At 39.4% G+C, this 57,964-nt stretch overlaps 1 protein-coding gene and 1 long non-coding RNA gene across 7 annotated transcripts; both read right to left on the bottom strand.

The window, feature by feature from the left end:
• Positions 1-10,072: 10,072 nt before the first annotated feature.
• Positions 10,073-57,707, bottom strand: LOC125892269 (C-type mannose receptor 2-like). 6 transcript variants are annotated; one of them, XR_007449719.1, is made up of 7 exons: positions 39,270-39,365; positions 31,731-31,909; positions 30,532-30,751; positions 29,598-29,939; positions 28,611-28,705; positions 27,294-28,001; positions 10,073-10,242 (listed from the first exon to the last, which is right to left on the bottom strand). XR_007449719.1 is itself a non-coding variant. In XM_049582190.1 (6 exons), exons 1-6 carry the CDS (start codon positions 39,298-39,300, stop codon positions 10,823-10,825), a joined length of 996 nt encoding a protein of 331 aa, XP_049438147.1. In that variant the 5' UTR covers positions 39,301-39,365; the 3' UTR covers positions 10,273-10,822. The 6 variants fall into 6 exon arrangements, 5 of the variants coding, with proteins under 5 accessions (XP_049438147.1, XP_049438146.1, XP_049438145.1 ...); XM_049582190.1 differs by lacking the exons at positions 10,073-10,242; positions 27,294-28,001 and adding an exon at positions 10,273-10,951; XM_049582189.1 differs by lacking the exons at positions 10,073-10,242; positions 27,294-28,001; positions 28,611-28,705 and adding exons at positions 10,273-10,951; positions 11,560-11,654.
• Positions 46,915-48,644, bottom strand: LOC125892293 (uncharacterized). Its single transcript, XR_007449724.1, has 3 exons — positions 48,616-48,644; positions 47,624-47,721; positions 46,915-47,014 (listed from the first exon to the last, which is right to left on the bottom strand). It is a non-coding gene; the product is annotated as an uncharacterized LOC125892293 (long non-coding RNA).
• Positions 57,708-57,964: the final 257 nt, after the last annotated feature.

Here is a 57,964-nt window from a genome sequence, read left to right as displayed (position 1 = left end):
CCACAGTTTCCAGTAGGAAGTTGCAGAAACATTCACATCCTGTCCAATATGATGTCGATTTATTAAAAATGTTATCAGGTGCATATATCAGTTTGTCAGTCTCCAGTTGTTTCAGTTATGATAGATTGAGCCCAACACTGCTCTTCAGTCTGAGGCCCAGCGTCACTCAACACCTTTACAACATTAGAGAAAAATTGATTTCTTGTGTTAGTCTGACTAAAACCGGACTTTTAAAATACATATAAACATGTTAGTCTGACTGAAATCGTACCAAATTGACTAACACTCACAGATAATGTGACTGGGAGTCGAACTACTCCTCTATGTATTCAGTCAATTACGCTCCATAGTTTCCCCCAGGGCTTTGACCCGGAAGAGGAAATGCATCATAGAAGAAGAAGCCTGTAACAACTTGGAGAGTGATATTTGCTGGTGAAATTTAACAATGATGAAATCATCTTACTGCAGATTCAAGCGTCAAACTCACTCATTAAGAGTCTCTTAAAAGAAAAGTCTCATGACCAAGGACGTCATTCTTTTTTCTGCATGAAAAGTGTCAACATCTCTTTTGATTCATGTTTAGTGCTTTATTGTAAATGGAGTCAAAGGAGCTTCACAGCAGCTTCATCATGGCAACTCTGTGCTTACAAGTTCAAGATGTTTACCGCTTATCATCATCATCATCATCACCAGTATCATCATCATCATCAAACAAAGTGCTGAGCTGTTTAACCCACAGAATGAGAGAGGGCGGGGAGAAAGGAAAGATCAAACTGTGCAACTTCGGCTTCTTGACTGATCAGATGGACCGACAGCAGAAGGAGTGAAGTGACAGAGACAGTTCGCCATCAGGATCAAATTCAGAATGAATATCCATCATGTTGTCTTCTTCTGCTTCTTATCAGGTGAGTTTGTGTCATAATTACTTGATGCTCAGTGATGTTTTTGATATTAGAAAGTAGGGACGCTGTAAAAAGCAACACGCATATTACCCAGAGGCATAGAACCACTTTAGTACAACAACAGTGCCAACAACTCTGTATCATCTCTGCTTCTCTGTGAAGTGATGGATTAGCCTTCATTAATCTACAGTCTGTTTCACAGTAAGTCTATTTCAGAGAAAGTACTGACCATTAATGTCCATGTTTCCAGCAGCAGCACTGTGTGGTGGGAACACTGGGCTCGTCAGCGCCAAACTCAACATTTACACAGGAGCTGAAGGAGGAACCAGTTCGATTAGTTGCCACTTGACTGTGACTGGAAACATGAAGTTCTTCTGTAGGGACGAATGTAAAGGAGAGGATATTCTCATTAGAACAGATGATGTCACAGCTCAGAACGGCAGATACAGCATTGCATACAGCAACGGATCTTCTGGAATAGGAATTCTGACTGTGACCATCACACGTCTGACCAAGTCTGATGCAGGACGGTACAGGTGTGGTTTAGGCAAAACTTCAGCTCCAGATTCATACATGAAGTTATTAAACCTGATTTATTCACTATATTCTCCATATTTAGCATCATCTTTATGAAGCGTAGGAATAATTACAATACAGATTAATATTTGCTGTTTAGCATTCAAAAGCCGTAAACTGACAAGTAATGAGTGGTTAGATAAAATATAACTGGTGGATAAACATGAAAAATAACTTTGTTTGAACAGCACAGTTCATACAGCAGGTGCAACTCAAAGTGCATTACATAATACAATAAATAAATGCAGATAAAAGACAGTATAAAATAGAGTAAATAAGATACAAATACACAATCACATACTCACACATATAAAATATACAAATAAGGAGGTGTCCAGTAGCTCAGCAGGTAGGGCGGGCACCCCATGTACAAAGGCAGTGTCCTTACCGAGGGGTCACGGCCCTCGCTGCATGTCATACCCCCCCACACCTCAAAACTATCCTGTCATTTAATAAAAATGTATTGTTAAATAAAAGCTACAAAAATGCAGGTCTAAAGAGATAGGTTTTAAGATTTCATTTGAAGATGTCGACTGAATCAGAGACTCTGACGTCCTCTGGAAGGTTGTTCCAGAGAAGAGGGCCAACGATACTGAACGCAGCATCATCATGCCTTTTCGCTCTACTCTAGGGGACATTTAATAGACCAGTGGTGGAGGATCTTAGGGATCTGGGGGGAATGGATCTGACCAACATATCAGATAAACAGAGATTTAAAAACTAAAAGCAACATTTTAAAATGAATTTTACAATGAACAGGAAGAGAATGAAGAGCCTATAAAAGGTTAAGTCTTGGTGAGTAGACGCGGTGCTGCATTTTGTGTCATCTGACGTTTGTTTAAAGATTTCTTCGAGAGGCCTGAGAACAAGATGTTACAGCAGTGAAGTCTGCTTGAGACAAAACTTTTTCAGAGTCTGCTTAATATAAAAGAGGCTGCACACAGGCAAAGTTTCTAAGATGTAAAAATGCATTTTTGGTGATGTTTCTCACTTTGGGTTCGGAACACAGGTCACAGTCAAAGATAACACCAAGGTTTACTTCATGCTTTCTGTTCAGAGCCAGCTTTTGTAAATGAGTATTAAAATGAGATTACTTTTCTTTTTGTACCAGTGATTAGAACCTCAGTTTTGTGGTTTTGGGACATCCACGCAATAATTTGGTAAATACAGCATTGCAATTTTCAATTGGGCAGGTATCATCTGAAAAGATATATATCTGAGTATCATCAGCATAGGAGTGGAAATCAATTTCATGTTCACCAATAATATTTCCCAGAGGCAAGGTGTACAGACTGAACAGAGTGGGTCCCAGAATGGACCCCTGGGGCACACCACAACTGACTTCAATTTTAGAATAAAACGACTCACCCAGGGACGACACATAGTCTCTTTCTGTCAGATAAGACCAGGTTAGAATTGTGCCTGAATTGTTGAGATGGGTATGAAGTTAACAGTAATAGTAATTTATAGTAATTATAGTAATTAAGTAACAGTATAATATACTTGTAATCACTTACAATCTGAGATCGTCTATAGTTTTAAATACATATATAAATAGTTTAAAGTCTCTGATCTGTACATGTGGATAAACAGTTAAGACATTATATAATTAAATGTAAAGTTGTTATCAGCCAATATATATTTATCTATTTTATACAAGTCTAAAAAAACACATCTAGTTTAAATTTCAATAAATTCTTAAACACTACAAATAATTGTAGTAAGCAATTATTAAGCAATTATTTGTATTTCTAAACCTGTGACTTTATAATGTGTTTGTGCAAAGTGTATACAATTAAGCAATTATTGTTTATTATCAAATTATTATCTTTATTATTGTTCATTTTTGTGTCTGGCCGCTCCAACGAAGCCCACCCCTTATGGGTCTATTGAGACACATTTAAAGAAAAACATTTTCCGAGTGCCATCACGCTGACACAAAACAAAGTAAATAGCAAATATGAAGTTAACAATTCAACACATAAAACTGGCATAGCAAAATAAATATCTAATACAAATGAGGCTAAACACATTAAACAGATAAGTGTTGAGAACAAAGTGTGTGGGAATGCTGTTGTTCTGAATCTCAGCACGGCTGTGATTCGGCCATAGGCACGAGGCCGCAGGCTGTAATATAGCCTTGTGCCTATGACCGAATCACAGCCGTGCTGAGATTCAGAACCACAGCACGACCTCGAATGTGTTATTGCTTTTATACAACCGTTCTACAAGCACTATTTATCAACAGTAAGAAGCTGCAAATCAGAACGGAAGTACAAGTTCAGCTCATGTGAGTGAAAGTAAATATTGTTTAATCTATAATTTATCATTCATTAGTTGATTTTTATTTTGCATTAGTAATTAGAATTTTCAAAGTAACTTAAGCTGTCAAATAAATTTAGTGGAGTAAAAAGTACAATTAATGTAGAGGGTATCAACAGTTTCTGTGACCTAAGACCTAATCTGTCTATCTATCTATCTATCTATCTATCTATCTCTAGAAACTCTCTGTTTAACTATTGATTCGGACTATTTTTTGGGTTTTGTTCACAGCTCCAACCACTTCCAAACCAAACTGGAATACTCAACCTTTTTCAACACTGGTCACGTCACCCTCCGCACCGACAACAGGTACAGGTACATCACAGTTCATAAGTAATTTCATCCATCCATCCATCCATTTTCATCTGCCTATCTGGGGCCGGGTCGCAGGGGCAGGTGGCTGAGCAAAGTATTTCAGGCGTGCCTCTCCTCCTCAACATTTTCCAGCTTCTCCTGGGGAATCCCGAGGCGTTCCCAGGCCAAATGCAATACATAATCCATCCAGCGTACTCTGGGTCTGCCCCGGGCCTCCTGCCAGTTGAGCATACCCTGGAAACCTCTATCGGGGGCAAAAACTCTCTCCCAACCGGGAGGGGGCAACCCACAGTTTTCCAGCAGAGAACCATGGCCTCAGAGGTGCTGACTCTCATCCTGACCGCTTCACACTCGGGTGCAAACCGCCCCAGTGGATGCTGGAGGTCATGGTGTGATGAAGCCAACAGAGCCACATCATCTGCAAAAAGCAAACTAGACCCTTTCCTTCCCCCAGCTGCACCTTGAGATCCTGTCCATAAATATCACAGAGTCAGTGACAAGGGACAACCCTGGCACCCTGTCCCTGTATAATCACAGTGAGAGCTGTGCCCACATACTCAGATTCAGATTCAGACAAATTTATTAATCCCACCAAGGGCAATTTGTTTGAACAGCTTACCTTCCCCACAAACTATAACAGTAACATGTAGATAGTAAAAAAAAAAAAAAAAAATGTGCTAAGGAGTTCAGTGGAAAAAAGGAATCTATAAATAAATGATAAAAGGTTAATAGGCTGTTTATTACGGAAGGATATTGCATTCACTTGACAAATAAAAAAAAACAACTGTTTTTGGAGTAAATTTTTTATTTTTCTGTTTTTCGCAGTAATTTTTTTCTGTTTTTCAGGGTATTTTTTTTTTCTTTTTTTCATGGTAATTTTTTCTGTTTTTCATGGTAATTTTTATGTTTTTTGGGGTAATTTTTTTCTGTTTTTCGTGGTATTTTTTTCTGAGTTAAGAGAGCAATAATACAACAGACGCTTTCATCCCTTTCTTGAGAGCTCGATATAATGGAAGCAAACATGACCCACTTGTTTAATTTAATCCAGTTTTACTTTGTTTTGGGTTGAGACACTGGGAGATACTCTTGTCTTTAAGTCATATAGATAGCGTTATCATTAGTTTGTCCTTATGAGTCACCACGTAGCCAGCCTGAATGCATTTCAGATGCATCATCTTGTATCCATGGAGCTTGCCATATGTGTCCAACTGATTCTTGAGAAACACTGCAATGTCCAGCAGATCTGAATTGGCTTTTCGTCTGAACAACCGCAAAGTCTTAAGGTGCCTGCGTAAAGTCGCCTGTTGTTCTATTGCTCTCTTAACTCAGAAAAAATACTCAGAAAAACAGAAAAAAAAATTACCACAAAAAACAGAAAAATAAAAAAATACTCCAAAATACAAAAAAAAAAACTCAATAACTCAATAAAACAGATTTTTTTTTTTTATTTGTCAAGTGAATGCAATACGCTTCCGTAGTTTATCAATAAAAGAGATAACAGAACAATAAAAAAAAACTTTACAGAGAATTTAAAAAACAAATTGCACAGGGAAAAGGTAAAAGGTAACGACACCCTGGCAGCGACAGAAAATTGGCCTGCAAGAACACATCCAGAAGAAACTAAACTCGGCGTAAATTAATTTATGTAAAAAAAAAATAAAAATATTTTACAGATTACAAGGATGAAACTGGATGTGTACAAGATGCAAATTATTTGCAGTTGTATACATGATGTAAAACATGTCAAATCTTTGACATGATGAAGCTGAGTATGAGTATAACAACCTCTCCACTCATATTTCACCAGTATTTCTCTTTTTTATTTTCCCATTTATCTTAGTTGATCAGGCTTAAGTATTCTATTCATTTAAGATTTCTGTCCTGACAATTTCTTTTTTAACATCATTTCTCTCCGTCTTCCTCCCCACTCTCCTCAGATGTGCCTCGCCCAGTCTACGTCCTTCCTGTGGTTGTATGTGTGCTTGTGGTCATGGGACTGTTGGCTGGTGTTTTGCTGCTATTCTACAGGATGAAGACAAACAGGAACTCAGACGGCAGGAACATGGAGGTGACTGTCTTTAACTCTTTCTGTCTCTGTTTAGTCCTGCGGCAGGTTTCCTTTCTCTGCGCTGCAAAACAGCTGTGTAGGTTCACTTTAGACACAGGAGGACAGAGGAAACATCAAAGCAACACAAGTGCAAAAAGAACAAAATTGGCCGGTACACACGTGTCATGAATCCAATGGAGTTTGTGTGCACGCTTATTTTATGCGCAGACTAAAGGCCTTTGCACACTGAGTCTGTTTTTTTCGTCCAAAATTGTCACATGTCTGAAAATAAATACAACTTCACGTTGTGTCAATCACGTTTGCAAACTGAGTCTGAAACTTTCATTCGTTGTTAAAATTTTTGGCACAGGTCTGAACAATATTTTTTGGATGACAGATTAAAAAAAAAAATAACACATCCAGAAAAACATGGACTCAGTGTGCAAAGGCCTTAAGAATGTTTCTACGCACACAAGAAACGAATGGTAACTTGGAGATGGACCTGTGGTTATTATGGTCAGTGGGGTTGAGGTTAGGTTTCTTTAGTAGCGGTTGTATAACTGCATGTTTGAAGCTGAATGGAAAAACTCTCGGAGGTTGAAAAGTCCCAAGTGAAAGTCTGTTTTTTGTGACCCATCCAGTTGTTTTTATTTCCAGTGTGTCACCTACAAGAACCATCCTCCAGCCTCCACATCTGGCGCCATCTACCAGAACCTCGATCCAGCCGGCAGGGATCAGGAAGAAACCTGCCACACAGTGTAGACAGAGAAGGCAGACAAAGAGTATGACAGACGAAGAGATGGAGCAGCTCGACTACAACCTGCTCTTCATGTTTAACTTGTGATGATATGTTGAAGTTTGTTTTAGCACTTTTGTCAGACATGTAATACACTTTCAATTTAATTAGAAGTCGTCTCTGATGAGATTAAAAATAAATTGGCAATTAATATTTCTCTAGTGCTCAACATCACTGTACAGAGCAGGGCTAATACACAATGTTACACAGCCTATTACATGACGGGTAAACCAACTTCAACATATCGAATGTAAAACAGAAAATTACCGACGTAAGTGGGACAGTTTGTAATCACACTGCTCTCTTTCCTCTTGTCTGTCTGCCGGTGTAACGTTATTAATATACTTAGTGTGAGCAGAGCATCATCACAAATGACCAATGGTAAATTCAGTCTGACGCTCTGCACTAAAATGAGAGCCCTGTTGGAGGAAGAAACGGAGCGTTATATTTCTACATGAATGAAACAACGGTCCTCTATATAGTGAGCAGGGAATAGTGAATGAGTTTATGATTTCTGACACAGCTCTGGAATCTGTTACTGTGCAGGTTATGGTCCTCAAGGTTCCAGCGTGTGGTACTTGTTCTCTTACTACAGCTACCATTTGGTAATAGATATTACCTGTAAACACATTTCTTTTCACTTCTGTGCTGATGATAGAGAGAATTGAGATGCCCCACTTTCCCTGAAAAACACATCGCCTTTGCTGACGTCAGAGAAAATGCTAAATGTTTCTGAAATGTAATATCAGGTTTCTTCAGCTTCAGGAAAACAGGCAGTGGCATTGACCACATATTTAACTACTGCAGCATTATTAATCTGTCATCTAGAAACTACATTAGTAATCTAACTGTACAGCCAGGAATCCCTGTCTGTCTGTGTGTGTGTCTGTCTGTCTGTGTGTCTTTGCATATCTCAGGAACCATTCATCCAATCTTCTTCACAGTAGGCAGGTGTATTACTGGGGTATTGTATATTGGCTATTGTATTACTTTGAATAAACAAGTCAACAGCTGTCTGTGTCTATGTGTCAAGGTGGGGGCGGGGCTTCAGGCCTCTGCGGAGACTGCAGACTGTGAGTCAAGCATGACTTGTCTGCCATGTATATTTCACCAACGGTAGCCGGCAATGCTTTCCAAAGTTAAAATATTTTAACTTTAACCATTCATCGGCCATGGAATACTCAACCGGATGTGACGTAGTTCCAAAACAGAAAAGAAAACATGGCTGAACTTGACAACCAAAAGCTAGTGCTTTTGCTGCAGCCCAGAGGGGACAATCCACTGTTTTTTTAATGTCATTTTGTTTACATGTTTGAAATCTCGAGCTCCTGGACCTGTTGGCTGTCCCGTTTATATAACAACTGTTTCGGCGCTGTCAGAATCCGCTGCTTACAGGCGAGACAACTCTATCCCCATCGTCAATGGCGGTTTTAGGGGGGGGAATGCTGTGCCCCAGTGCCCACAGAAGAGGAATACCTCTGTTGCAGGAATGGGACCGGTTGCAGCCTTAGCTAAATGGTAAACAACAAACATGGCAGCACACCGGTAAGGTAAGACAACACGTTTACATGTGGTTTTCTATATGTTCTCTGACATTTATCCTAATGATATGAGGCGGTCTTTGTGGAGAAAAAACTTGTTTAGTGGACTAACTTTGCACTTGAAGGTTGCCCATTCACTTACGTTTTAATAGGTCTGGCGCTACTATGCACCCCGGCTGTATCTAGGCTAACGGCTAACATGCTAACTATTATTTCTATGTCACTAGTGACTTGAAACAAATTTAGGACGATAGGAGATGGGTTGAAATAAATCGAAATTTTCCTTTAAGTCTTATCTTTTGTTTTCTTTAAGTATTGCGTATTTTGTATTGTTTTGCGTATCTGTAACTGTGTTTGTGAGTGAGAGTTTTAAAAGAATATTTTGTCTGCACATGATATTGAAATAATAAAATAGCCCTCCAGAGGCAGATCAGTACGTCCGACATTTTTCTTTTGATTACTGAAATGTTTAACCACTAATCCTCAGCCGTATTTTAAGTGTAACCCTTCACCATAACATACCACTAGTGTTTTTATCAGTAAAACTAGAACATTTTTCACATAAAAAGCACAAAGATTTTGAAATCTAGGCATATTCTGCCATCATAACTTGACTTAACTCTCAGAATTCACCAGATTGATGCCTTTAAATCAAATATACAAGATTTGTCATTAAAAAAGCTCATAAAATCATTACTGCTAAGGGCTAAAGGAATACAAGGCTCAATATAGCTGTGACTCTCAGTCAGCCTGGCTACAGTGCTGAAAAGAAACCTGGGGTTATTTTTGTTTTCTTCTATTAATGCTGAGTAATAGTTTGCTCTGGCATTGCGGAGGCCCCTCTTATAAGTTTTGAGACTGTCTGTCCAGATTAAACGAGATTCTTCCAGTTTAGTTAATCGCCAGTTCCTTTCAAATTTTCGCGATATTTGTTTTAACTTACGGGTTTGAGAGTTATACCAAGGAGCGAACTTTCTTTGCTTAGTTAACTTCTTTTTAAGAGGTGCTATGGAGTAGGAGCATGGTACACTATAACAAATAAAAGTGGCTGCGAGGTTTTCCAGGTCGGATGTAAAAGACTAAGAACGAGGCTTTCAAATGAATTATAATCTAGTTTAGATTTAGGGCTGATTAACAGACTAGAGTTAAAAATGGCTGCAACTCCCCCTCCTCGGCCGCTGCCTCGAGGAATGTGGGTATTATTATGACTGGGAGGAGTGGATTCATTTAGACTGACATATTCATCTGGACACAGCCAGGTTTCAGTGAGACTGAGTAAATCAATATGATTATCTGATATTAATTCACTTACTAACACTGCTTTAGACAATAGAGACCTGATATTCAACAGTCCGCATTTAATTCTCCTGTTTTGTCTTTCTGTCACAGAAGAGGTTTTAATTTTTATGAGGTTGTTATGCACAACTCCTCTTTGTTTAATTTTAGATTTAAATAATTTAGGTGGTCGGGGGACAGACACCGTTTGTATAAAACAATTTTACCCTTAAATAAAGAAAGAAATTCATTCATTCATTTTGTGGAACCACTTATCCTGTTGGGGGTCGCGGGGGGGCTGGAGCCTATCCCAGCTGAGGCAGGGTTCACCCTGGACAGGTCACCAGACTATCACAGGGCTGACACATAGAGACAGACAACCATTCACACTCACATTCACACCTACGGACAATTTAGAGTCACCAGTTAACCTGCATGTCTTTGGACTGTGGGAGGAAGCTGGAGCACCTGGAGGAAACCCATGCTGACACAGGGAGAACATGCACAGAGGGCTCCCCCACCCCAGGGTTCAAACCAGGAACCCTCTTGCTGTGAGGCAACAATGCTAACCACTGCACCACTGTGCCATCCTAAAGAGAAAAAAAAGGTTTGAAAGATATCGCAAAACATCAGAGCTCATCTTTTTTAAAGGTGTTTGTTTTTGTTTCTTGAGTCAAATCTTATTATAAAGTATCTTAACTTATTTTATCTCACAGTATTTGAAGTGAAAAATGTCAGGAAATAGTGAAAAAGGCTGAAATAATTTCCAACAGCCCAAACACATAAAGACTAATGTCTTGTTATAACTGACCAACAGTTTAAGATATTGAATTTGTGATAATTTATGACAAAGAAAATCATCAAGTCTTATATTTGAGAAGCTGGAACCAGCTTACAAAATGACTAAAAGGATAAAGTGATTGTTGAAATAGTTGCGACTGATGGATTAATCAGCTAATTGTTGCAGATCTATTCTGACCCATTACATGAAGACTTTAAGGAAAGAAATCCACTTTTCTCTGATGAAACCAAACACAACAATTCAGCCTTAAAGCTCATCCTGTTTGGTCTTCTTCTTCTTCTTCTCTTCCTTGTGGAAGACTTTTCCATCTGGCTGCTTCCTCCAGCTCAGTTTGATGTTGTCACCCAGCCCCTGGTCCTTCAGCTTCTGTTTGAGCTGAGACACAAAACTCCTCATCATTCTCATCACTCACATACACAGATTACATTCTGCATTCTTATTTATATTGGACTCATCTGGAAGCTCTATTTTAGGAGCACTCTGCTTCATATATACTTGTTTTTCCTAAGGTGGTGCCGACCTGTTGGTCTGTTGTAGATTTGTCTTCTCTTGTAAACTCTCTGTCTTTTCTCAGATTGCTGGATTGTATTTGTACAGTTTCCTGCTGCATTTGGTGGCAGATAGTGAAGTTTCTGCTGACTGTTGATTCTTCATTAGTCACACATCAATAAGGCCTGCAGAGTGGCACTAACACACTCTTTACTTCTGCACATATGGATTGGCACAATGCTCAAGTCATGTCCTGTATGTGACCAAAGTATTGTAATGTATATCATGTATATAGCTTCTGAATGTCATTTATTAAATCTTCTTATTTTACTGTATTTATGATTTTAAATAGCTCTTTATCTGTTTCCTCCTCAGTCTGTTTCTTGTACTGCTGCAATGTGGATTTCCTCTCTGGGGATCAATAAAGTTGTATTTTTTATTTGCTTTTAGAGTCAATTGATTGGTTTTGAATCAAATTAGAAAACATGATTTACCTTCTTCAAGGTGTCCTCCATCACAGCAGGGTCATTCGGATCCAGAGAGGAGTCCTGTGTGTGAAACTTCAGTCTGAACACTTGTTTTGTCGTAGCTGTGAAACATTTCAGAATTTCATCAGTTGAAACACTAACAGGGAAAATGTGGTAGTTACATCCTCCATCTGTTGCATATTTTCAGCATTAAGTCGACACAAACTGATCATCTGCAGCTGATCACCACTGCTGCTCACTTTACAAACAACTCCATAAAAATGATCAGCATCATGAGGGTTAAAATTTATTGTCCGGGACTTGATCACAACAACAATCTGTCCTTTAACGCTGAGAAAACAAAGAGCTCATCACTGACTTCAGAAAAATGAAAACTGTTCAGCCACCTGTTGACATAAACAACACCCCTGTTGAAATTGTTAACAGCTTCAAGTTCTTAGGCATCCAGATCACCAGCTCCCTCTCCAGGTCTCTGAACACCAGGAGTGTCATCAAAACAGACACTTGACTTTCTGAGGTGTGTGAGGAAACACAGCATGTCAACAAAAACCCTCATCTACTTCTACCAGTCCAAAATAGGAAGCACCTTGACTGGATGCATACTGGTATGGTTTGGCAGCATAACAGCACAGGATCATAAACACCTGATGAGGATGGTGAAAATAGCGTCAATAATCATAGGATCACCATTACATCAGATACAGGACATGTACACCACCTGCTGGAGGAAGAAAGCACTTTGTATTTTAAAGGACACGAGTCACCCAGCACACAGCCTTTTCTCTTATCTTCACTCAGGGAAGCATCTGCAGAGCATCAGAGCTCCAACCTCCCGCCTCACAGATAGTTTTTACCCCCAGGCGGTCAGACTACTGAACAGGAGCACTTAAAGACTGTGGATGCTGTGGATTATTTATATATGTTTATTATATGCTGCTGTTATATGTTGCTATAGAAATCCAAATACAATTTGAATAACGGGTCAGAACTCACGTGTGCTGTAGCAAATGAACGCTATCCTGTAATAGGACATGTCGCGCCATTGTCCGGAATAGCCAAAGTCTGCAGCCACAAAATACTGAGTCCCTCCAGCGTTATCAGGTTGCCCTGGCATCCAGGCCATAAATGAGGAGCTACTTCCATCCGACCACTTCCAGCTGCTCAGGGCCTCCCCTCTGTACAGTCCAATCCAGACTAACTAAAAGCAATACGTGACAGTGAGATAAAGAATTAGAGCTCGCTCTAGCTTTTGTTCAAGGCAACATTTTTACATAAACTTGCCATTAACAGTCTTGATGCTGCCTGTCAGTCTGATCCTCCACCACTTTATTACAGGATTTTACAGCTGAGAGATTCAATGTGTAAAACTCTTAAAGGACAGGTTCACAAAATTGAAGTCTGTCTTCAAACAACATTCAGGAGCTCATATGAACAGTGAAACAAGTTTTGCCTCCTGTAATCATTCCTGCTGTTCATACTGGACATTAAGAGATCCCCCCATATTGGACTTTCAGTGTAAGTGATGCTGTTGCAACTCATAATGAAATAATTTCAATGTACGCGATAACAGTTTTGTAATAACACTGGTGTCATGTAAGATTAGAAGAGTTTCTTTGCTCTAAGAAACAAGGAGAGTACTCTTTTCTTTAAATGATCACATCATACACTGAATTAATGACATTATTCAACATTTTTCTACTTAGTTTATACAATCATTTTCCTACATTATTACATTTGGCATAAAACTCTGAATTACTAATTAAGCACTCCGGTTTTCTCACATTATATGCTGATTATTATTATTATTATTATTATTATTATTATTATTATTATTATTATCATTATTATTATTAGAGCTGCTACAGCTGGGGAACAAACTCTACAGTCCTCGTTGTGTGTAAAATATATTCAAACATTGATGTGAAGTTAATCTGAGGCTTCATCTGTCTGTGGAGATCTTCCAAAGTTAGAGTCTTCCTCCTTTTGTTACCATCCCTCCACTGCAGCTCAACAGGGAAACACTGTCTGCTCAAATACTTATCAAAATGACTTTGAAATGAAAGACAGAGAAAAGTGAACTAACATTGTTCCATCCATGTGGGTAGACCAGTTTGCTTGTATCTGCCATGTTCTTCAGGGTCGTCACGTCCTCCATGTTGTCGACAGTAGCCAGGTCTGTGTATTTCTCTCTGCAGTAACTTTGTGCTTCAGTCCAGGTCTTCAGGTCATAAACAAAATGGTACTGACGTTCAGCATGTGATGAGACAGCATACAGCCCTGTAGTGACACACATGCATAGTGATCAGATTCAGGCTATAAATGACTTTTTATATCTCTTCACTTTGTAATGTTTCATTTCAGTGTATTCAGGTGTGACTTTGCACTAACCTCAAATATATACCAATATATACCATATTTAACACACACTTTATAAGCTACTTCTGCTCCATTTCACACTGCAGTACTGTACTTTTTACTGCACTACATTTAGTTGTTTTTCAAGATTTTACTCTAGAAACATATGAGAAATGTATATAATACATCATTCTGTGTTAAACAAGGTGTCAGATGTGTCTGAGTTATTATCAAAGAGACATTTCTCCTCTAAACATATGAAACAGTTGCTGAGCAGAAGAACTATAACCATCTTTGTTTGCTGCTCTTTGTTTAATGTCTGACTTCAGACTTGTGGATGTTGAAACAGCTCATTGTTTCCCATGAACACCGTACTGTTGTGAATGTGACACCAGTGATTGGGACTCAAATGCACACTCTGAGATGGAGACAGTAGTGAAGTTTAACAAAAATCTTTGCTTGAAAAAACACACAAAACAAAAGCGCTCTCTTGGAGGATCAAACAATTGTTCTAAGGCTCGCAAACAAAACAAAGACTTGAAACAAAAACCTGGTAACATGCATGGATTGCTTGGACGCTAAACAGTACTCTCCTGATCAACATAACAAGACAAACTGACACAAGACAAAGGGAGACAAGGACTATTTATACATGAGGTAGAGGAACACAGGTGAGACCAATCAGGGAACGGGGAGGCAATCACTGTGGCAGGAAAATCACACAAAGGGAGGAAGTCAGGGTCTGAAACGAGAGGGAAAAGGTGAGAACAAAATAAAACAGGAAGTGCAAGACGAGACTAGACATGAGTGACTTTAACTTAGCATAAAAGTGCTCATGACAACGAAAGACTAAACATGAAACAAAACTCAGGCATGATGTGATCAACATAAAACATAAACATGAATTAACTTAACAGATTTTACGTGACGTGACACACACGGTCCCTCAGCAGGGCCGTACTCAGGATTGTTGAAATACCGAGGTCATTTAGTTGTGGTGCACTTGGGGGGGTCAGAAATTTTTGTCAATTATATATCAAAAGCCTTCAATCTGGTGTACTTTGACAGCCAAATTAAGAGGCTACATCTATAAAGAACTACACATATCATATTAGATTAATCCCATCTTATCATGTTTCTCTTCCCACTTCATACTATAGCGAAATTGCCTTTCACCAAACTTTGTTTGTGGGTATTTATAATTATGTTTAAACCACTTATTCTTTAGCAGGAAGTGCTTCTCTTCATCTGTCAGTTGTCAGTTATATTAATTTTTATATCAATGAAAAAAACAAATCTGTGTTACTAAATTCTTACATTTTTACATGTATCTCAGCAAGTACTGGAGCTGAGGACCAAGTCCAGGTACATGTACTTTACCTGAGTATTACAATTTTCTGTCACTTTAAACTTTTTTAGTATATTATATTTATTCTCAAAAACAGAAAGTACACAATCTGTACACGTCATTTTCCATTTTCTCTGACTCAGTCACTCCTCCGTCCAGCCTGTGTGTCCACCATGGGGTCCAGAGCCTTCAGCCACTCTGCCCCTCGTCTCTGGAGCTCCCTCCCCCCTGACATCAGGAACATTGACTCTATTTTAGTTTTCAAGTCCCACCTCAAAACCTACCTGTTTAGGCAGACGTATGAGTGTTAATGTTTCCTCTGTCTTTTAATGTTCTGCTGCAAACTCTGCACTGTTTTTCTGCTGTATTCTAGATGTGTTTTAATTATATTACCCATATTTTGTTTGATTGTTGTACGGTGACCTTGAGTGCCATGAAAGGCGCCTTAAAAATAAAATGTATTATTTATTATTATTACTTTGGTAACAGGATATAAACCTATACTACATATTATTAACATGTCTATTTACATTAATTATAATTTATAAGGGTTAATTATAGAACAATAACCACATGTATTACTGGTTTATAAGACACTATAAGACCCTATAAGATGAAATTAATAAGGTGTTTATTAACATTAATAAAACCTAATCAGTGTTAATAATAGTATACAACACATTTATTATTGGCTTATGAGACATTATTGGGTACTAGAACATCCTTCAGAGTTTATAGACAATTTATCAATATTAACAAGATGTTTATTAACATTAATGAGACTATAAGAAGTTAATATAAATGCCATATTACGCTTAATAAATGCTTAATTATGCACTTATTAACAGTAAATAATGATCCTTTGCAGCTACTGGATCTAAAGTGGGAACAGTGTTGTATAAAGGTTAATAAATTATTAATATTCACTTATTAACAGCTCATAATGCGTCTTTGCAGCTACTGGATCTAAAGTGGGAACAGTGTCTTGTTGACATTCATAAGCTCTTTATTATGCACTCACTGAAGTTAATAATTCTATTTGTGAGAGCCATTTTTGTGAAATACGTCATGTTTGCTTTTGGTAAAACTCTCGCCACTTGGGGGAGTAGGTGTGCTGACAATTAGGCAGTGAGGTGAAGTGATTTAATCAAGGTGCAACTTCACACAGGTGTTGCTGTGTGGAAGCAAAAAGTTTTTTGACCGTGCACAAGGCAATGTGGAAGAGGAAAAGTCTGATTTTTGGTTTGTTTATGTTAGTAAAATGGACTACACAGCGGATTGCAAATAATAAATCCAGTTACCATTGAAACTAATGGACATTTGTCTTTTGTTACGCACGCGTCTTAAAATAGTCTAACAGCAACCGTGGTGGTGGCCTTTTCTTGATAGGCAAAGGGTCACTACACTATTAATTATGCAGCTATTGCAACATCCAGATATCAATCATTATTTCAACATTACAGAATTCTGAAGCGTTCTTTTCACTCTAGTATGTTATTATTTTCTTTAGCAAAGGATCATGGGAATCTCATTTCCTCAAAATGGCATACGAAGACAAACATGAGTTACTTGAACTTAAAAATTTTGAGCAGATTGATTCAGAGTTAGCCGCTTTATTCACTCGTGATGAGACTTCAGCCTACCAATGGTGGTGAAAACACAACGTAAGGACATATTTCCTTTTCATATTGATTGTTAATGCAACCACTATTGTCAGAAACAGGAAGAAAGGATTGGAAACCCTAATAGTTGAGTTCTAAAAAATGACAGATCTGAGTTCATTTGGCTTTTTCAAAAGTTTTGTGAGTTTTCACTGCCCCGCCCCCTATCCAATCAGAAACCTTCCCTGCTCCAAACCTTGTGCGGACCTGAATACAGGCGATTAAAAGGCGATTAAACTGATCTCCCGTGTAAACCCTCATTGGGAGGCAAGGCACGGCAAGTTTATTTGTAGAGCACAATTCGTACACGAAGTAATTCAAAGTGCTTTACAGAACAAGAAAATGCATTAAAATCACAATACAAAATAAAAACATAAATAATCATTATAAAATGAACTTAAGAGAAGAGTGCAGATAAGATCCTTTCAGTCATATGCACAGTGAAATAGAGCTGTTTTGAGCCTAGATTTGAACATTGTCAGAGTAGAGGCCTGTCTCACATCTTCAGAAAGACTGTTCCAGATTTTAGCTGCATAAAACTGGAATCCTGATTCCCCATGTTTAGTCCTGACTCTGGGCACCAGCAGGAGGCCGGTCCCTGAGGTCCCCAGAGTCCGAGATAGTTCATATGGCACTAACATGTCAGAGATGTACTTTGGTGCTAGGCCGTGGAGAGACTTGTACACAAGCAGAGCTGCTTTAAAGTCTATTCTCTGAGCCACAGGAAGCCAGTGTAGAGACCTGAGCACAGGACTAATGTGCTCGTACTTCCTGGTTCTGGTCAGGACCCGAGCAGCAGCATTCTGGATGTACTGCAACTGTCTTACGGCCCGTTTGGAGAGGCCAGTGAGCAGGCCGTTACAGTAGTCTAACCTACTAGAGACAAATGCATGGATAAGTCTCTCCAAGTCAGGTTTAGACACTATACCTTTAATTTTGGCAATGTTTTTTAGATGGTAAAAAGCTGCTGATGTTATTGATTTGATGTGGCTGTTAAAGTTCAAGTCTGAGTACATTATTACCCCGAGATTTCGAACCTGATTTGTAGGTTTTAGAGAGAGAGACTGGAGGTGACTGCTGACACTTTCTCTTTGTTTCTGTGGACCAAATACGATGACTTCAGTCTTGTCTGAATTTAGCTGGAGAAAGTTGTTTTGCATCCACACACTGACCTGTTGGATGCAGTGACAGAGTGAATCCACTGGTCCATATTCACCTGCTGTCAGTGAGACATAGATCTGAGTGTCGTCTGCATAATTGTGGTAGGACACATTATTACTTTGTATTAACTGGCCTAAAGGCAGCATGTAGAGATTGAACAGAAGGGGTCCCAGGATTGACCCTTGGGGCACCCCACAGGTCAAGGCCATGTGGTCTGAGACACAGTTACCAATTTCAACAAAGTACTTCCTGTCTTCTAGATAGGACTTCAACCAATTTAGTGCAGTGCCAGAGATGCCCACCCAGTCCTCTAGTCTCTGTGAAAGGATCTCATGATCGACAGTGTCAAAAGCAGCACTCAGATCTAGCAGGACTAAAACTGAGACTTTGCCTGCGTCAGTGTTGAGGCGGATGTCATTTGTCACCTTAATAAGAGCGGTCTCAGCGCTGTGATGGGGTCTAAAACCTGACTGGAAAACATCAAAGGAGTTGTTCTTTAGGAGAAAGTCAGTAAGCTGTTGGTAAACAACTTTCTCAAGGACTTTGCCTAAAAACGGCAGATTTGAAATGGGCCGGTAGTTGTTCAGTACTGTGGCATCAAGACTGCTCTTCTTTAGGAGAGGCTTTATGACCGCAGTTTTCAAGGCCTTTGGGAATGTTCCAGACTGTAGTGACATGTTAACTATGTGAGGGAGTGGTGGTAACAAACTGCTCAGCACAGACTTTAGAAATCTAGTGGGTAACACATCGAGGCAGCATGTAGACGAACTCAGACTGGTGATGATCTCTTGGACAGTTTTGTCAGTTACAGGTGCAAAATGAGTCAGCTCTAAGTGTCTAGGTGGCTGCAGGGTTGTTACTGGTGTTGTGGAATTGATGGCATTTTTAATGGTCTGAACCTTGTCGCAAAAGAATACTGCAAACTCATTACACTTAGATGTGGAGATCAGTTCCAACGGCAGTTAAGCTGGAGGGTTTGTTAATCTGTTCACTGTTGCAAATAAGACATGCGAGTTGTTACTGCAGTTTCCAATAATTTCCGAAAAGTACCTCTCCCTTGTTCTACGTAAGATCTGGTTGAACACGTACAACTTTTCTTTATAAATTTCATAATAAACATGAAGCTTCGACTTGCGCCATTTCCGCTCGGCCCTCCGGCACTCCCTTTTCTGTGCCCTGACCGAGTCGTCATTCCTCCATGGCGCCTTCTGCTTTTTTTTTAACCATTGTAACCTTCACAGGGGCAATGGTGTCCAGAACATTCAAAACACTCCAAGTAACAGAGTTCAACAAATCATCAACATTAGAACATGAGGCATTTTCAAAGTTTATCATTTCCATGAACAGAGCACCTGTGCTGTTATTTATGTGTCTCCTCTGAACAACTGCAGGACCAGCCGGTGGTTTGGGAGAAACAGACAGGTCAAAGAAGACACAGAAATGATCAGACAGAGCAACATCAACCACACTGACGTTTGAAATATTAACCCCCTTTGTAATGAGCAGGTCCAGAGTGTGCTGCGCTCTGCTGTGGGTGGGCTCACACACATGCTGAGTTAGGCCAAAGGTTTCAAGGACAGCACTGAGCTCTTTAGCATTTCTGTCACAGACATTATCCACATGTACATTAAAATCACCTGTAGTGACCAAACCATCAAAGTCTGTGCATACAATTGAAAGCATCCTGGTAAAATCATCAATAAAACTTTGACGGTGCTGGGGAGGCTTGTATATGACTACATAGAGTATGGACGGAGATTGTTTTAGCTCCATTTTAAAGGATACATACTCAAATGATGAAAACACCCCAAATGACAACCTGTGCATAACCATATGATCTCTAAATATTGCACAGACACCTCCACCCTTTTTGTTTTCTCGTGTTTCAGATTCAAATTTGTAGTTGGGTGGAGCTGATTCTGTTAGATCAGCATTACCTGTGTTTTTGTCAAGCCATGTTTCAGTTAAAAACATAAAATCAAGATTATACGAAGAGATCAAATTATTAATTAAAAATGATTTGTTAGACAAGGATCTGACATTAAGCACAGCAAGTTTCAGATTAGTTTCAGTAGGACTGGACATTATCTTTTTACACAGGATATGGATTAAATTTCTCTGATTGGACAGTCTAACTGTCCTTCTGTAATGTGGTCTATGTGGTGTGGCTGTAGATATAGCACTAGGGGAGAATATTGTCTCACAGGGCCCCAGCTTGATATTACCTTTATCATGGCTGTAAGTCCTGGGACAGCAGAGGCCCTGTGCATCCTAGCTCTTAGGGATACCAGCTCTGGGGGCAGGCAGGGGGGGACGAGCAGGGGAAAGTGTGGGTGATGGACCAGATGAAAACCGAGGGGGACGAGCTGGGGAGTTGGTGATAGAAGTCTTGACCTTGCTATATTAGGGGTGAGGGGAACCATCTTAATCCCTGATTTGATCAGGCTTTCAAGATGGTTGGGAAGGCCCATGGGGGAAGGTGGGGATGAAAAGGAGAGGGACAAGTGTCTAGAGGGGGGTAGATGTGGCAGGGGGGACCCAGGGCTGGTCTGTGGGTAGAGGAGGTGATGGGGGTGCTGCCGGGTCTTCTGCTGGGGCCGTCACAGACGAGTCCAAGGCCTGTGATGAGGGCCCGGGGGGAGGTGGAACCGATGGCGGGCCTGAATCCTTCACTGGGGGCAGTGGAGGCTGTTGTGGTGCTGGAGCTGAATCCTTCGCTGGGGGCGGTGTAGGCTGTTGTGGTGCTGGAGCTGAATCCTTCGCTGGGAGCGGTGGAGGCTGTTGTGGTGCAGCTGGTGCTGAAACACTGGCTCGGTCTCTGGCTTCTGCGACAGAGATGCTTCTCTCGTTCCTCTTTTCTCTCACTGGTCGCTCAGGACCCTGCCCCGGCCCATTCTGATGCCTCAGAGCGTGGAGGAGGTGTTCCGTCAGCACTCTCCTCCCACCTCTGCACAGGTGTGGGCCCTTTCCCTTGAACAGGTCCTCTCATTTCCAGAACAGATAAAAGTTCTCAATGTAGTGCAATCCTCTGTGCACACTCTTTGGACAGCCATGTGTTCAGCTGAAGCAGCCGGCTGAACTTGTTTATCTTCCTGTCTATGTTTGGAAGAGGTCCACTAATGAATGCCTTGACCTCCACTTTATCAAGCTCCTTAAAGAACTTAGTGAAATCCCTTTTCAAGACTTCAGTCTGTTCCTTTCTGATGTCCACTGCACCCACATGCACGATCAGCTGTTTGACTCCTCGGTGTGTAGACAAAACTTTTGGGAGGAGTGTTGTTATCTCAGAGACAGTGGCACTGGGACAGCAGCATGTTTGAATTCTTCCGTGGTTTATGCTACTGATAGCACCGTCTCCTATCAGCAGCGTATCTCTGACCTTGACATTTGGTCCAGATTGTCTGTCTGCCTGCTGTCTTTTGCCGACTTTATGGCTCCAGTTTCGTGAAGATAATCCATTTTCTCTTTGTTCGTTAGAAACATTAAATTCAGTCTCTGACAGTGGCAAAAATCTGTTTGTAAGCTGTATTTTGGGTGATGTTACGTAAGTATTAACATTGTCTCTCATTACTTTGTGCTGCTTTGGCTTAGCACCAAGTTCTCTCCAGGATGAGGCATTTTGGTCTTTACAGAGTTTTGGAAAAGACACAGTATCACTCAGGTTTAAAATTAAAGTAGCAGGTTTTTCACCCTTTTTACTGAAAGTAACTGTGGGCTTCTTACCACCAGATGTCACTGGGAGCGTCTTGTGAAGTCCTTTTTCAGATTCTAAAGCAAAAATCCGTGCTTGTAGCTCATTAATTTCTTGTTGATATCTCCGACAGCGTTCACAGAAGGAATTTGTTTGGTTTCTTCCCCCGGACATGCTGCTGGCTCGTCAGATCGGTTAAAAATATAAAAATGTTCTTCAGAGTCTTGGTTTACTTAAAATAATTCATGAAATGCTGGATATAGAGATTTTCCAGGATTTGTAGAAGGAGTAAAATGATTAAAAAGCAGAGTAAAGAAGGAAGCAGACTGGAGCAAGCAGGAAAGCGTCTGCACTCTTCAGAAGCAGGAAGCAGGATGAATATTTCCCATGTAAACTACCTGGAAAGACTTTAATTCCGAATGATTTCATTCAGATTTATTTCATTCTGAATAAGAAGCCATCATGTAACCGCACCCACTGTTTACAATTCACTGAATGGTTTAACCCCCAACTACATGTCTGACCTGCTTACTGCTTACAAACCCTCCAGAACTCTCACATCATCAGACACTGGTCTCCTAACTGTACCCAAATCTGGTGAAGGTGCATTCAGTTACGATGGACTCACAGTGCCTGATGATATATGATGAACCACAGCTGTGTTGTCCTTTAACTTCTTATCAGTTTGAGTCAAATATTAATGATTCTAAATGCTCTTCTGTTCAGATGTCCAAGAGATAAATTTGTCTCCATTCATTACACACCATCCAGGCACTGATTTGTTTCTTCCAACTTAAAAGCCTCTGCACCAAACTGCCTTCAGAAAACTTGTCATTTAAACCTGCTCTTCTTTTTGCAAAACTTCACCTGGGGAAATCTGGGAATCTTGTGAACGGTTTTGGTGCTCTGATGGTTTGAGCGTCTTCATTCTGATGTGGGAGAATATCCAGAAAATCCAAGTGTTAAAAATCATTAAAACATGAAATGATGGAACTCTTTCATTTGTTGTCGTTAGGCCCCGATCACACAGAAAGTGATTTGCCTTGTTTGTTTGTTTAATTGAATGCCACGAGTAAAAAATGCTTCCTACGTCACTTGCTGTGTCACTCTGCAGTTACACCTCCAAAACACTAGTCGATTTCTGTGAAGTGGTGTAAAGTTCAGTTGATTCAAAACACATTAAACACACATTAAAATGCTTAATAGAGACAATTTCAAACACAAATCAGCTTCACTATAACTCGCAGCATTCACAGACAAACACTTGTCTTTATCTGGACACATTTTCCCCACAAATACAACATGCTAATATAATTAGCACAAGCCTATGGCATTTTACATTGTATAAATTAGCCTAGCAGCTAGTGGACTTTTCCTCTACTCATATGAAGCCAGAATAAATCACACAAGACTTCAAATGCCAATTTGTGGAGGCTTTATTGTCTTCACAATTTATTGTTTCTTATCTGTGAAATGAAAATAAATAAAACCTCCTGAGATGAAAAGTGTGTACATAATCAACAGGATGCATCATACGCTGACTGTATCATTAGAGACGTTCAGATCCACCCTCCATTCCAATGGACGGATATCTAAAATAAGAAATCCAGAGTAAAAGCTGAAAATCTTTTCTATGATTTTTGACATGTATATTAATATAACATCTCATGTTTACTATAAACACAGTTAAACACCAATTATGAACTTGCTTGTTAAAAAGGGGGCGTGGCTCTACTGCAGTCCACTTTAGATGATGAGACACACTTTGATTGGTTTATAGACATCCAATCAAATGAGTCTGTGAACTTGGGTGGAGTCACATGACAGTAATCATAGATCTAGACATCCTAGAAAAGTGACATCCATTGGAATAGACAGGGAATCTGAACAGGTTAATTTACCACAACACAAGCAGATAAATTCTAATGTCTTATTTTAATCAACCAACAGCTTAAGATATTAAGTTTATATATGACAAAGAAAAACATCACATCTTTATATCTGAGAAGCTGAAACCAACAAAGAAGACGTTACAGTAACATTAAAAGTGACTTTGGTAACTTTTGGGGAAAATGCTTAAAGGTTGCATCCATGATAAGGTGACAGCATGAGAATAATACATATCATTATTTTCTCTATAACTTGTTTGTATATGTTTGACACATCACAGGGAGACAACAACACATTTTTGGATGCAACATTATTCTCAAATTAAGACATTTTTCCTCATAAAAATACATTTTAAAAGATTTAACAAAACATTAAAGGCTCTTTTTTAAGGTGTTTTTTTCATTGGATTTGCCTTCAGTCGAATCCTATTTTATCTCATCTTATAGTATCTTAATATTTATAAAATCATATTGTATATTACCTTATCTAAAACTATTATATGTATAAAATGGCAGAAAATAGTGAAATATGTCTGTCAAAGTTTCCAACAGCCCAAACAGATAAACCCTAATGTCTTGTTTTAATCGACCAACAGCAACAACATTAAACTTATAATAATATATGACAAAGAAAAGCATCAAATATTCGTATTTGAGAAGCTGCAACCAGCAAATATTTGGCATTTGTGCTTGGAAGATGTAACAGTATCATAAAAAGTCACATAAACAATTTTAGATGACGATTTATTGACTATTGTAAATTATTCCCTTCAGATGGGTGTTTTTCCAACTGCTTTTAAGACCGCGTTGGTTAAGCCCCTTCTGAAGAGGAATGGTTTGGATGTTATGGACCCCAATAATTACAGACCAGTATCCAATCTGCCGTTTTTAAGTAAGATTTTAGAGAAGCTTGTTTTTAATCAGGTGAATGATTTTACCATTTCCAAAAATATCCATGAGAAATTCCAGTCTGGTTTTAGAGCTAAACACAGTACTGAGACTGCACTTGTTAAGGTTGTAAATGACCTTAGATGTACACTGGACATGAGAAATCTTGCAGTCCTGGTTTTATTAGACGTAAGTGCAGCTTTTGATGCTGTTGATCATGGAATACATTTAAATTGACTTCACAGCTTGATTGGTTTATCTGGTACTGTTTTTAACTGGGTTCAGTCCTATCTTAGCAACAGAGATTTTTTTGTAAGTTTTAATGAATGTTCATCTATGAGCTATGAACTGAATTGTGGTGTCCCCCAAGGCTCAATTTTAGGTCCACTTCTTTTTAATCTCTACATGCTGCCACTCGGTGACGTCTTTAGGAGACACGGTATAAATTTCCACAGTTATGTGGATGACACACAGCTTTACATTGCCGTGTCTCCTGATGACACAGGGCCAATTGATGCCCTTTTTAACTGTATTTTAGACATTAAGTCATGGATGGCAGAAAACTTCTTGCAGCTCAACCAGGACAAAACAGAAGGACTGGTTATCGGTCCTGAAGCACTGAGGGAAAAACTGAATTTTAAACTAGAAGCACTAGAATTAAAACCATCTGATGAAGTTAAGAATCTAGGTGTGGTCTTCGACTCAAACTTAACCTTTGAACACCACATCAGACGTATCACCAAGAACGGTTTTTATCATCTCAAAAACATTGCCAAAGTGCGTCCATTTCTCTCTAAAGCCAACATAGAGACACTAATTCATGCTTTTATTACCTGTAGGATTGATTATTGTAATGCTCTTCTTTCTGGTCTTCCTAAAAAGAATATTGCACCATTACATCTACTCCAGAACTCAGCGGCACGAGTGCTAACGAAGACCAGAAAGAGAGCTCACATTACACCAATTTTAAAGTCTCTGCACTGGTTACCTGTGTGCTTCAGGATTGATTTTAAGATTCTTTATTGGTTTTTAAAGCTCTTAATGGTCTAAGTCCATCTTATTTATCAGACTTGCTTTTAACTTATGAGCCATCCAGAACTCTCAGGTCTTCAGATAGAGGTCTTTTATTCATTCCTAAAGTTAGAACAAAAACTCACGGTGAAGCAGCTTTTTATTATTATGCTCCACGCCTGTGGAACAGCCTTCCTGAAGACATGAGAGCAGCTGCTAGTGTGGACATTTTTAAAAACAAACTTAAGACTCACTTTTTTAGCCTGGCTTTAAATTAAATTTTATTTATAGTTTTTATTATATCATTTCCTCTTAATTATATATTTTAATTTAGTCTTTTAGTTTACTTAACCTTTTTATTGTATCATTTTAGTTGTTTATTTTATGTTCTCATATTAATGCTAACTTTTTAACTTTGCTTTGAACTATTTTTATTAAGTCATCTTTTAATTATTGTTATTATTGTTAATTTATCTATTTAATTACTTATTTTGGGGTTTTGGGTTTTGTTTGTTTTGCGTGCTTTTATTGTGTAAAGCACTTTGTGCTACATTTGAATGTATGAAAAGTGTTATATAAATAAAGTGTGATTGATTGACACTCCTCAAAGTTTGTAATAAGGTGACAGCAGGAGAAAAAATACATGTAATTAATTTCTATACAACTCATTTGAAGATATTTTGACACATTACAGGGAGACAACAAATAGTTTTAGACACAATTTTACCCTTAAATAAAGAAAGAAATTCCTTCATTCATTTTCTGGAACCACTTATCCTGTTGGGGGTCGCGGGGGGGCTGGAGCCTATCCCAGCTGAGGCAGGGTTCACCCTGGACAGGTCACCAGACTATCACAGGGCTGACACATAGAGACAGACAACCATTCACACTCACATTAATAATAATAATAATAATAATACATTTAATTTGTATAGCGCTTTTCAATGACCCAAAGACGCTTACATAGTAACACAAAAGGGGTAGTGACAGACGGGGGAACAAGCAGAAGACAACATAGTGAACAAAAGAAATGATGGGATGTGACACAGGCGGTATAGGAACAGTCAGTGGGGTGGAGGTGGTTAGGGGTAGGGGAGGTCGAAGGCTTGGGAGAAGAGGTAGGTTTTCAGGCGGGATTTGAATATGGGAAGTGAGGGAGCGTGGCAAACAGGTTGGGGGAGGGAGTTCCATAGTCGGGGTGCTGTTCTGGAGAAGGCTCTGTCGCCAAAGGTTTTCAGTCTGGATGTTGGTGCGGTCAGGATGAGAGTGTAGGAAGATCAGAGGACTCGGGAGGGGCGGTGGGGGATGAGGAGGAGTTGCTGATGGTGGCAGTCAGGGAGCTGTTGATTTGGGAGATTTTATTGTTGAAGGCGAGGAGGAAAGAGTTGCAGAGGTCAGGGGAGGAGGGTGGATTGATGTCCGGTGGTTGGAGCAGTTTGCTGATGGTGGAGAACAGGATGCGGGGGTTCCGGTTGGTGCTGTTGATGAGGGTACAGAAGTGGGCGGATTTGGCAGCTTGGAGAGCATCACGGTAGCAGGAGATGTGTTGTTTGTAGGCTTCGGCGTGAACGGTGAGGTGGGTTCGTTTGTATAGTCGTTCGAGTTGACGGCCAGTCCGTTTCATGGTGCGGAGTTCCAGGGTGTACCGGGGGCGGGGTTGGTTAACACACCTACGGACAACTTAGAGTCACCAATTAACCTGCATGTCTTTGAACTGTGGGAGGAAGCTGGAGCACCTGGAGGAAACCCACGCTGACACAGGGAGAACATGCACAGAGGGCTCCCCCACCCCAGGGTTCAAACCAGGAATCCTCTTGCTGTGAGGCAACAATGCTAACCACTGCATCACTGTGCCATCCTAAAGAGAAAAAAAAGGTTTGAAAGATATCGCAAAACATCAGAGCTCATCTTTTTTAAAGGTGTTTGTTTTTGTTTCTTGAGTCAAATCTTATTATAAAGTATCTTAACTTATTTTATCTCACAGTATTTGAAGTGAAAAATGTCAGGAAATAGTGAAAAAGGCTGAAATAATTTCCAACAGCCCAAACACATAAAGACTAATGTCTTGTTATAATTGACCAACAGTTTAAGATATTGAATTTGTGATAATTTATGACAAAGAAAATCATCAAGTCTTATATTTGAGAAGCTGGAACCAGCTTACAAAATGACTAAAAGGATAAAGCGATTGTTGAAATAGTTGCGACTGATGGATTAATCAGCTAATTGTTGCAGATCTATTCTGACCCATTACATGAAGACTTTAAGGAAAGAAATCCACTTTTCTCTGATGAAACCAAACACAACAATTCAGCCTTAAAGCTCATCCTTTTGGTCTTCTTCTTCTTCTTCTCTTCCTTGTGGAAGACTTTTCCATCTGGCTGCTTCCTCCAGCTCAGTTTGATGTTGTCACCCAGCCCCTGGTCCTTCAGCTTCTGTTTGAGCTGAGACACAAAACTCCTCATCATTCTCATCACTCACATACACAGATTACATTCTGCATTCTTATTTATATTGGACTCATCTGGAAGCTCTATTTTAGGAGCACTCTGCTTCATATATACTTGTTTTTCCTAAGGTGGTGCCGACCTGTTGGTCTGTTGTAGATTTGTCTTCTCTTGTAAACTCTCTGTCTTTTCTCAGATTGCTGGATTGTATTTGTACAGTTTCCTGCTGCATTTGGTGGCAGATAGTGAAGTTTCTGCTGACTGTTGATTCTTCATTAGTCACACATCAATAAGGCCTGCAGAGTGGCACTAACACACTCTTTACTTCTGCACATATGGATTGGCACAATGCTCAAGTCATGTCCTGTATGTGACCAAAGTATTGTAATGTATATCATGTATATAGCTTCTGAATGTCATTTATTGAATCTTCTTATTTTACTGTATTTATGATTTTAAATAGCTCTTTATCTGTTTCCTCCTCAGTCTGTTTCTTGTACTGCTGCAATGTGGATTTCCTCTCTGGGGATCAATAAAGTTGTATTTTTTTATTTGCTTTTAGAGTCAATTGATTGGTTTTGAATCAAATTAGAAAACATGATTTACCTTCTTCAAGGTGTCCTCCATCACAGCAGGGTCATTCGGATCCAGAGAGGGGTCCTGTGTGTGAAACTTCAGTCTGAACACTTGTTTTGTCGTAGCTGTGGAAACATTTCAGAATTTCATCAGTTGAAACACTAACAGGGAAAATGTGGTAGTTACATCCTCCATCTGTTGCATATTTTCAGCATTAAGTCGACACAAACTGATCATCTGCAGCTGATCACCACTGCTGCTCACTTTACAAACAACTCCATAAAAATGATCAGCATCATGAGGGTTAAAATTTATTGTCCGGGACTTGATCACAACAACAATCTGTCCTTTAACGCTGAGAAAACAAAAGAGCTCATCACTGACTTCAGAAAAATGAAAACTGTTCAGCCACCTGTTGACATAAACAACACCCCTGTTGAAATTGTTAACAGCTTCAAGTTCTTAGGCATCCAGATCACCAGCTCCCTCGCCAGGTCTCTGAACACCAGTTGTGTCATCAAAACAGACACTTGACTTTCTGAGGTGTGTGAGGAAACACAGCATGTCAACAAAAACCCTCATCTACTTCTACCAGTCCAAAATAGGAAGCACCTGGACTGGATGCATACTGGTATGGTTTGGCAGCATAACAGCACAGGATCATAAACACCTGATGAGGATGGTGAAAATAGCGTCAATAATCATAGGATCACCATTACATCAGATACAGGACATGTACACCACCTGCTGGAGGAAGAAAGCACTTTGTATTTTAAAGGACACTAGTCACCCAGCACACAGCCTTTTCTCTTATCTTCACTCAGGGAAGCATCTGCAGAGCATCAGAGCTCCAACCTCCGCCTCACAGATAGTTTTTACCCCAGGCGGTCAGACTACTGAACAGGAGCACTTAAAGACTGTGGATGCTGTGGATTATTTATATATGTTTATTATATGCTGCTGTTATATGTTGCTATAGAAATCCAAATACAATTTGAATAACGGGTCAGAACTCACGTGTGCTGTAGCAAATGAACGCTCTCCTGTCGTCACAGGGCAAGTCGAACCATTGTCCGGAGAAGTAAAAGTATGCAGCCACACAACGCTCATTCCCTCCATGGTTATCAGGTTGCCCTGGTCTCCAGTGCCTAAATGAGGAGGTACTTCCATCCGACCACTTCCAGGAGTCTCTGAAGAGGCCGATCCAGACACGTTCTCCTGCAGGTATCAGCTCCTGTACCTTCTGGTTCTCTGTCATGTTCCTCACACTGGTCAGGTCTGTGTAGTTTACTCTGCAGTGGCTCTGGGCCTCAGTCCATGTCATGGATTTGTTGATGAGGATAAATGTCACATCCGACCCTGAAAATAGAGCACAGTGAGGCGTGTAGAGGCACCGTAACATACAGCCTCCCATCCATGCCTCTCTGTGGTACTTTTCAAACCATTATATAATATTGATAAACTAATGAATATGTAATAATAACAAAGTAAAACATTATCAACTTAACAAATAAAATAAATTAATGACAGTATTTCTGAACCATCTCTCTACATTCATAAAAACGTCCTTATTATAAAATCACCAAAAATACACACATACAATATATTGTTTTTTAAATATGGATATTTTTCTCAGCGTTATCACACACACACACACACACACACACACACACTGTGTTCACGTGAACATACAAGTGTGCAGTCTGTCCATATCAGCCCTCTGTGATGTCATCAGGAGACACACTGAGCTGTTTTACTGTTTCCATTTGTTCTGTCTTATTCTCAGCCTGTCAGTCACCTTTAAAGCACTTTGAACTGCTCTCACCTGTATGAAAGGTGCTACAAATAAAGTTGGTTTGATGGATTGACTGATACTACAGAGGCCCAAATAATGAAAACAAAGAGGCAAAGAGAAGCAGAGAAGGAAAACTTCACTAGTTCATATTCTCACCTCTGACATATGAGCAGACGACCTTAAGGCTGTTACTACACAGGAGGCTGTTCCATAGTCCATCCTCATCCATCGCTGTGCAGTGTGCTGCACTGTCAATATTGCTTGGTTCTCCAGCCCTCCATCGTCTGAACTCTGTCTCCCCGTGTTTGTAGAAACTTGTGTCTGACAGTGACCACTTCCAGCTGTCTCTGTACAGTCCAATCCAGGCAAAGAGATCCTAATATTTGACAGTGAGATAAAGAATTAGAGCTCGCTCTAGCTTTTGTTCAAGGCAACATTTTTACATAAACTTGCCATTAACAGTCTTGATGCTGCCTGTCAGTCTGATCCTCCACCACTTTATTACAGGATTTTACAGCTGAGAGATTCAATGTGTAAAACTCTTGAAGGACAGGTTCACAAAATTGAAGTCTGTCTTCAAACAACATTCAGGAGCTCATATGAACAGTGAAACAAGTTTTGCCTCCTGTAATCATTCCTGCTGTTCATACTGGACATTAAGAGATCCCCTCATATTGGACTTTCAGTGTAAGTGATGCTGTTGCAACTCATAATGAAATAATTTCAATGTACGCGATAACAGTTTTGTAATAACACTGGTGTCATGTAAGATTAGAAGAGTTTCTTTGCTCTAAGAAACAAGGAGAGTACTCTTTTCTTTAAATGATCACATCATACACTGAATTAATGACATTATTCAACATTTTTCTACTTAGTTTATACATAATCATTTTCCTACATTATTACATTTGGCATAAAACTCTTAATTACTAATTAAGCACTCAGGTTTTCTCACATTATATGCTGAATATTATTATTATTATTAGAGCTGCTACAGCTGGGAACAAACTCTACAGTCCTCGTTGTGTGTAAAATATATTCAAACATTGATGTGAAGTTAATCTGAGGCTTCATCTGTCTGTGGAGATCTTCCAAAGTTAGAGTCTTCCTCCTTTTGTTACCATCCCTCCACTGCAGCTCAACAGGGAAACACTGTCTGCTCAAACACCATGAGGGAAGTTTATACTGAAAACACTTTATACTTCTACTCTACTACATTTTACAGGAGATATTTACTATAGTTACTATGTAGGATCAGATTTTAATACTTTCAAACCACCTGTCACTGACACACTTATCAAAATGACTTTTAGGTGAAAGACAGAGAAAAGTGAACTCAAATAGCTGGAACATACTGAGCCAGTCAGTTTGCTTCTATCTGCCATGTTCTTCAGGGTCGTCACGTCCTCCATGTTGTCGACAGTAGCCAGGTCTGTGTATTTCTCTCTGCAGTAACTTTGTGCTTCAGTCCAGTTCTTCAGGTCATAAACAACATGGTACTGACGTTCAGCATGTGATGAGACAGCACACAGCCCTGTAGTGACACACATGCATAGTGATCAGATTCAGACTATAAATGACTTTTTATATCTCTTCACTTTGTAATGTTTCATTTCAGTGTATTCAGGTGTGTCTTTGGACTAAACTCAAATATATACCAATATATACCATTTTTTAAACACACTTTATAAGCTACTTCTGCTCCATTTCACACTGCAGTACTGTACTTTTTACTGCACTACATTTAGTTGTTTTCAAGATTTTACTCTAGAAACATATGAGAAATGTATATAATACATCATTCTGTGTTAAACAAGGTGTCAGATGTGTCTGAGTTATTATCAAAGAGACATTTCTCCTCTAAACATATAAAACAGTTGCTGAGCAGAAGAACTATAACCATCTTTGTTTGCTGCTCTTTGTTTAATGTCTGACTTCAGACTTGTGGATGTTGAAACAGCTCATTGTTTCCCATGAACACCGTACTGTTGTGAATGTGACACCAGTGATTGGGACTCAAATGCACACTCTGAGACGGAGACAGTAGTGAAGTTTAACAAAAATCTTTGCTTGAAAAAACACACAAAACAAAAGCGCTCTCTTGGAGCAACAAACAATAGATATAAGGCTAGCAAACAAAACAAAGACTTGAAACAAAAACCTGGTAACATGCATGGATTGCTTGGACGCTAAACAGTACTCTCCTGATCAACATAACAAGACAAACTGACACAAGACAAAGGGAGACAAGGACTATTTATACATGAGGTAGAGGAACACAGGTGAGACCAATCAGGGAACGGGGAGGCAATCACTGTGGCAGGAAAATCACACAAAGGGAGGAAGTCAGGGTCTGAAACGAGAGGGAAAAGGTGAGAACAAAATAAAACAGGAAGTGCAAGACGAGACTAGACATGAGTGACTTTAACTTAGCATAAAAGTGCTCATGACAACGAAAGACTAAACATGAAACAAAACTCAGGCATGATGTGATCAACATAAAACATAAACATGAATTAACTTAACAGGTTTTACATGACGTGACACACACGGTCCCTCAGTATCATTTCACTTCATGCTAATTCGTCACAGGCAATTATTCATTAAATATTAGCATATGCGGCAATTTGATATTGTGAATGTTCACTTTTGTCAGAAATACGTTTGATATGATTTTGTTGGACCACAGCGACAGATAAATCCTGACAACAATCTGCAGTGAATGATCTGATTTCAAAGCAGTCATAGAAGATAAGATAGAACTTAATAATGAAATAATTAAGATGAATTTGTTCTTGGGCTGAATGCTCACATCGACATGCTAACACTCTTTCAATGGCCATGCTAACATGCTAATATTTAGCACAAAGTACAGCTGAGGCTGATGGGATGTTCTGATGGTGTCTGATCATAAATCAAAATATTGGACAAAAGTCAGGAGATCAGAATGATCACAAGTGTTATATACTTTTAAAAAATGTTAACATCAAGTATTTAAGAGTGTTTTAAACATGGAGCACTTATTATTATTCATGTGTGTTCATCGTTGTTGCTGTGAAAACATTCGGCTGAGCCTGAGAGGAAGAAGGGTGTGTCTGTAGAGTTGTGTGAATATTATTAAAATGAGGATGAGTTAGTTTCAGGGGAGCACTCATGTTGTTTTGGGGTTTTCATTTTAAATCTATATGTTGATCAAAACTGATGTTTGGAACATTGTGCAACATGTTTGGGTTCTTTTCAGGACTGACCCAGTAACTGTTTAACACGTAACCAGGACTGGAATGTGACTAAGTATGTGTACAAGTACTGGAGCTGAGGACCAAGTCCAGGTACATGTACTTTACCTGAGTATTACAATTTTCTGTCACTTTAAACTTTTTTAGTATATTATATTTATTCTCAAAAACACAAAGTACACAATCTGTACACGTCATTTTCCATTTCTCTGACTCAGTCACTCCTCCGTCCAGTTCTTACCTTCAAATTCCACAAACACAGAACAAATCACACTGCCTCAAATGTTAAGTGGCACATGACAGTACTAAGAACTCAGGGAGTACACAAAATAAATAATTAACATGCACATTACAAAACAACCAGAAATAAAAAGAAAAAGATCAACAAGTAGTGGACTAAAAGGGATCCAAATGTCTCTTTAATTCATCAAAGTTTTGTATAATCAGACTCCAAGTGGATTTAAATTTCTCAGGATGTCTCCACAATGAAAACTTGCTTTTCTCCAGTTTTAGAAAAACACTAGACCCCTCATGCAAGAATCTGGGGGATGACAAGACTTTGATTCCACTAGGATTTTCCTACGTGCCAAAAGTGCTGAGAAAGAAATGATGTTTTTGTGTCTATATTTTAAAGATTGATCTTCGACACCCTGAACACCAAAGATGCACATCCAGGTGTTGGGTTGAAGATTTAGATCAGTGACTCTGATTAGACTTTGAATATTGTATCCCTGTAATTTGTCACTCGTGGGCACAATGAAAACGTGTGTGCAAGATCTGCTTTTGAATAGTGACGTGTATTTCAGAGTAGTGCAGGCAACGCAGTACTGTTACTTTATACTTCCTCTCCACTCTAGGCAGTAATTCAAATATATAAAAGGGAGATACATTCCCTCCGATATTCAAATATGCTCAAAATGTCACACAGTATATTGATAGAATATTAGTAAGATAAAATATCTATACTACAACAGGCAACCAGGCACCGCTGTCTGAAATAATCATCAGCAGGTGTAATCAGAATAAACTTAACAAAGTGCCATTATTGTTACTACTGGTTCTAATATTACAGTGTGCTGCAGTTCTGCCTGTGGTTTGTCCAAGTGGTGTTGCCGTACTCCAGCAGCAGCCGTTGCTCGACTGCTGTGGGTACTATCAATGTCAAACACTGTCTCTCTATTTATTCACTTTCAAATGTATTAACATCTGGAAAACTAAAATTTAGTACGAGTGTTATTTTGGCTATATGACTGTGGATTGTTGTAGTTTTTGTTAAGTGTTATTATGTCATAAAAAGGTCATGAAAAGTCACAGTATATCATAAAGAAGTCATTACAAATATCATGGTATTACAGATCATAGAAGTCATTGTGTGTGCTCTTTTCCTGTGCTGTCCTCACTTATATGCTGGCTCCCTGAAATGGCACTCAGTGCTCAAAACATTAAGAACAACTGATCAAAGATTTTTGTTTTAAAATGCTCTAAAATGGTCAGTTTAGCTGCTAAGCTTCTGAAAATGTCCCCTCAGACCCCTCTGCAGGGTCGCACAAGATATCTGTTGAAATGATGAGTACAGCCCTGACTCCACTTCATCTCAGAGGTAAATATTGTATTTTTTCACGGCACTACATTTTGTCTGACAGATTTAGTTACTTGACAGAACTTATTCATCCCCGTCCCGGCCAGTGAAAACCATGTATCTCCTGATGTGTTGATTTTAAATGTTTGTGATAAACTGAAGGATGGAATGTTCCTTATCATATAACTGCAGTGCATCATGATATTGTTCTGATAAGAGCTCTGTAGCCACAACAATATATCAGTGTACTGTAATGAAATACCAGAAAACATATAAAGCACTTGCCTGCCATGATGAGCAGAAGAACTGTGTCCATCTCTGTCTGCTGTTGTTTGCTGCTCTTCCTTTGTCTGAATGCGTGACTTCAGTGTTATAGCTGTTGAAATAGCTCTGTTACACCTGAACAGTGCACAGTTCCTTGGTATCATGCAAATTGGTTCCAGGCAACAATTATTTGAATATTACGCCTTTATTTAGATGAGTTTATTTTCAGGATCATAGGCCTTTACGTGTTCAGGTGTTGCAAATATGATGATTTGAATTCTCCATCTTTCACAGAGGACACGTGACCTCTGGGTCAGAACACAGGTCAGCTAAGACACGCCCATGAACAACAGAGTGCTGAGTGCCAACTGGTGACGAAGCTGCCAGTTCATCAAGATACGATCTGCTTTTAAGGGCCAGTATCCCATGGTCAGGATGATCTCTGGCTTTCATCAAAGACTCAGAGGACAAAGAAGCTGACTTTTTAATGCAAAATTAAATTTTACATTAATCGACGTGTTATGCTGAGCCTTGTGTTAATTTGTGTCTCTTTGTGGCTGTTTGATTGAAATTTGAACAAGAAATGTTAACAGGCATTTCAAACAGAGGCTGTGGCTCAGAGGTAGAGTGCGTCGTCCAGTACTTTGAAGATCAGTGGTTCAATTATCGACTTTTCCAGTCCGCACATCGAAGTATCCTTGGGCAACATACTGAACTCCAAATTGCTCTGATGGCTGTTCCATCGCTGTGTGAGTGTGTATGTATGGTTACTGAGTAGCAGGTGGCACCATGTGCGGTAGCCTCGGCCACCAGTGTGTGACTGTGTGTGAATGGGTGAATGTGACAGGTAGTATAAAAGTGCTTTAACTAGTCAAAAGACTAGAGAAACACTGTACAAGTGCTGTCCATTTACCATTACCATTACCATTTAATCATCTAACAACCCCTTGGATTTATCTGGTGACCCTTTGGAGGGGCCCGAACCTTGTTTGGGAACCATTTGACTAAACTAACATTGAACCAAAGTAATTAAAAGTGGCTCCACCTGGAGCAGCTACAACAGTAACACGCTGTTCTGACACTGACGCTTCAGTATTAACTATCTGATGATGTCACTGTTTGTTTTTGTCTCTCTGACATGAAATACGCTCTAGTGATGATTGGATCTTTAAGCACTTAAAAAATGAATTTTAAATATAAAGCTAACTGTGAATATTCTGTTTGTTTCTGTGTGTGGTTTCGGTGTGCTCCTGCAGCATGACACCCCTGCCCGCAGTAAGAACTGTGCACACTTTGTTTACTGGTGTTTACTGCTCTCTTTATTTGCATGCGTGACTTCAGTGTTATAGCTGTTGAAATAGCTCTTTGTTACACCTGAACAGTGCACAGTTCCTTGGTATCATGCAAACTGGTTCCAGGCAACAATTATTTGAATGTTACGCCTTTATTTAGATGAGTTTATTTTCAGGATCATAGGCCTTTACTTGTTCAGGTGTTGCAAATATGATGATTTGAATTCTCCATCTTTCACAGAGGACACGTGACCTCTGGGTCAGAACACAGGTCAGCTAAGACACGCCCATCAACAACAGAGTGCTGAGTGCCAACTGGTGACGAAGCTGCCAGTTCATCAAGATACGATCTGCTTTTAAGGGCCAGTATCCCATGGTCAGGATGATCTCTGGCTTTCATCAAAGACTCAGAGACAAAGGACAAAGAAGCTGACCTAAAATCTACATTGACTGACATGTTATGCTGAGCTCACACAGTAACAATAGGAAGCTTTGTTTTAACATGGTGGTTTTCATGGAACCAAAACTTCTGTAAAGGAGAGTTTAAAGTAAAGAATCAACCAGACAGTTTTATTGACTGTCAGGATCCTAGTGTATTTCCATTGTTTTCCCTCCCCTTTGGTTTTTGTCTTGTCTTCCTGTCTTGTGGGTGTGTGTGTCTGTCTGGAGCTGGGCGGAGCTGGAGTCACCACTCACCTGCACACCTGCCAGCCATCAGTAATCAAGCCATCTCCACTCCACTCTGTATGAAAGCCTGGTCCAGTTCACATCTCGTCTGCTTACCTGCGTGGTAGTGTGCTTTGGCTCATGATTCTTTGTCTTTTGAACTTTAGTTTTTGGTCATCTGTTAGCTCTCCGGATTTTGACTCTGTTCTCTGCCTCTCAGATTGCTCCTGTCTTGCTGCACTCAGCCTCACCCAGCCTCATACCACCACGTCCATACCCACCTGGATCCTTCTGGACATTCTCTGGACCCCTCAGACTCTGCAACCCCCACCCCACCCCGCTCCAGCTCCGCCCTTCTCTATTTACAATAAAAGACTTTCTTCATCTACCAGCAGCTTTTCTGAGTCTTATGTCTGCACTGTGGGTCCAGGTTTGACACTTCCTTTATGACATTGATGGGAGGGGTTAACATTTCACACCAGTGACCTGATCTCAGATTTGGAAGAGAAACTAATAAGCATAAGATCATTTGATCTCCCATCAAGAGAGAATCATCCCTGAATTGCTTCCAAATCTTCCCTGCTGCTTTCCAAACTCTCAGCTGCTCAATGCGGTGCATTAATTCAATGAATTAGTGCAGTGCCCTTTTAAAATGTGTCTGTCCTGAATGGGCTGATTGCTCGGCCTCTGGTACATCATCCAAACAACTTGTGTCTCAACACTTCCCTCCCTGAGCAATACACCTGTCATCACCTCCTCCAGCAATGATAGAGTATCTGCCTCATTATGGTGCAAAAGCTCACACAGCGAACATTTTTTGGACTTGATGAAGTAAAGCCTGCGATTTCCAGGAACAAACGTGTTCATTCTTAAAGTTACATCGCTGACGCTTGAAATGTTCCAGTTTGGTACAATGAAACATCTCCGGTCTCTCTTTCTTCATCTGTTGTGAAAACATAGCTTGATATGGTTTTTATTACAGGCTCGAGTGTTGTTTTGTCATACCTTGACAGTTTCGACGACTGCGTCTGTCGTCATCATCAGAAGCATCTACTAATGGTTTTACCACCACATGAGCCCACTGTGAGCCCTAACACTGCAATCTACACTGCAAGGAGAGGCAAATCTACAAGACACTCAAGTGACACCACTATTTGGCCTACCACGCTGCATACAAGGGTGAGGATCTCACACGTACTCCCTGCAGCTTGTCCTGCTGCCTGAAGAAATAAAACAAAACAGGATGAATTTCAGTTGATTCAGCTCACAATAGTGAAGCAGTCCCACCACACATCTACCAGGAGGGACTGATTGCCCACGCCTGTCCTTATAAAGGCAGGAAAGTCTCTCTAACCCTACCTACAGAGGGCAGTGCTCTCACCTGCTCACATAAAGTTTGCTGAAATATGTTCACACTCTTTAACACATTCATTCCTATGGGCTGCTCCACAGTGGTACAGTGTTGTCTGAGGGAAACATTCAGACAAACAAACTTATGAAAGAGTTCATTTGAATGTTTTCAGTTTTTAAGAAATGGCATGAATCTTAAACTTAAAGGTTTTGAAATGTTTTCCATTAGTATTATATTAAATTGCATTACAGCTCTAAACAATAACAATAACTGTAGTTTAATTTCTTACCATCATGGTGCTGTGTTGCTTCAAGGTAACAAACCCAAAAGTGTACCCCTATAAAATATTCATTGAAAATCTCTTTAAATGATGTTTACTTGGTCTATTTCATTTAGAAAAGACAAATAAAACTTTTGTCCCCCAGCTGGCATCATAATGTGTACCACACAGGGATATATCAAAGTGCTGTAACAGAAGAATAAACATTGATAAAACAAACACTGACCTGCTGTGATGAGCAGAAGAACTGTGTCCATCTTGTTCGCTCTCAGTTTGTTGAATGCGTGACTTCAGACTTGCAGCTGTTGAAATAGCTCCTGATGTTCCACACAAACGCCTCACAGTACCTCACTATCATTTTAACTTCATGCAAAGTGTTGTGACGAAACAATTATTTGCAAATTTTTAGCAAATTATCAGCAGTTTTCCTTGTTTTCAAAAACATGTCTGTAACACTTTTTATTAAGGTACTGTAATAAGCGTTAATTAATGCTTAATAAGCACATATTAACAGTTAATGAGCGCTTATAAGACAGTATAAGATGCTTATTAACATTAATAAGACTATAGAAGTGTTTATTACAGCATAACTGACAGTTATTATTGCTTATAGGAGCATTATTAGCACTTATAGAAATTCCCTTCTCTTTGGTCTCCCCCACAAACTCCTCCATAAACTTCAACTGCTCCAGAACGCTGCTGCCCGTATCATCACCAGAACACCATCCATCAGTCACATCACCCCCGTTCTACATCAACTCCACTAAACTATAAAATCCTCCTCCATACATTTAAGGCCATCCACAACCTCGCTCCCTCATACCTCTCTGCCCTCCTACACATCAATATCCCCACCCTGTCTCTCAGGTCTGCCTCCTCCATCAGCCTGTGTGTCCACCATGGGGTCCAGAGCCTTCAGCCACTCTGCCCCTCGTCTCTGGAACTCCCTCCCCCCTGACATCAGGAACATTGACTCTATTTTAGTTTTCAAGTCCCACCTCAAAACCTACCTGTTTAGGCAGACGTGTAGGTGTTAATGTTTCCCTCTGTCTTTTAATGTTCTGCTGCAAACTCTGCACTGTTTTTCTGCTGTATTCTAGATGTGTTTTAATTATATTACCCATATTTTGTTTGATTGTTGTACGGTGACCTTGAGTGCCATGAAAGGCGCCTTAAAAATAAAATGTATTATTTCTTATTATTACTTTGGTAACAGGATATAAACCTATACTACATATTATTAACATGGCTACATTAATTATAATTTATAAGGGTTAATTATAGAACAATAACCACATGTATTACTGGTTTATAAGACACTATAAGACCCAAAAAGATGAAATTAATAAGGTGTTTATTAACATTAATAAAACCTAATGAGTGTTAATAATAGTATACAACACATTTATTATTGGCTTATGAGACATTATTGGGTACTAGAACATCCTTCAGAGTTTATAGACAATTTATCAATATTAACAAGATGTTTATTAACATTAATGAGACTATAAGAAGTTAATATAAATGCCATATTACGCTTAATAAATGCTTAATTATGCACTTATTAACAGTAAATAATGATCCTTTGTAGCTACTGGATCTAAAGTGGGAACAGTGTTGTATAAAGGTTAATAAATTATTAATATTCACTTATTAACAGCTCATAATGCGTCTTTGCAGCTACTGGATCTAAAGTGGGAACAGTGTCGTATAAAGGTTAATAAATTATTAATATTCACTTATTAACAGCTCATAATGCGTCTTTGCAGCTACTGGATCTAAAGTGGGAACAGTGTCTTGTTGACATTCATAAGCTCTTTATTATGCACTCACTGAAGTTAATAATTCTATTTGTGAGAGCCATTTTTGTGAAATACGTCATGTTTGTTTTTGGTAAAACTCTCGCCACTTGGGGGAGTAGGTGTGCTGACAATTAGGCAGTGAGGTGAAGTGATTTAATCAAGGTGCAACTTCACACAGGTGTTGCTGTGTGGAAGCAAAAAGTTGTATGTTAGTAAAATGGACTACACAGCGGATTGCAAATAATAAATCCAGTTACCATTGAAACTAATGGACATTTGTCTTTTGTTACGCACGCGTCTTAAAATAGTCTAACAGCAACCGTGGTGGTGGCCTTTTCTTGATAGGCAAAGGGTCACTACACTATTAATTATGCAGCTATTGCTACATCCAGATATCAATCATTATTTCAACATTACAGAATTCTGAAGCGTTCTTTTCACTCTAGTATGTTATTATTTTCTTTAGCAAAGGATCATGGGAATCTCATTTCCTCAAAATGGCATACGAAGACAAACATGAGTTAACTTAAAAATGAACTTAAAAATTTTGAGCAGATTGATTCAGAGTTAGCTGCTTTATTCAGTCGTGATGAGACTTCAGCCTACCAGTGGTGGTGAAAACACAACATAAGGACATATTTCCTTTTCATATTGATTGTTAATGCAACCACTATTGTCAGAAACAGGAAAAAAAGATTGGAAACCCTAATAGTTGAGTTCTAAAAAATGACAGATCTGAGTTCATTTGGCTTTTTCAAAAGTTTTGTGAGTTTTCACTGCCCCGCCCCCTATCCAATCAGAAACCTTCCCTGCCCCAAACCTTGTGCGGACCTGAATACAGGCGATTAAAAGGCGATTAAACTGATCTCCCGTGTAAACCCTCATTGGGAATGAATATTTCCCATGTAAACTACCTGGAAAGACTTTAATTCCGAATGATTTCATTCAGATTTATTTCATTCTGAATGAGAAGCCATCATGTAACCGTAGCCACTGTTTACAAGTCACTGAATGGTTTAACCCCCAACTACATGTCTGACCTGCTTACTGCTTACAAACCCTCCAGAACTCTCACATCATCAGACACTGGTCTCCTAACTGTACACAAATCTGGTGAAGGTGCATTCAGTTACGATGGACTCACAGTGCCTGATGATATATGATGAACCACAGCTGTGTTGTCCTTTAACTTCTTATCAGTTTGAGTCAAATATTAATGATTCTAAATGCTCTTCTGTTCAGATGTCCAAGAGATAAATTTGTCTCCATTCATTAAACACCATCCAGGCACTGATTTGTTTCTTCCAACTTAAAAGCCTCTGCACCAAACTGCCTTCAGAAAACCTGTCATTTAAACCTGCTCTTCTTTTTGCAAAACTTCACCTGGGGAAATCTGGGAATCTTGTGAACGGTTTTGGTGCTCTGATGGTTTGAGCGTCTTCATTCTGATGGGAGAATATCCAGAAAATCCAAGTGTTAAAAATCATTAAATCATGAAATGATGGAACTCTTTCATTTGTTGTCGTTAGGCCCCGATCACACAGAAAGTGATTTGCCTTGTTTGTTTGTTTAATTGAATGCCACGAGTAAAAAATGCTTGCTACGTCACTTGCTGTGTCACTCTGCAGTTACACCTCCAAAACACTAGTCGATTTCTGTGAAGTGGTGTAAAGTTCAGTTGATTCAAAACACACATTAAAAATGGCTTAATAGAGACAATTTCAAACACAAATCAGCTTCACTATAACTCGCAGCATTCACAGACAAACACTTGTCTTTATCTGGACACATTTTCCCCACAAATACAACATGCTAATATAATTAGCACAAGCCTATGTCATTTTACATTGTATAAATTAGCCTAGCAGCTAGTGGACTTTTCCTCTACTCATATGAAGCCAGAATAAATCACACAAGACTTCAAATGCCAATTTGTGGAGGCTTTATTGTCTTCACAATTTATTGTTTCTTATCTGTGAAATGAAAATAAATAAAACCTCCTGAGATGAAAAGTGTGTACATAATCAACAGGATGCATCATACGCTGACTGTATCATCAGAGACGTTCAGATCCACCCTCCATTCCAATGGACGGATATTTAAAATAAGAAATCTCGAGTAAAAGCTGAAAATCTTTTCTATGATTTTTGACATGTATATTAATATAACATCTCATGTTTACTATAAACACAGTTAAACACCAATTATGAACTTTAACAATATGATTAATAGACTGAAGCGTCCCTCGCACTTCCTCCTTGCTTCACAGTCGGCCGTGCTTGTTAAAAAGGGGGCGTGGCTCTACTGCAGTCCACTTTAGATGATGAGACACACTTTGATTGGTTTTATAGATATCCAATCAAATGAGTCTGTGAACTTGGGTGGAGTCACATGACAGTAATCATAGATCTAGACATCCTAGAAAAGTGACATCCATTGGAATAGACAGGGAATCTGAACAGGTTAATTTACCACAACACAACCAACAGCTTAAGATATTAAGTTTATATATGACAAAGAAAAACATCACATCTTTATATCTGAGAAGCTGAAACCAACAAAGAAGACGTTACAGTAACATTAAAAGTGACTTTGGTAACTTTTGGGGAAAATGCTTAAAGGTTGCATCCATGATAAGGTGACAGCATGAGAATAATACATATCATTATTTTCTCTATAACTTGTTTGTATATGTTTGACACATCACAGGGAGACAACAACACATTTTTGGATGCAACATTATTCTCAAATTAAGACATTTTTCCTCATAAAAAATACATTTTAAAAGATTTAACAAAACATTAAAGGCTCTTTTTTAAGGTGTTTTTTTCATTGGAGTTGCCTTCAGTTGAACCCTATTTTATCTCATCTTATAGTATCTTAATATTTATAAAATCATATCGTATCTTACCTTATCTAAAACTATTATATGTATAAAATGGCAGAAAATAGTGAAATATGTCTGTCAAAGTTTCCAACAGCCCAAACAGATAAACCCTAATGTCTTGTTTTAATCGACCAACAGCAACAACATTAAACTTATAATAATATATGACAAAGAAAAGCATCAAATATTCGTATTTGAGAAGCTGCAACCAGCAAATATTTGGCATTTGTGCTTGGAAGATGTAACAGTAACATAAAAAGTCACATAAACAATTTTAGATGACGATTTATTGACTATTGTAAATTATTCCCTTCAGATGGGTGTTTTTCCAACTGCTTTTAAGACCGCGTTGGTTAAGCCCCTTCTGAAGAGGAATGGTTTGGATGTTATGGACCCCAATAATTACAGACCAGTATCCAATCTGCCGTTTTTAAGTAAGATTTTAGAGAAGCTTGTTTTTAATCAGGTGAATGATTTTACCATTTCCAAAAATATCCATGAGAAATTCCAGTCTGGTTTTAGAGCTAAACACAGTACTGAGACTGCACTTGTTAAGGTTGTAAATGACCTTAGATGTACACTGGACATGAGAAATCTTGCAGTCCTGGTTTTATTAGACGTAAGTGCAGCTGTTGATGCTGTTGATCATGGAATACATTTAAATCAACTTCACAGCTTGATTGGTTTATCTGGTACTGTTTTTAACTGGGTTCAATCCTATCTTAGCAGCAAAGATTTTTTTGTAAGTTTTAATGAATGTTCATCTATGAGCTATGAACTGAATTGTGGTGTCCCCCAAGGCTCAATTTTAGGTGCACTTCTTTTTAATCTCTACATGCTGCCACTCGTCATCAGGAGACACGGTATAAATTTCCACAGTTATGCGGATGACACACAGCTTTACATTGCCGTGTCTCCTGATGACACAGGGCCAATTGATGCCCTTTTTAACTGTATTTTAGACATTAAGTCATGGATGGCAGAAAACTTCTTGCAGCTCAACCAGGACAAAACAGAAGGACTGGTTATCGGCCCTGAAGCACTGAGGGAAAAACTGAATTTTAAACTAGAAGCACTAGAATTAAAACCATCTGATGAAATTAAGAATCTAGGTGTGGTCTTCGACTCAAACTTAACCTTTGAACACCACATCAGACGTATCACCAAGAACGGTTTTTATCATCTCAAAAACATTGCCAAAGTGCGTCCATTTCTCTCTAAAGCCAACATAGAGACACTAATTCATGCTTTTATTACCTGTAGGATTGATTATTGTAATGCTCTTCTTTCTGGTCTTCCTAAAAGAATATTGCACCATTACAACTACTCCAGAACTCAGCGGCACGAGTGCTAACGAAGACCAGAAAGAGAGCTCACAATACACCAATTTTAAAGTCTCTGCACTGGTTACCTGTGTGCTTCAGGATTGATTTTAAGATTCTTTTATTGGTTTTTAAAGCTCTTAATGGTCTAAGTCCATCTTATTTATCAGATTTGCTTTTAACTTATGAGCCATCCAGAACTCTCAGGTCTTCAGATAGAGGTCTTTTATTCATTCCTAAAGTTAGAACAAAAACTCACAGTGAAGCAGCTTTTTATTATGATGCTCCACGCCTGTGGAACAGCCTTCCTGAAGACATGAGAGCAGCTGCTAGTGTGGACATTTTTAAAAACAAACTTAAGACTCACTTTTTTAGCCTGGCTTTAAATTAAATTTTATTTATAGTTTTTATTATATCATTTCCTCTTAATTATATATTTTAATTTAGTCTTTTAGTTCACTTAGTCTTTTTATTATATCATTTTAGTTGTTTATTTTATGTTCTCATATTAATGCTAACTTTTTAACTTTGCTTTGAACTATTTTTATTAAGTCATCTTTTAATTATTGTTATTATTGTTAATTTATCTATTTAATTACTTATTTTTAGCTCCTTTTATTTATTTGGTTTCATCCAGTCTCTGGTGTTTCCTCACTGCAAATTGCTGACAGTAATATAGCGCTTCAGTTGCCTTCCTTCCAGTGCGTACACATGTGTTATGTGTGAGAGAAGGTGTGTGTGTGTGTGTGTGTGTGTGTGTGTGTGTGTGCATGTGTATGTGTGTGGGTGGTATTGGGTTTTTGTTTGTTTTGCTTGCTTTTATTGTGAAAAGCACTTTGTGCTACATTTGAATGTATGAAAAGTGCTATATAAATAAAGTGTGATTGATTGACACTCCTCAAAGTTTGTAATAAGGTGACAGCAGGAGAAAAAAATACATGTAATTAATTTCTATACAACTCATTTGAAGATATTTTGACACATTACAGGGAGACAACAAATAGTTTTAGACACAATTTTACCCTTAAATAAAGAAAGAAATTCATTCATTCATTTTCTGGAACCACTTATCCTGTTGGGGGTCGCGGGGGGGCTGGAGCCTATCCCAGCTGAGGCAGGGTTCACCCTGGACAGGTCACCAGACTATCACAGGGCTGACACATAGAGACAGACAACCATTCACACTCACATTCACACCTACGGACAATTTAGAGTCACCAGTTAACCTGCATGTCTTTGGACTGTGGGAGGAAGCTGGAGCACCTGGAGGAAACCCACGCTGACACAGGGAGAACATGCACAGAGGGCTCCCCCACCCCAGGGTTCAAACCAGGAACCCTCTTGCTGTGAGGCAACAATGCTAACCACTGCATCACTGTGCCATCCTAAAGAGAAAAAATAGGTTTTAAAAATATCACACACACATTAAAGGTGTTTGTTTTTGTTTCTTGAGTCAAATCTTATTATAAAGTATCTTAACTTATTTTATCTCACAGTATTTGAAGTGAAAAATGTCAGGAAATAGTGAAAAAGGCTGAAATAATTTCCAACAGCCCAAACACATAAAGACTAATGTCTTGTTATAACTGACCAACAGTTTAAGATATTGAATTTGTGATAATTTATGACAAAGAAAATCATCAAGTCTTATATTTGAGAAGCTGGAACCAGCTAACAAAATGACTAAAAGGATAAAGTGATTGTTGAAATAGTTGCGACTGATGGATTAATCAGCTAATTGTTGCAGATCTATTCTGACCCATTACATGAAGACTTTAAGGAAAGAAATCCACTTTTCTCTGATGAAACCAAACACAACAATTCAGCCTTAAAGCTCATCCTTTTTGGTCTTCTTCTTCTTCTTCTTCTCTTCCTTGTGGAAGACTGTTCCATCTGGCTGCTTCCTCCAGCTCAGTTTGATGTTGTCACCCAGCCCCTGGTCCTTCAGCTTCTGTTTGAGCTGAGACACAAAACTCCTCATCATTCTCATCACTCACATACACAGATTACATTCTGCATTCTTATTTATATTGGACTCATCTGGAAGCTCTATTTTAGGAGCACTCTGCTTCATATATACTTGTTTTTCCTAAGGTGGTGCCGACCTGTTGGTCTGTTGTAGATTTGTCTTCTCTTGTAAACTCTCTGTCTTTTCTCAGATTGCTGGATTGTATTTGTACAGTTTCCTGCTGCATTTGGTGGCAGATAGTGAAGTTTCTGCTGACTGTTGATTCTTCATTAGTCACACATCAATAAGGCCTGCAGAGTGGCACTAACACACTCTTTACTTCTGCACATATGGATTGGCACAATGCTCAAGTCATGTCCTGTATGTGACCAAAGTATTGTAATGTATATCATGTATATAGCTTCTGAATGTCATTTATTGAATCTTCTTATTTTACTGTATTTATGATTTTAAATAGCTCTTTATCTGTTTCCTCCTCAGTCTGTTTCTTGTACTGCTGCAATGTGGATTTCCTCTCTGGGGATCAATAAAGTTGTATTTTTTTATTTGCTTTTAGAGTCAATTGATTGGTTTTGAATCAAATTAGAAAACATGATTTACCTTCTTCAAGGTGTCCTCCATCACAGCAGGGTCATTCGGATCCAGAGAGGAGTCCTGTGTGTGAAACTTCAGTCTGAACACTTGTTTTGTTGTCGTAGCTGTGGAAACATTTCAGAATTTCATCAGTTGAAACACTAACAGGGAAAATGTGGTAGTTACATCCTCCATCTGTTGCATATTTTCAGCATTAAGTCGACACAAACTGATCATCTGCAGCTGATCACCACTGCTGCTCACTTTACAAACAACTCCATAAAAATGATCAGCATCATGAGGGTTAAAATTTATTGTCCGGGACTTGATCACAACAACAATCTGTCCTTTAACGCTGAGAAAACAAAAGAGCTCATCACTGACTTCAGAAAAATGAAAACTGTTCAGCCACCTGTTGACATAAACAACACCCCTGTTGAAATTGTTAACAGCTTCAAGTTCTTAGGCATCCAGATCACCAGCTCCCTCGCCAGGTCTCTGAACACCAGGTGTGTCATCAAAACAGAGACTTGACTTTCTGAGGTGTGTGAGGAAACACAGCATGTCAACAAAAACCCTCATCTACTTCTACCAGTCCAAAATAGGAAGCACCTGGACTGGATGCATACTGGTATGGTTTGGCAGCATAACAGCACAGGATCATAAACACCTGATGAGGATGGTGAAAATAGCGTCAATAATCATAGGATCACCATTACATCAGATACAGGACATGTACACCACCTGCTGGAGGAAGAAAGCACTTTGTATTTTAAAGGACACTAGTCACCCAGCACACAGCCTTTTCTCTTGTCTTCACTCAGGGAAGCATCTGCAGAGCATCAGAGCTCCAACCTCCCGCCTCACAGATAGTTTTTACCCCCAGGCGGTCAGACTACTGAACAGGAGCACTTAAAGACTGTGGATGCTGTGGATTATTTATATATGTTTATTATATGCTGCTGTTATATGTTGCTATAGAAATCCAAATACAATTTGAATAACGGGTCAGAACTCACGTGTGTTGTAGCAAATGAACGCTCTCCTGATGCCACAGGACAAGTCCCCCCATTGTCCAGAGTGGATGAACATGTGAACCACACAATGCTCAGTCCCTCCTTTGTTATCAGGTTCCCTCAGTAGCCAGTACCTAAATGAGGAGCTACTTCCATCCGACCACTTCCAGGAGTCTCTGAAGAGGCCGATCCAGACACGTTCCCCTGCAGGTATCAGCTCCTGTACCTTCTGGTTCTCTGTCATGTTCCTCACACTGGTCAGGTCTGTGTAGTTTACTCTGCAGTGGCTCTGGGCCTCAGTCCATGTCATGGATTTGGTGATGAGGATAAATGTCACATCCGACCCTGAAAATAGAGCACAGTGAGGCGCTGTGTAGAGGCACCGTAACATACAGCCTCCCATCCATGCCTCTCTGTGGTACTTTTCAAACCATTATATAATATTGATAAACTAATGAATATGTAATAATAACAAAGTAAAACATTATCATCTTAACAAATAAAATACATTAATAACAGTATTTCTGAACCACACATACACATACACACACACACATACACACACACACACACACAGTGTTCACGTGAACATACAAGTGTGCAGTCTGTCCATATCAGCCCTCTGTGATGTCATCAGGAGACACACTGAGCTGTTTTACTGTTTCCATTTGTTCTGTCTTATTCTCAGCCTGTCAGTCACCTTTAAAGCACTTTGAACTGCTCTCACCTGTATGAAAGGTGCTACAAATAAAGTTGGTTTGATGGATTGACTGATACTACAGAGGCCCAAATAATGAAAACAAAGAGGCAAAGAGAAGCAGAGAAGGAAAACTTCACTAGTTCATATTCTCACCTCTGACATATGAGCAGACGACCTTAAGGCTGTTACTACACAGGAGGCTGTTCCATAGTCCATCCTCATCCATCGCTGTGCAGTGTGCTGCATTGATAATATTGCTTGGTTCTCCAGCCCTCCATCGTCTGAACTCTGTCTCCCCGTGTTTGTAGAAACTTGTGTCTGACAGTGACCACCTCCAGCTGTACGTGCCTCTGTACAGTCCAATCCAGACTTCTCGATACTAATATTTGACAGTGAGATAAAGAATTAGAGCTCGCTCTAGCTTTTGTTCAAGGCAACATTTTTACATAAACTTGCCATTAACAGTCTTGATGCTGCCTGTCAGTCTGATCCTCCACCACTTTATTACAGGATTTTACAGCTGAGAGATTCAATGTGTAAAACTCTTAAAGGACAGGTTCACAAAATTGAAGTCTGTCTTCAAACAACATTCAGGAGCTCATATGAACAGTGAAACAAGTTTTGCCTCCTGTAATCATTCCTGCTGTTCATACTGGACATTAAGAGATCCTCATATTGGACTTTCAGTGTAAGTGATGCTGTTGCAACTCATAATGAAATAATTTCAATGTACGCGATAACAGTTTTGTAATAACACTGGTGTCATGTAAGATTAGAAGAGTTTCTTTGCTCTAAGAAACAAGGAGAGTACTCTTTTCTTTAAATGATCACATCATACACTGAATTAATGACATTATTCAACATTTTTCTACTTAGTTTATACATAATCATTTTCCTACATTATTACATTTGGCAGAAAACTCTTAATTACTAATTAAGCACTCAGGTTTTCTCACATTATATGCTGAATAGTATTATTATTATTTTGAGCTGCTACAGCTGGGGAACAAACTCTACAGTCCTCGTTGTGTGTAAAATATATTCAAACATTGATGTGAAGTTAATCTGAGGCTTCATCTGTCTGTGGAGATCTTCCAAAGTTAGAGTCTTCCTCCTTTGTTACCATCCCTCCACTGCAGCTCAACAGGGAAACACTGTCTGCTCAAACACCATGAGGGAAGTTTATACTGAAAACACTTTATACTTCTACTCTACTACATTTTACAGGAGATATTTACTATAGTTACTATGTAGGATCAGATTTGAATACTTTCAAACCACCTGTCACTGACACACTTATCAAAATGACTTTTACATGAAAGACAGAGAAAAGTGAACTCAAATAGCTGGAACATACTCCGCTTCTATCTGCCATGTTGTTCAGGGTCGTCACGTCCTCCATGTTGTCGACAGTAGCCAGGTCTGTGTAATTCTCTCTGCAGTAACTTTGTGCTTCAGTCCAGTTCTTCAGGTCATAAACAACATGGTACTGACGTTCAGCATGTGATGAGACAGCACACAGCCCTGTAGTGACACACATGCATAGTGATCAGATTCAGACTATAAATGACTTTTTATATCTCTTCACTTTGTAATGTTTCATTTCAGTGTATTCAGGTGTGTCTTTGGACTAAACTCAAATATATACCAATATATACCATTTTTTAAACACACTTTATAAGCTACTTCTGCTCCATTTCACACTGCAGTACTGTACTTTTTACTGCACTACATTTAGTTGTTTTCAAGATTTTACTCTAGAAACATATGAGAAATGTATATAATACATCATTCTGTATTAAACAAGGTGTCAGATGTGTCTGAGTTGTTATCAAAGAGACATTTCTCCTCTAAACATTCACACAGATGAAGGCTGGACAGCCGAAAGCGCTTTGTCCTTAAAAGTGCTTGAAAGGCTTCATTAAAAACTTTTTATCTGCTGACGGACATATCTGTATGCGATCCTCAAACTATTTTTGTTCTTTCTGGATATTTATTTGGACTACGCACCAGGAGGGTCAGAGCGCAGTGGTAACTTTGAATGATAACTGAACTCCTCTAAACATATAAAACAGTTGCTGAGCAGAAGAACTATAACCATCTTTGTTTGCTGCTCTTTGTTTAATGTCTGACTTCAGACTTGTGGATGTTGAAACAGCTCATTGTTTCCCATGAACAGCGTACGGTCCCTCAGTATCATTTCACTTCATGCTAATTAGTCACAGGCAGTTATTCATTGAATATTAGCATATGCAGCAATTTGAATTGAACTATTTATAGATTTATGGACAAATATTGTGAATGTTCACTTTTGTCAGAAACATGTTTGATATCATTTTGTTGGACCACAGCGACAGATAAATCCTGACAACAATCTGCAGTGAATGGTCTGATTTCAAAGCAGTCACAGAAGATAAGATAGAACTTAATAATGAAATAATTAAGATGAATTTCCATCACGTTCACTGTGAACGAGGCAGAGTCTGTAGACTCTGGGGAACTTTTGTCCATATCCCTGGCAGAGGTCACTGAGGTAGTTAAAAAGCTCCCCAGTGGCAAGGCGCCAGGTGTGTATGAGATTCACCGTGAGATGCTGGAGGCTCTGGGCACCGTTGGGCAGTCTTGGTTGACACGCCTTTTCAGTGTCGCGTGGAGATCGGGTACAGTGCCTGCAGAGTGGCAGACCAGGGTGGTGGTCCCCATTGTAATTGTAATTTCATTTTATTTGTGTATTCTTTGTGTTTTCAACTACTTCAGATCAATCAATCAATCAATCAATCTTTATTATAAGGCACTTTTCATACATAAATGTAGCACAAAGTGCTTTACAAGCTTAAAGAAATGTTTAAAACTGTCGAGGTGAAAGTGTAGCACATGAACAAGTGTCCCTTCAGAAAGTCTTTTATAGCTTTGATTTTTTTCAAATCAGAATTTAAGTGTTTAAAATATAATATTGAACGATAAACAATAGATGGGGGGCGGCACGGTGGTGTGGTGGTTAGCACCTAAGGGTCCTCAAGGGTTCATAGGATACAAGCAGTTCTGTAAGATAAGAAGGCCCAAGATCATTAAGACATTTGAAAACCATTAAAAGAACCTTAAAATCAATCCTGAAAGACACGGGGAGCCAATGCAGTGATTCTAAAACCGGTGTAATGTGGGCCTGCCTTCTGGTCTTCGTCAGCACGCGTGCAGCAGAGTTTTGTAAAAGTTGTAGGCCTGAGATACTTTTTTTGGGAAGACCAGCAAGCAGGGCATTACAGTAATCAATACGACTGAAGATAAAAGCATGCATTAGCGTCTCCATGTTAGCTCGGGAGAGAAAAGGGTGGACTCTGGCTATGTTTTTTAGATGATAAAAACCTGTTTTTGTTACATGCTTAATGTGTGGAATAAAAGTAAGCTCAGAGTCAAAAATAATGCCCAGGTTTTTAACTTGAATTGATGGATTTAAGGACAATGCCTGCAATTTAGATAAAAGGTTCTCTCTCTGAGCCTCAGGACTGATGATAAAAACATCAGTTTTGTCCTGGTTGAGCTGTAAAAAGTTTTCTGCCATCCAGGATTTGATGTCTAAAATGCAGTTAAAAAGGGCATCAATTGGCCCTGTGTCATCAGGAGACATGGAGATGTACTGTTGTGTATCATCAGCATAACTGTGGAAGTTAATACCATGTCTCCTGATGACACAACCAAGAGACAGCATGTACAAATTAAAAAGTACAGGACCTAAAATTGAGCCTTGGGGTACACCACATTTAATTTCATGGATCTCTGAAGAGCATGTATCCATACTTACCAAGAATTTTCTATCTGTGAGATAGGAAGTGAACCACTTAAGAACAGTACCAGAGAGGCCGACCAGCTGTTGGAGTCTGTTAAAAAGAGTAGGGTGATCTACTGTGTCGAAGGCAGCGCTTAGATCCAGTAGCACCAGGACTGAACAATTCACAATGTTTAAAAGCTTATCTTCAAAAAATGTTCAAAAAATCCATAAAATGTTTTAAAAAGTGATGAAGGAATTGGGTCTAAAAGACAAGTTGTCGGTTTCACTTGGGAGAAAACTCGACCAAACGTCTCAGCATCAACCAGGACAAAACTGTCCAGTGTTTCCTCAGGTAAAAACAAGCTGTCAGATGTGTTAAGAACTGTATTTTGATGGGATAAAATATCAGATCTGATGCCATTAATTTTACCTCTGAAGTGGTCTGCAAAGTCTTCACAAAGGGAATCTGTTGAAGTGCTTTGTAACTTGTTAAAATCAGGATTGATTAAAAGGTCGATGGTTGAGAAGAGGACTCTGGGATTATTTCTATGATTATTGCTTATGTTGCATTATTGTAAATTTTAAGTTGCTCATGAAATATTTGATAGTTAATAGTTAGTTTGTGTTTCCTCCATCTCCTTTCTGCTATCCTGCAATTTCTTTTCAGATTTTTGATTTCTTCATCAGATGTCTAGACCTCTTAACCTCCCACCCAGATACAAAATCCTGCAGGATACGTCAGGTGTGAAACACACCCTAGGGGGTCGGAGCCAATACTTGCAGCAGACAAAATAGTGTTAAAACACTGGGTAGCGGCGCCGCTCCCTGCCGCAGACAGAAGAGTGTGAAACACACCTTAAGAGGTGGTCCTCAGGTATAAATGTTTAAGCTTTCCCATGCTCGGGGTCTTTTTTCATTCTGATTGCTCGTGTGTTGATTGACCTTTTCTTTGCAAAGAAAACAAAAACCTTGTTGGCCGACAGAAGTCTCTATTTCATTATTCACCAGCAGCAGAGAATTTCCACAACACCATCTTCAAAAAAGGGGAACAGAGGGTGTGCTCCAATTATCGGGGTATCATACTGCTCAGCGTCCCGGGTAAAGTTTACTCCAGGGTGTTGGACAGGAGGCTCCGACCGATTGTCAAACCTCAGATTCAGGACGAGCAATGCGGATTCCATCCTGGCTGTGGAACAGTGGACCAGGACTTTACCCTTGCAAGGCTGCTGGGGGGGCATGGGAGTTTGCCTATCCAGTCTACATGTGTTTTGTGGACCTGGAGACGGCTTACAACCGCATCCCTCGGGGGGTCTTGTGGGGGGTACTACGGGAATACGGGGTGCAAGGCTCGCTGCTATGAGCCATCCGGTCCCTGTATGACTAAAGTGAGAGCTGTCTATGCGTGTCGAACACATTCTCAGTGGGTGTTGGCTTCCGCCAAGGTTGTCCCTTGTCACCAATCCCGTTTGTGACCTTCATGGACAGGATTGCGAGGTGCGGCCGGGGGTAGGAAGGGGTCCAGTTTGGGGACCTCAGAATTGCATCTCTGCTTTTTGCAGATGATGTGGTTCTGTTGGCTCCATCACACTGTGACCTCCAGCATGACCTGGGACAGTTTGCAGCTGAGTGTGAAGCAGTTGGGATGAGAGTCAGCACCCCCAAGTCTGAGGCCATGGTTCTCGGTTCTCTTCTCTGTTTGCCCTCTCTGGGTTGAGGGACAGTTACTGCCTCAAGTCAGGGAGTTCAAGTATCTTGGGGTCTTTTTCACTAGTGAGGGTAGAATAAAGCGTGAGATGGATTGGCGGGTCGGTGCAGCTGCTGCAGTGATGCGGGCGCTGCGCTGGTCCGCTGTGGTGAAGAGGGAGCTGAGCCGGAAAGCAAAGCTTTGAATTTACTGGTCCATCAACGTCCCAACCCTCACCTATGGTCATGAGCTCGGAGTAGAGCTGCTGCTCCTTCACATTGAAAGGGGTCAGTTGAGGTGGTTCGTGCATCTGACGAGGATGCCTCCTGGGCGCCTCACGCTGGAGGTGTCCTGGGTATGTCCCACTGGTAGGAGGTCCTGGGGCAGACCCAGAACACGCTGGAGGGATTACATATCTCGTCTGGCCTGGGAACGCCTTGGGGTCCCCCAGGAGGAGCTGGAAAGCATTGCCGGTGAGAGGAATGTCTGGGGTGCTTTGCTCGGCCTGCTGCCCCCGCAACACGGCCCTGGATAAGCGCATGAAAATGGATGGATGGATGGATGGATGGATGGACGGATGAATTTGTTCTTGGGCTGAATGCTCACATCGACATGCTAACACTCTTTCAATGGCCATGCTAACATGCTAATACTTAGCACAAAGTACAGCTGAGGCTGATGGGATGTTCTGATGGTGTCTGATCATAAATCAAAATATTGGACAAAAGTCAGGAGATCAGAATGATCACAAGTGTTATATACTTTTAAAAAATGTTAACATCAGGTATTTAAGAGTGTTTTAAACATGGAGCACTTATTATTATTCATGTGTGTTCATCGTTGTTGCTGTGAAAACATTCGGCTGAGCCTGAGAGGAAGAAGGGTGTGTCTGTAGAGTTGTGTGAATATTATTAAAATGAGGATGAGTTAGTTTCAGGGGAGCACTCATGTTGTTTTGGGGTTTTCATTTTAAATCTATATGTTGATCAAAACTGATGTTTGAAACATTGTGCAACATGTTTGGGTTCTTTTCAGGACTGACCCAGTAACTGTTTAACACGTAACCAGGACTGGAATGTGACTAAGTATGTGTACAAGTACTGGAGCTGAGGACCAAGTCCAGGTACATGTACTTTACCTGAGTATTACAATTTTCTGTCACTTTAAACTTTTTTAGTATATTATATTTATTCTCAAAAACACAAAGTACACAATCTGTACACGTCATTTTCCATTTTCTCTGACTCAGTCACTCCTCCGTCCAGTTCTTACCTTCAAATTCCACAAACACAGAACAAATCACACTGCCTCAAATGTTAAGTGGCACATGACAGTACTAAGAACTCAGGGAGTACACAAAATAAATAATTAACATGCACATTACAAAAACAACCAGAAATAAAAAAGAAAAAGATCAACAAGTAGTGGACTAAAAAGGGATCCAAATGTCTCTTTAATTCATCAAAGTTTTGTATAATCAGACTCCAAGTGGATTTAAATTTCTCAGGATGTCTCCACAATGAAAACTTGCTTTTCTCCAGTTTTAGAAAAACACTAGACCCATCATGCAAGAATCTGGGGGATGACAAGACTTTGATTCCACTAGGATTTTCCTACGTGCCAAAAGTGCTGAGAAAGAAATGATGTTTTTGTGTCTATATTTTAAAGATTGATCTTCGACACCCTGAACACCAAAGATGCACATCCAGGTGTTGGGTTGAAGATTTAGATCGAGTGACTCTGATTAGACTTTGAATATTGTATCCCTGTAATTTGTCACTTGTGGGCACAATGAAAACGTGTGTGCAAGATCTGCTTTTGAATAGTGACGTGTATTTCAGAGTAGTGCAGGCAACGCAGTACTGTTACTTTATACTTCCTCTCCACTCTAGGCAGTAATTCAAATATATAAAAGGGAGATACATTCCCTCCGATATTCAAATATGCTCAAAATGTCCCCCAGTATATTGATAGAAAATGATTAAGAAAAAATATCTATACTACAACAGGCAACCAGGCACCGCTGTCTGAAATAATCATCAGCAGGTGTAATCAGAATAAACTTAACAAAGTGCCATTATTGTTACTACTGGTTCTAATATTACAGTGTGCTGCAGTTCTGCCTGTGGTTTGTCCAAGTGGTGTTGCCGTACTCCAGCAGCAGCCGTTGCTCGACTGCTGTGGGTACTATCAATGTCAAACACTGTCTCTCTATTTATTCACTTTCAAATGTATTAAAATATGGAAAACTAAAATTTAGTACGAGTGTTATTTTGGCTATATGACTGTGGATTGTTGTAGTTTTTGTTAAGTGTTATTATGTCATAAAAAGGTCATAAAAAGTCACAGTATATCATAAAGAAGTCATTACAAATATCATGGTATTACAGATCATAGAAGTCATTCTGTGTGCTCTTTTCCTGTGCTGTCCTCACTTATATGCTGGCTCCCTGAAATGGCACTCAGTCATCAAAACATTAAGAACAACTGATCAAAGATTTTTGTTTTAAAATGCTCTAAAATGGTCAGTTTAGCTGCTAAGTTTCTGAAAATGTCCCCTCAGACCCCTCTGCAGGGTCGCACAAGATATCTGTTGAAATGATGAGTACAGCCCTGACTCCACTTCATCTCAGAGGTAAATATTGTATTTTTTCACGGCACTACATTTTGTCTGACAGATTTAGTTACTTTACAGAAGTTATTCATCCCCGTCCCGTCCAGTGAAAACCATGTATCTCCTGATGTGTTGATTTTAAATGTTTGTGATAAACTGAAGGATGGAATGTTCCTTATCATATAACTGCAGTGCATCATGATATTGTTCTGATAAGAGCTCTGTAGCCACAACAATATATCAGTGTACTGTAATGAAATACCAGAAAACATATAAAGCACTTGCCTGCCATGATGAGCAGAAGAACTGTGTCCATCTCTGTCTGCTGTTGTTTGCTACTCTTCCTTTGTCTGAATGCGTGACTTCAGTCATGTAGCTGTTGAAATAGCTCTGTTACACCTGAACAGTGCACAGTTCCTTGGTATCATGCAAACTGGTTCCAGGCAACAATTATTTGAATATTACACCATTTTTTCAGGATCATAGGCCTTTACTTGTTCAGGTGTTGCAAATATGATGATTTGAATTCTCCATCTTTCACAGAGGACACGTGACCTCTGGGTCAGAACACAGGTCAGCTAAGACACG

Source organism: Epinephelus fuscoguttatus, linkage group LG7, assembly GCF_011397635.1.
Source record: "Epinephelus fuscoguttatus linkage group LG7, E.fuscoguttatus.final_Chr_v1".
Classification (NCBI taxonomy): Eukaryota; Metazoa; Chordata; class Actinopteri; order Perciformes; family Serranidae; genus Epinephelus; species Epinephelus fuscoguttatus.
Note: the sequence above shows the minus strand (reverse complement) of the source record. Positions and strands in the feature narration are given on the sequence as shown.

What these genes read in the sequence shown, in the direction of transcription:
- LOC125892269 (XM_049582188.1), bottom strand. Translation starts at nt 57,692, where the DNA reads ATGGACACAGTTCTTCTGCTCATCATGGCAG. An exon ending in CGTCTGCTCATATGTCAGAG is followed by an intron (nt 29,940 to 30,531) that starts GTGAGAATATGA and finishes CTCTATTTTCAG; the next exon opens with GGTCGGATGTGACATTTATC. An exon ending in GTTCATTTGCTACAGCACAC is followed by an intron (nt 28,706 to 29,597) that starts GTGAGTTCTGAC and finishes ATGTTTCCACAG; the next exon opens with CTACGACAAAACAAGTGTTC.